Here is a 71416-nt window from a genome sequence, read left to right as displayed (position 1 = left end):
CTTGCGAAGTCCCATGAGGTAGAGGTGCTGAAAGGTCAGTTGGCGGCGGAGCGAAGTATGGTTGAGGAGTGTCAGACTGCTATAAAAAGCTTGAAAAGGGAGAGGTCAAGGATAGTGGAGGTGAATCGACACCAGCTAGAAGTATTGCGGGACGAGAATAAAAACCTATCAAAAATGGTAGAGTTGTACTCTCGCGACATGCGAAAACAGCTGGAGGACCTAGACCGACCGGGTAAACGCAAACAAGCAGATCGCGAGAGTAGTTACGCTCAAGCTAAGATTGCGATCTTTGGGAGCTCAAGTGATGAGCCCCAAGAAGCTGTGCGTGAAGCCCCGGAAGAGGACAGCCAGAGGGCCAAACTCAAAGCTCCAATGGTCGAGACACCAAGCACCGAGAAGAAATGATTTCCTACTGCATTATTGTTGTTTTTATTTTATTTTGTTGTTTTTGTATTTTCGTTATTTTGTTTCGGAAATAAAAGAGTAAGGTTGCAGAAAGAAAAAGAAAAAGAAAACACACTTCCCAACTAAAATAAAACAAAGACGACAAACGGAAAAGAAAACACATTTCCCTAACTAAAATAAACTAAAGATGATAGCCGAAAGGGAAAAGCAAAAACACAAAGCTCTAGAAAATGAAAGTAACGGGCAAAAACATTAAACACCAGAAAACACGGAGGAAAAAAAAAAGAAAAGTAAAGTAAAGGTGCTCCCCCTTGAAGCGATTAGGTCGAGCATGCCCGGGAAATCTGAAATGGTGTTGGCTCTCTCTCATCAGCATATGTCTATTTAAACCACACCTCTGCAAGCGGATGATACCCAGCATTTCTTCCTGCAAACTCAAGGAAAAACATCAAAAAATTCAGAAGCAAAACAAATGGCATCCTCATGCACTCACCTTGATGATCTCAACCTTGAGCTCTCACTTGCACCACCGAATGCCCAGACAAGGGCTCCTCCAAACACTGTCTTTCCAAACTCTTCATATCATCACGGCACGGCCTCAAACTTTGCTGAGGCAATACCGAACTTTTCTGAGGCACTGTCGAACAAAGCAGTGCTGCTAGGAGGCATGATTAGCAGCAAGCTCACTCCGACAGATCATCTGCATGTGGCACAGAGGTCTGATAAGGCAGCGGTAGAGGAGTCCCACAATTTAACTGTGCTCCACGCGGTCTCCGCTACCAATTTGGGCATGCGATTACTGGCGAGGACAAGGGAGTGTGCCGCGATGAGCGAGGAAATAGCTTCCTTGAAGGCTATGGTGGCGGACTTGCAGAAGCGGCTCTACTGTGCCAGTCAGCACGTGGAAGCACTGCAGAGAAAAAATGAGGACCATGTGGAGCTGCTGCAGATTCTACAAGTGCGAGAAAATAGAGGCAAGCCATGATGATGATGGAGATGAAGAAGATGAAGAAGATGATGATGAAGATGATGATGATGTTGTTATTTTGTTATTTTGTTTTTTTGTTTTTGTTTTTTTTATTTTTTTGTTTTTTTTGTTTTTATGCAATGTTTGAATTGAAATAAAGTTTGTTTTTAACACTCAGAGAAAAAAAAAACTAACTAACCATACCACGTAAATAAATACATAAACTAACTTAACAAAACAAAAACAAACACTTAACAGAAAAGAAAACAAAGAAAATAAAAAAAAATAAAAAAAATAAAAAAAACTTAATTTAAAAACACACGAATATACAAGCAACTCATGGATGACCAGTTAAGGGCCTCAGAAAACACAGCCAGGGGATCCGGGAAGGTTGGAGGGGTCACAATGGTCCCGCTTAAAACCCAAACTTCTTAGACACCGAAGGTGTCGCCTATAGAACTCCTAGACACTGTATTGACGGAAGTGCTCACTGGAGTTACCATAAGTCAGCTCATATGAAAAATCTTTTTAAAATTTTTAAGATAAGAAACAAAAACAAATTAAGATAAAATGGAACAACAAACCATAAACGAAAATGAACTAAGTACTCTAAACAAATTCAAACAAACAACATAAATTGTTGTACTAAAAGAAACAAACCAATAAACCAAAGAAAAACACAAACAGCACTTTCTATCACCCGTTTATCACCATTTGGACAGATTCGTTTCTATGTTTTTCAGCTTCGACCTCTGTTCAGTTTTTAGGCTATAACTTTCCAACCGTAAGTCCAAATTTTACGTTCTTTATATGGTTGGATTCAGCACAGAAAAACAAAGAACTCAGCGCGGACCAAAAGGTAAAAACAATGACGGAAAGAAACATAATTCAAAGAAGAGAAAGGATTGAAATGCTCCCCCTTGAAGCGATTAGGTCGAATGTGATGCACTTGGAGGTCGCGACTTCTCCCATTGCTCCACACTTCCCATTCTTATGATTGAGGTTGCCATCTCTCTCCATTTTTATTAAGCTATCATAAATTGCTAAAACAAACACACAAACTTGAAATGGAATTAAAAGGATTAGGAAATAAAAACTAAAATGAAAAGGAAAATCAACACACATCCAATTCCATGCTTCAAAGCAACAAGCACCAATGGATTGTGTAAGCTGGGACTTAAACCCAGTTCTCTTGCTTGTTGGGCAATTGTCCTTTTCTGTTGGACTACAAACACAACTTGTCCATTAACGTCATTAACTTTAAAACTTGAAATTGTCTAGAAAAACATGAAAATGAAAAATAAAAATAAAACAAGTAGGGAAAAGAAATAGAACCAAACTATGTTGCCAATCCCCGGCAACGGCGCCAAAAACTTGTTGTGTAGATACAGCTGCACCAAAATGGATTCAGTTGCATCCTCAACTTGTGATACTCGCAAGTGCACGAGCCGTTGGTAGTTTAGCATATGTAAGTGCGAGGTCGATCCCACGAGGATTGGTGATTGAATGATCCAATTCATTTCCCTACACAAAACATAAATGAAAACAAAAGGAAATAAATACAACAAGAAAGAAAGAAAATAACTAACTCAAGCAGATAAGTTCCCAAGTTCAATTTAGATTAATGGATTGATTCTAGCTAAAGTATGATTAAGCCATGGTGTGTGGTCATAACCTTGTGTTCCTAATTCCCTAATTTGATCATTTGTTGTCTAACCTAAAATTAAGCATTAGGAACCCATTAAGCATAGAAGAACAATTTAAACAACCAAGCATGTATCTAATCCCTGTTGTCGAATGTCCATACATACTCTTCCTATTCATAGTTCAATTCGAATTAAAGCATGGTGTCTACTCTTAATTCAAACCAAGATAGCTAACATGCAAGCCTAAATGGTGATCAATCATTCAAACTAGCATATTAACTTATAAGCATAATGAATAAGAACAAAAATCATAATTGAAACTTGGAAACGAATCAAACTTGAAACTAAAGAAAAGAATTTACATAACAATGAAAATTAAGTAGAACTTGGAAAAACTTAAGGAGAATTTCAGCACAAAGATCTCATTATAACAATTGAAAACTAGAAAGAGAAACTAAGAGAATTTGAGGGAGAGAAGGGAAGGGAGCTCTAGAGAAGTGTTTGAGAGCTCCCCCCCTTGGGGTGTGTTTACAAGCTTGGGAAACCTCACTATATATAGGCCTAAGGAAGCTGAAAATCTGAATTAAGTATGGCTAATGCATACAACACTTTGTTTTATAAAATCTGAAATGGTTGATGCACTTCACTAATGCATACAACACTTCCATTATAAAATCTGAAATGGTTGATGCACTTCACTAATAAATCCCACCAGCAGCCCTAGCTCATCTTCATGTCACCATGACCAAGCTTCCAACCAGAAATAATAGCTCATCCTGAGGTCAGCATGACCAGCAACTTCAAGGGCTTACGAATTGGGCTTCCCTTAAGCAAATTAAGACTTTAAGCACTCAAACTTGAAGTTCAGAATGTCTTCTTTCCAGCCATATATCATTTGGGCCAATCCAAGGTCGGAGGAGGAAGTTAAGGCCAAAACAAATTGCTAACTCATTTTGCGCGCTGATAAAATCCATCCTGAGCATGGCTCTGTGTTTGCTAGGTAACAGACTCCACAATTATCCAATGGGGCTGAATTTCGGATATGTTATAGTATACACCCATTGGAACAACTTTCATGAAGAATGTGGCCTCATCCGAGCTATGTAGGTTGCTGAAACAAAGCTTGCAATATGACCTACGAAACTGGGCTGGCAGGGGACTGTAGCCAAAATTGAGTTTGTCTTTAAGCTCTTCATCCATTCATCCAAATTAGGCCCTAACATGCATGGATTGCATCATTTACTATCCAAAGCCCTCATTATTACCTAAAGCTCAATGAACTGAAAGATAAACACAAAAAGGATTAAAAGCACAAGTTTAACTCAAAAACATAACCAAATCATAAGCTAGAAGGGTACAAAATGATATACAATTATGAACCGATCACGGGCCGGGCCCTCTCAAAGCCCATAACGGGCCGGGCCGGGCTTTTTTTCAATGGGCCGGGCGGGCTCCCGTAAGCCCATGAGCCCGCGGGCCAAATGATGAGGCCTAACATTCATGATTATTCACCTTGTTGGAATAATCATGATCACCACTTTGTATTATACAAATGCATGCTTTAACCCCACACCCTAGTGGATCAACTTTGGATCCATTATTAATTGTTGAATAGTTTTGGACCTAATTACTATATATGATAAGTGTAACTATGTCCAAAAGATTTCCGCAATTACTTTTGCTATTGTAGTAAAACGTTTTCACTCCATGGTAAATTTATTTTGAATATGGTTACCACTTGAATTAAACCCACATATGTATGCAACCCAAGAGTATGTATTTACATTGCTAGTTTAATTGTTTAAAGCGTTTAAATAATTAAAGGATGGTTATGGACTTAGACCAAACAATTGAGCTATGTGATTGGCCGCTTATTGGATATGTATTCGATTTTGATTGGCTATGTAATAATGAAATGGCTTTCATGCCTAATTTATTTGGCTATGTAATAATGAAATGGCTTTCATGCCTAATTTATTTGGCTATGTAATAATGAAATGGCTTTCATGCCTAATTTATTTTTTATGCGCGCGTAATTAAAATGAATCACCTTCCAAGACCATGATCCAACATGGTGCCTCGTGTTGGATCAACAAGAAAGTCCATAATCATCCTATAAGCCCAATGCAATTTGAATGTTCGGTAATGACAATAATTAACCAATTAGTAGCACCATATATTCTCGCTATCTTAAGCAAATGGTTTCTAAAATATTTAGTGGGAGTATTATGTGCTACTAATATGTTGCATTGGGAACCATTTAATGAGATTAGATAGGTAATTTTAACAGGATTAAAATTGGATTAAAATGAGACCAAATTAACTACCCTCAAAGCAATATTAAGTTGATAAGCGAAATGGCATTTTGAATGCTATTTTGTGGCCTTCCACCATGGTAGTCTCTTATTGGGTGGCACATTTACACTTTGTTGTACCTCAGTGAGGCAACATCCAGTACTTGTAACCATCCAAGGGAAGCCTATTACACATACTTGATGTAGTGCGGATAGATAACGAGTGTGGCCAACAAATCGTTAGGTTGAGGTCATGCTTGAAACCCTATACCCACAAGCATGGTGGGAATAACTTAACTAAGACGAACGAAACCAACAAACTGTTAGGTTGAGGTCTAGTTCTCTAGAGGTCATAGTGATGGGTATTCACATGAATGATGTGATTGGATAAGAGTATCCTCTCATTAGTAAGATAGCAATCCAACAAACTGTTAGGTTGAGGAAAACTATATGAAATTGAGACTCCCATCCCCACTAAGAGTTTCAATGAAAACTCTCGGATTTCAAGAGGGATATGAAATTTGCCAAAAATAGTGGGAGCTACCATCATGACTTAAAGACCCTAAGTTTTTGGTAGAAGATTAATCTAAACTAAAATTTGTTTACGTTGTTGCAGAATTTTCAAATGGCCGTTAAAAACCCAATCTCATCGATACTTAACAATTACATCCTTGATGGCACGAACTATCCGGGTTGGCTTCGCAAAATGAAACTTGTCCTTAAAATTGATGAGATTGATTATGTGTTGACACAAGCCCCACCACATATTGCTCCTGACGAAGAAGCTACTCAGGAAGAGATAACTGCTTATGAGAAGCATGTTAAGGATGATAGTAGAGGTAAATGTTACTTACTAGCATCCATGAATGATGAGCTACTAAAACAACATGAAGATATGGAAGATTGTGCTTCCATATTGCTTCACCTTAATGAGCTTTATGGTGAAGCTACTCGTAGCTTGCGATTCAATACAATATGTGAACTTGTCAACACAAAGATGACAAGAGGGACTCCGGTTAATCAGCATGGTCTCAAGATAATATCATTGCTTGAGAAATTAGAAAAATTGGATTGTCCATTTAATGCTGAAGTTCAACAAGATTTTTTTCTTTCGTCCCTCTCATCAGATTTTTCCCAATTTGTTATGAACTATAATATGGGAAAGATGGAAAGTTCCTTATCTGAGCTACTCAATATGGCTATAGTAGCTTAAAAGAATATCTCAAAGGATAAAGGGCTGAAAGGGACAGTTGCGGTGTTTGAAAAGAGTTCTTCCTCCTCTTCCAAATCCAAACCGAAAGGTAAGGATAAGGGAAAGAAGAAGAAAGGTTTTCTAAAACCCAAGGAAAGAAAAATAACAAAGAAAGGCAAGGAACCGAAAGGAACTTGCTTTCACTGTGGAAAGGATGGACATTGGAAGAGAAATTGCAAGGATTACCTTGCAAGCTTAAAGAACAAGCCTTCGGAAGGTAACACTCTTGTTCTTGAATCAGTTTTTACAGTTAATACTTCTACCTGGATAGTTGATTCAGGAGCTAGTCAACATATTTGCAATTGTGTGCAGGGACTAGTAGGAAGTAGAAGACTCGGAAAAGGAGAAATGGTGCTAACTGTGGGTAATGGCACTAAGGTAGTTGCCAAAGCTGTAGGCACCTATCGTCTCAATCTACCTTCCGGGGAGACCCTGAATTTGAATAATTGTTATTTCATTTCTGGTTGTGTAAAGAACTTAATATCTGTCTCTATGCTTTTAAGAGACGGATTTGTTGTTTTGTTTGACAAACTACTTTGTTCTATTTCACATAATAATCGAATTATTGCTTATGCAAATTTGATTGATGGTCTTTTTCATTTAGAAATGAATGGTAGTATTAACTGTATAGATAAAGATGCACCTAGACCTAAAAGGCCTAGAGAAGTGGATAACTCAACTAAATTGTGGCACCTCAAACTTGGACACATTGGCCAAGATAGGATTCACCGGATGGCAAAAGATGGATGCCTTGGATCTTTAGACCCTGCTCCTATGCCTACTTGTGAATCTTGTCTACAAGGTAAAATGACCAAGTCTCCTTTTACAGGAAAAGGAGAAAGAGTTACAGAGTTGTTGGGGTTAATCCACACAGATGTTTGTGGACCTTTATCTACAAACGCAAGGGGAGGTTATTCATACTTCATTACCTTTACTGATGATCATTCACTGTTCGGGTATTTATACTTAATGAAGCATAAGTCTGAATCTTTTGAAAAGTTTTAGGAATTCAGAAATGAAGTTGAAAACCAAATTGGCAAGAGTATTAAAATCCTTAGATCCGATCGAGGAGGTGAATACTTAAGCACAGAGTTTCTTGATTACCTCAAGGAACATGGCATCTTATCACAATGGACTCCACCAGGGACTCCACAACATAATGGGGTTTCTGAAAGGAGAAATCGAACCTTAATGGATATGGTTCGTTCCATGATGAGCTATACTGATTTACCTATATCCTTTTGGGGATATGCACTTGAAACAGCAATTCATTTGTTAAATAGAGTGCCTTCCAAGTCTGTTCCACAAACTCCATACGAAATGTGGTTTGGGAAGAAACCAAGTCTTGGTTATATCAAGATTTGGGGTTGTCCAGCATATGTCAAAAGACAAGATGTGGATAAACTAGATGCAAGGTCAGTGAAGTGTAGATTTATCGGGTATCCCAAGGAAACTATGGGATATTACTTCTATCACATCGACGAGCAAAAGGTGTTCGTCGTAAGGTCAGCTACCTTCCTGGAAAGAGAATACGCTCTTGATGGGAAAGGGGGACATGAGATAGAACTCAAGGAATTGTCCAAAGAGCTAGAAATCAACACTGAACTGAATGCAATCCCAGATCCACAAACTGATATGACACAAACTCCGCGTAGTTCAAGTAGGGTTAGAAGAATGCCTGAGAGGTATTACGGTTTCCTTCATGAAAACGAAGGAGAGTTAAATCTCCTAAGTGATTGTAAGGATATTGAAGACCCTTCGAACTACAATGAGGCAATGTCAGACATTGACTCACAGAAATGGCTTGGAGCCATGAAATCCGAAATGGATTCTATGTATACCAACCAAGTCTGGACTCTAGTTGATCCGCCTCCTGGTATTGTACCAATAGGAAATAAATGGATCTTTAAGAGGAAGATAGGCTCAGATGGGAAAATAGAAACCTACAAGGCAAGGCTAGTAGCAAAGGGCTACAAGCAGAGAGAAGGGATTGACTATGAAGAAACCTTCTCTCCTGTCGCTATGACAAAGTCTATTCGGATTTTGCTTGCAATAGCTGCATACCATGATTATGAGATTTGGCAAATGGATGTGAAGACGGCTTTTCTTAATGGCCACCTTCAGGAAGAACTATACATGGATCAACCTGAAGGCTTCATTTCTACAGCTGATAAGCATAAGGTATGCAAGCTACATAAATCCATTTATGGGTTGAAGCAAGCTTCTAGGAGTTGGAACATCCGCTTTGATGAAGTTGTCAAATCGTTTGACTTCATGCAAAACATGGATGACCAATGTGTGTACAAAAAGGTCAGTGGGAGTTCGGTAGTATTCCTAGTGTTGTATGTAGATGACATACTGATTATTGGAAACGATATAGGAATGCTATCTTCAGTGAAGCTGTGGCTCACTAAATCATTCGCAATGAAAGATTTAGGAGAGGCATCTTATATACTTGGTATAAAGATTTATCGTGATAGATCTCAGAGAATAATTGGATTATCTCAATCCTTGTATATAGATAAGGTGCTAAAGAGATTTCATATGGAACAATCTAAGAAAGGGTTACTTCCAGTTAGACATGGACTTCACCTTTCTAAGAACATGTGTCCGAAAACTCCTGAAGATATACAGCAGATGAGTAAAATCCCTTATGCATCGGCAATAGGGAGTCTCATGTATGCCATGGTTTGTACAAGACCGGATATCAGTTATGCTGTTAGTGTTGGAAAAATTGGCTCACCTAAAGGATACAAAGTCCTCTTTTGTGTGCTATGGATTTCTACCTAAATTCCATGACATGGTTGACTCATTTCTAGAAGAATTTTGGAGTTGCCCATGTGAGTAAATATTGGCTTGCCATCTTTGTCAAAAATAGGTGACTTGTTTGGTGGCACAAAATGGTGGGAATGTTTGGTAGTCATCCATGGTTAAGTTTGGTAGCCAACATTTGAATAGTGTGAGGTTGCATTCACACTCTTGCATATTTGGCTATATAAAGGGGTTTAGCATGCAAGAAGCAAATCATGGCTTAAGAGTTCTCTAGTGTATCAAAGTGTAGAGCAAGGGGTGAGAGAGAAAAGAGAGCTTGGGGAGAGAATAAAGTTCTAAGGGGGTTTCTTTGTAAACCAAAGTTGTAACTTATTCTTTCATTAGTGAATTTCTCAAGGGGATCACCAAAAGGATGTAGGCAATTGCTGAACCTCTATAAATTCTTATGTCATTTTGTGCTCGGTTGGTTTCTCAAGTGTAGTGTGTGTGATTCATCCATAATTGTGTTTGTCACAAAGTCCATCAACAACAAGATCATTAGGGGAGGGTGAGTTGAGTTTGTTCTCAATTCACAACAAGTGGTATCAGAGCTGTGTTGGAGCAGCAAGTTGCTAGAGTGTTGAAGATGGCAGGTGACAAGGAAGCTGAAGGTGAAAGTAGCTCTATGCTGCAGAGGCTGCCACAATCTGTCAACATGAAGGTGGAGTTAAAGCCCTTCACAGGGAAGGAGAACTTCACGCTTTGGCAAAGGAGGATGAAGTCAGCCCTTACACAACAACATCTCCATGTTGTGTTGGTGGGCAAGGAAAAGAAGCCAACAGGTATGACAGATGATGAGTGGGGTGTACTTGACGAGTTAGCCAGAGGAGCCATCGAAAACTACCTCTCCGATGAGGTGCTCATCAACGTGTTGAAGGATACAGCGAAGCAAACATGGGAGAAGCTCGAAGAGATGTTTGCAGGGAAGTCGCTGTCCAACAAACTCTTCCTAAAGGAAGAACTCCTAAATCTTAAGATGGAGGAGGGAGGTAATCTAATGGAACATTTAAGTAGTTTCAATAGATGTGTTGCTGACTTGCAGAGAATGGAAGTTAATTATAGTACGGAGGATAAAGCTCTTATGTTGTTGACATCCTTACCTCCATCCTATAAACACTTTCGAACTACTCTTATGTTCGGGAAGGTCACTCTGGATTTTGAGCCGGTGGTGCAAGACATCATGACGCACCATAGGATGGCCCAACGTTCAGGAGAAAACCCTCAAGGTGAAGGTCTAGTTGCTAAGACCGAAGAGAGGGGTCGTTCAAAGAGGCGTGAAGGCAAGAAAGGCAGCAGAGGAAGGTCAAAATCCAAGGCAAAAGAAGGTTGTTTCGAGTGTGGGTCAAAGGAGCACTGGAAAAAGAATTGCCCCATATGGAAGGAGAAGAAGAACAAAGGGAAGAATGCAGCAAACACAGCTGAGGAAGTCACAGAAAGTGATGGTGAGCTTTTATGTGTTAATGGCAATGTTAAAACTAATGCATTTGCTAATTCTTCAAGATGTTCCTCTTCCGATTGGATTTTGGATTCCGGGTGCTCATACCATATGTGCTCAAACAAGGAGTGGTTTGACACATATGAAAAAGAAGAAGGTGGTGAAGTTATGATGGGGGATGGCTCAATTTGTAAAGTCAAAGGCACCGGTACAATCAAGGTGAAGATGCATGATGGGGCTGTTAGGACGCTTGGAATGGTAAGACACATTCCAAAGTTGCGTAAGAATCTCATTTCCCTTGGAACTCTTGATAAGAATGGTTATTCAATTAAAGCTAATGGAGGGAAACTCATAATCTCAAAAGGTTCACTTGTGGTTATGAAGGGAGAAGTTCAACCTAATTGTCTATATAGATTGTGTGGTACAACAATTACAGGTGGAGCAGCTGTATCCACAAGCAAGGACTCGGAGGATGAAACTCAGCTTTGGCATTTGAGGCTAGGGCACATGAGTGAGAGGGGCATGCAGGAACTACACAACAGAAAGTTGTTAAAAGGTGTTCAAAGCTGCAAGCTGGAGTTCTACAAATTCTGTACCATGGGAAAACAATCAAAAGTAGTTTTCAAGCAGCGAGATAAAGAGGAAGAAAGCACAGGTGTTCTAGATTATATTCACACGGATGTATGGGGGCCATCACCGGTTAAATCAATGGGTGGAGCTCGCTATTTCGTGACTTTCTTGGATGATTTTTCCAGGAAGGTTTGGGTCTACTTCATGAAGGAGAAATCTGAGGTCTTCACCAAATTCAAAGAGTGAAAGGCAGAAGTTGAGAACCTAACCGGAAGAAAGATCAAGATCCTAAGGAGTGACAATGGTGGTGAATATAAAGACAACAAGTTCCTTGAGTTTTGTATACACGAAGGCATTAAGAGGCACTTTACCGTGAAGAAGACGCCCCAACAAAATGGAGCTGCAGAGAGGATGAATAGAACTCTCATGGAGCGTGAGAGATGTATGAGGATTCATGCAGGATTGCCCGAATCATTTTGGGCGGAGTCAGTTAACCACGCTACCTATTTGGTTAACCGATCGCCGTCAAGAAATCTTGAGTTCAAATGTGCAGAGGAGGTATGGTCTAATAAGTCAATTGATTATACTAATCTTAAGGTATTTGGATGCAGTGCATATGCACTTATTCCTAGTGATGAAAGATCCAAGTTGAAGCCAAAGTCTCTTGAATGCATTTTCATCGGCTTTCAAAGTGGTGTGAAGGGCTACAAGCTATGGGATCCAGTGAACCAAAAGAAGATACTCAGCAGAGATGTTGTGTTTTATGAGAAGACCATGCCTATGAACAAAGTCAAGAATTCATATGCAAAGGAGGATGTTGTTGAGAAAGAAACAACCATTAAAGTTCCGCTCAAGAAGGTGTCCAGGAAAACTTCACAAGAACAGCCAACTGAAGACGTTCAGGAGGAGGTGGAGTCTGACATTGAGGAGGAAGATGCTGGGCAACAACAACAACAAACTCAAGAAGAAGAGGCTCAAGAACTGGTGGAGCCATCATCTATAGCTCGGTCCAGGCCCAGGAGAACCATCAAACCACCTCAAAGGTTTGGATGGGACAATGACGCAGTTCACTATGCCTTAAATGCTAGTGAAGAAGAACCAACCACGTTCCAAGAGGCTGTTGAGAGCAAGGAACGAGAAAGTTGGATGGAAGCTATGATGCAAGAGATGGAATCTCTACACCAAAACTCAGTTTGGGAGTTAGTTCCTAAACCCGAAGGTCGCAAGGTTATTGGCTGCAAATGGGTGTTTAGGAAGAAAGAAGAAATGCATGAGAAGGGAGCCACCATATTCAAAGCTCGGTTGGTGGCCAAAGGATACTTGCAAAAGGAGGGAGTTGATTATGATGAAATCTTCTCTCCGGTGGTGAAACATACTTCTATAAGGCTACTACTCTCCATAGTAGCTCAAAAGGACATGGAGGTGGAACAAATGGATGTGAAGACTGCTTTCCTCCATGGGGACTTGGAGGAAGACATCTACATGAGCCAACCTCAAGGGTTCATTGAAGCAAGCAAGGAAAATATGGTTTGCAGGTTGAAAAAGTCTTTATATGGGCTGAAGCAATCTCCAAGACAGTGGAACAAGTGCTTCGATTCTTTCATGATGAAGATTGGGTATAGAAGATGTGAATCAGATTGCTGTGTATACACTCATGCATTCAAGGATGGTAATATCATTTTTTTGCTTCTTTATGTTGATGACATGCTAATTGCATGTAAAGATATGTCAAAAATCCAGGAATTGAAGACATTGCTTGGAAGGGAGTTTGACATGAAGGATCTTGGCCCTGCACAAAAGATCCTAGGAATGGAGATAAGGAGAAACAGAAATTCAGGCAAGCTATGGTTGTCACAAAGTAAGTACATTTCCAAAGTACTTGAAAAATTCAATATGATGGATTGCAAGCCTGTGTCTACTCCTTTGGCGGAGCATTTTAAGTTAAGTGCGCAGGAATGTCCTTCTACGGATGAAGAGAAGGAAGAAATGAGCAAAGTTCCATATGCAAGCTTGATAGGGTGTCTCATGTATGCAATGGTGTGCACACGCCCCGACTTAGCCCAAGCCGTAAGTGTAGTGTCAAGATACATGGCGAATCCAGGGAAACAACATTGGACAGCAGCAAAGTGGATTCTAAGGTATTTGAAGGGCACCAAGAGGATTGGTATATTGTTTGAAAGACAACAAGGAAAGGCATGTGTGTCGGGGTATGTGGACTCTGATTATGTAGGAGATCTAGACAAGAGGAGATCCACCACAGGATATGTCTTCATTTGTGGTGGAGGACCAATTAGTTGGAGAGCGGTGCTACAATCGGTTAGTGCTTTGTCTACTACAGTGGCGGAGTATATGGCGCTCACGGAAGCTTCTAAAGAAGCAGTATGGCTGAAGAGATTGGCAAAGGAATTCGGGATAGCTCAAGACTTGGTGGTGATACAAAGTGACAGTCAAAGTGCTATATACTTAGTGAAGAATCAAGCGTTCCATGGGAGGTCCAAACACATTGATGTACGATACCACCGGATAAGAGATTGGGTGAACGATGGAGACGTCATGATAAAGAAGGTTCATATAACTGAAAATGCTTCAGATTGTCTAACAAAGCCAGTCACAGCAGCAAAGTTCAAACATTGTTTGAGCTTGCTCAATCTTGTTCCATGCTAAAGATTGAGGTGGAGTTCTTGGGAGTTATCAGGACGATTCTCAAGACATAACAGATGTCCTGAAAGGCAATGATTTCCACATGGAGTTTTAGGTTCGCCAAGGTGGAGATTGTTGGAAAAATTGGCTCACCTAAAGGATACAAAGTCCTCTTTTGTGTGCTATGGATTTCTACCTAAATTCCATGACATGGTTGACTCATTTCTAGAAGAATTTTGGAGTTGCCCATGTGAGTAAATATTGGCTTGCCATCTTTGTCAAAAATAGGTGACTTGTTTGGTGGCACAAAATGGTGGAATGTTTGGTAGCCATCCATGGTTAAGTTTGGTAGCCAACATTTGAATAGTGTGAGGTTGCATTCACACTCTTGCATATTTGGCTATATAAAGGGGTTTAGCATGCAAGAAGCAAATCATGGCTTAAGAGTTCTCTAGTGTATCAAAGTGTAGAGCAAGGGGTGAGAGAGAAAAGAGAGCTTGGGGAGAGAATAAAGTTCTAAGGGGGTTTCTTTGTAAACCAAAGTTGTAACTTATTCTTTCATTAGTGAATTTCTCAAGGGGATCACCAAAAGGATGTAGGCAATTGCTGAACCTCTATAAATTCTTGTGTCATTTTGTGCTCGGTTGGTTTCTCAAGTGTAGTGTGTGTGATTCATCCATAATTGTGTTTGTCACAAAGTCCATCAACAACAAGATCATTAGGGGAGGGTGAGTTGAGTTTGTTCTCAATTCACAACAGTTAGTATAACAAGTAGATATCAGTCAAACCCAGGATTAGATCATTGGGGAGCCGTTAAGTGTATCCTTAAATACTTACGAAGAACTAAGGATATGTTCCTTATTTATGGAGGAACATCAGAGTTACAAGTGGAAGCGTTTACCGATTCTGATTTCGCATATGATGTTGATGATCGTAAATCCACATCTGGGTATGTCTTCATTCTGAATGGAGGCGCTGTTAGTTGGAGAAGCTGTAAACAAAGTGTTACGGCTGACTCCACCACTGAAGCTGAGTACATTGCTGCCTCAGAAGCGGCAAAGGAAGCTGTTTGGATGAAGAAGTTCATTACCGAACTAAATGTGGTTCCAACCATAATGTCACCAGTGCCTTTGTACTGTGACAATAATGGGGCGATAGCTCAAGCCAAGGAACCAAGGTCTCATCAGAGATCCAAACACATTGAAAGAAAATTCCACAAGATTCGAGAACTCATTTCGAATGGTGATGTGTGCATCCTAAAGGTTGCATCAGCAGACAACGTAGCATATCCACTCACTAAGCCTATGTCACAGTCACAACTGGATAGACATACAGAGAAAATGGGTATTAGATACATGGCTAAATGGCTCTAGTGCAAGTGGGAGATTGTTAGAAATGTGCCCTAAGAGCCAATACATTTGATGTAATCTCCTTAGAATACATTTCGTATATGATAAATAAAGGGCAATATTATTTTGTTATCTTTTATGTCGTGTAAAGAAACAAAAGTCCAGGGTGTACTAAATAAGAGATAAAGTAATCTAAAGAAGTTTAGATTCGGGAGACCTTTAATCTCTAACTGTAGTATCCCAAAATGTTCCTAATCATAAGGTTATCAAATGGGCATTGATAAACCGTCAAGATTGGCACATACTATGTATGCTCAATGATGAGGATGGTTGGTCTCAAACCATTTGTGTAGTTGACACTAATACAAGTATGTGGGTGCTCATTAGTGAATGAGTACACTGAACGCGATCAACCGCAGTTCTCGTATGGAGTATTTATCTATATGTCAAACGAGAACTTATAGTTGCAATAATGCAAATTAGTCCTTAGACCTGAGGCATCATGGTTGTCTTGTGATGCGTTATTGATCTTTGATAACTCACAAAGGCAAGTCGTAAAAGATTTTCCTTATGTGTTATTGGGATCTCTTAATTCATCATGGAGATATGTGAATGTACAATAAGGAATCTCTACCTTTGATGAGAAAAGGAGAATGTTTCAAGATATGATTCAGTGAATCTTCGGCCGAAGTACTTGAACATGATTTAGAAAGTGTTTTAATTATGTTCTATTGAATCATATGAGGTTAATCATATTAGGGGTTTGACATTATCAATCCGTACCCTAATAATATGATTGGAAACATTGTATAAGAGAAGGATCGTATTGCATTGCAATTCCAACTGAATAGGTTCTTCATCTATTCTAATTAGCTTGGGTAGTCATGATATATTGCTAGATGTCACTCTTGGCTTGTGGAAGTCCTAGGATTGATTGTGATCGATCCAAATAAAGGAAGAATTAAAAGGGGGTTTTAATTCCAGTTGGTTAGAAAGAGTTCTAATGTTTTCCCACTGCCTTGCTAAATTAGAACCTAATGGATCACACACCTTAAATGGTTAACTTTGAGTAATACAAATGAGAATGAGGAAATCAATTTGATTGATTTGATGTGGATGATTTACTACGTGTAAAAATGTATTTGGGCCTCGGTAATAGTTAATGAGAAGCCCAAATGATTGGGTATCAAGCCCATGGACTTAAGACACCTAAATTATGGCTTAAGTATCATAAGGCCCAATTTTGGAAGCCCAATGGGGTTTGGCCGAAAATGCTTAAGTAAAGGTATATGGGAATTGTTTCCATAAGCTCATTTACACACAAACACAATCCAACATCAACCAAATAGGTTTGGGAGATCAAAGAGAGATAGTTGTGAGTTTTCAAGAGTGAAACACAATCATCTTTCAAAGGGGTTTAGATTGAAACCAATCTTGAGGATCTTGCACTAGCATCCTTGTATTCTCAAGATACTTCTTCTCATCTCAAGGTTTCATTGGTGTGGAGACTTAGAGGCCATATACTTTTGTGGCTCACAAGGAGGAGAAAGATCAAGAGGAGATCAACAAAGGGAAATCATCAAGAGAAGACCAAAGCACAACTTGGTTCATATTATAGCTTCAAGGGTAATTAGAACTTATCCTTTCTCTTGAATTTTCATTTATGAAAAACATATCAATATTCATGGCTTAAGATACTTGGAAGAAGTTTTGTTTTGAATTTAAACAACCACCATATTCTTCCGCTGCAATTAATTTGATTAATTTGTATGTTTAATGTTCAAATCAACTTCTTAAAAATGTTTTAAAACCAACAGCTGTATCTACGCAACATTAGTCGCTTGGCTAGTCTATTCCATGCGGAGCTTTTGTTTGTGTATGACTGCTTTTGTAACATCCCGTCCTGCTTTTAATTTTAATTTTCGGAATTTTAAAGTGAAAGGACGGTTTTGCCCTTAGGATTTTTAAAGTGATTTGGGGTTCAATTTTTGTTCAGGATTAGTTTTGGAAATTTTCTTGGTTCCAATGCGTAAAGCTCGAGTTCACGAGTCTGTAGCCACGTGGCGAGCTCAAATCGGAGTTAAAACGACAAAGTTTTGGTCAACAGAAGTTAGGGGCAATTTTGTAAATTTAGAAAAGCCAAATTTTAAATCCCTTGCCAGCTGGTCCAGTAAGGTGGAGACTTCTCTCTCTCTCTCTCTCTCTCTCTCTCTCTCTCTCTCTCTCTCTCTCTCTCTGCCGTCTAATCGCCTTTGGTGACGGCACCGATGGGAAAAGAAACATCACCAACCAGTGAACCCATCTAGCACCATAACCAGGCCCATCTGCCACTTATGGTGATGCTGTGAGCTTCAAAAAGGCTGAACCCATCGAACATCGGAACGAAGACCTCACTTGTTCAAGGAATGGTCTTTTAGACATAAACTACCTGAAACAGATAATTGAATTAATTAGACAATACTAAAAGAATAGGGTAACCTTGGGCACATAACCAGGGAAGAACTGTTGTTCAGTCCTCAGCAACAACGCCAAAATTTATTGTGTTACTTTAACTCGCAATTGTATAAGCCAATTAGTAGTATAGCAAGACAAGTACAAGGTCGTACCCATGAGGACTGAGAAGTTCATATTAATTATGTACTTAGATTACCCAATTCTAGAAACAAGGTTTGAGGTACCTCTAAAACTTTGTAGAAATCCCCTCTCACAAACCCTAACCGCCACTCTCTCTCGCTCTCTCTCTCTCTCTCACACACACACACAAGGCTCTGGCCACCACACACGGCTTCGACTACCCGGTTCTCCCCAAGTGAAATCTTCGTACAATTTGTTAGCTACTGTTTCTCCTATATACAGTCGACCTAACTTAGGTATCGGAGGGCCTTTGGCCAACAACCCCCGGTGTGGTCTTTTCACTCCGTGTTGTTTTGCAAGGAGAAAGAAAAGTGAAGAGGAAGAAGGGATCTTGAGACGAATGTTCTCTAGGGACGAAAATCACTCCCATAGTACCTTAACTGATGGTGAACAGAACAATGTGATCGAATCTGCAGCGGAGATGCTCTTTGGTTTAATTCATGCTAGATACATAGCTACTCACAAAGGATTGTCTGCAATGGTAAGGTGTTTAACAATGCAACTTTATATGTGGTTTTTTCATCATGCTGGATTTCAGGCTTCCTAATTCAACAGTGTGCAATTCAGTTGGAGAAGTACAGGAACTATGACTTTGGCAGATGTCCAAGAGTTCACTGCAATAAACAACGATGTCTGCCTGTTGGGCGGTCAGACATCCCAAGGTTAAGTACTGTCAAAATCTTCTGTCCCAAGTGTGAAGAAATTTATGCCCCACAATCCAGACACCAAGATCGTATCCTTGTAATAAAATATGTATGACTTTTGCAAATGACTTCAGTTATGTTTTGTTGAACATCAGTTTTTCAATGTTTCCTTGACAAACACTCTACGAAATTGATGGAGCATATTTTGGAACCACATTTCCTCACCTTTTTTTCTTGACCTACGGCCATCTTAAACCGTAGAAGGCGAGTCAGAATTATTTTCCGAGAGTATATGGCTTCAAAGTCCACAAGGAGGAATGATAAATCTTTTACCTGCAAAGTTGCTCCTCTTGATGAAGAAAGGTAAAGGGGTCCAAGCAGTGTTGTTTCCCCTTGTAAGGAAAAAAAAAACAGATGGTTGTTGCCAAAAGCCCTGTTGTCAATGTACGTTCTGAGTTGTTCATAATGGCTATTGTAACTTGTTTAAGTGGAAAAGTTCATATTGTTTCGCGTCATGGTTGATATGTGGATGGTGGCCATTTACTTTATGAAGTAATTAGAGATTTTGAAGTGCATCATGGGCCTTTCCATTTCCAAATACGCGTACCTTCTTTCAAATTTCATGCTTATAAAAGCTGAAGAGCAACCTCAGCCCTACTTACAGAGTTAGTTTTGTTTTCTTTTTAACTTTTCTAGTTTTACCACCGCTGCTATTTATCCGCCTTTCTAACAGACAAAAAGCTCATAACTTGCTGAAAGGGACCAGAAGCTTTTCTACCAGGAAAAAAGTGTGGACAAGACATCTTATAGGAAACCAATAGATAGTGATATAGGCAGTAAACCGGTCTATAAATATATTTTGAGCAGCATTAGGTCTAATACTGGTTGAGGATATGGTAGTACAGAAAACTGTTACCAGCATTCTAGGGCTAATAGCTGTTATAAAAAACTACAGAACAGTTTGGTATCACTTCCATCATTATATTACATTCAAAAGAGTATAAATATTATATATCAGTTTCCATGGACAAACCTAGCTCCAAACTATTCAAGGGTCAGCTAAAAGAGTGGTAATCTCAAGGGACATCCATCAGAATCACAACAATCACCATGCTGCAGCAGTGAATTTCTCAAAATCACGATGGATATTCTGAATGCCTTCAGTGATAGCATTTGCTTCAGATTGCAGCTTGCTAATTTCAGAACCTTTGGCCACATCGATTGACATCAGCATCGCCCGTTTTTCCTGCAAGTGCTTCATCATCGTATCAATCTGACTGATTGTTTCATTATTTCTGGTTCTGTCAAGAGTACACTCCGTTATCTGAATTTCAACTTCTTTTGATTGGTTCTGACGCTGCCCCAACTTAACTTTCATTTCTAGCAATTCCTTCAGACGATGTCGTACTGCTTTGACATCAAATCCCAACATTTCCAAGTCAACCAGTGCTTCCAAATTGCTATCAAATAAGTCTCTAGGATCGCCAACTTGCAACTTGGAAGTCTTCTCTACCAAAGAGGCAAAGGTTATCATATTTCCAAGTGCAGATCCTTCACGACAAACTGCTTTACACTTCACCAGAGGATGAAAATGTGGCTTTTGCGGAAATCTTTTGAATATTTCCATGGATTCAATACTTTCCCAAAATGGAGAACTTCTCACAAAAGGCGAATGTGGACTGTCTTGTTGCTCAACTTGTGTTCCTCTAACCTCATTTTGTTGGTTGGTGATCCTAGCAGGATTACCTGGAGAACACAATCTTGATATTAGTCAAACTAATGACACCCAAAGGAATCTATTGAAAATTTTCACAATAGCTTACTTGAGCACTCTATGGCTTTTACAGAATGCATTTCATCTATGCACAGTGATAAAGGTTGATCATGGGCACATGCCGTTGCAGATATTCCGGTCACAGTCACCTGAACATCTTTTGTTGAGTAATCCATTGCAGTATCCACAGTTTTTGACTCTTTCATCCCTTCTTCAGAATCTACAAATTTAATAAAGACATGAAATTTTAGACAACACAAGATAAAAAAAGAATAGGATTAGCAAGTACCTCCAAAGGGGAAAAAACAATAAAGGAAAAGCATATCCCTATTATGTTAAGGTAACAATTTTTTTTGGTCTAGCAACACTATGAATACATCCATGGTTTCAATTTTTTTCCCAACTGGAAAACTTATTCAGGAAAGGCAAAGTGGACTGTCTTGTTGATCAGTGTCACCTGTTACACCAGTTTCAACCTGTCTTCCTCTGACCTCATTTTGTTTGCTGGAAAACCCTGCAGGGTTATCTACAACACAACCTTGATGTTAATCAAAGAAACCAAAGCCAAAGAAATACTTTTGACAACTTTCTCAATTGCTTACTTAAGCCCTCTATTATTTTCTCAATATCAATTGCAGTAGCTTCAGTTTCTGCTTCGACCATTGCATCTTCAGAACCTGAGATTTTAAGAAAGCTATGAATTTTATACTATGCGGGATAACAATAAATAGGATTAAACAATTACTACCAACATTTTATAAAGTGAGAAAAGGATAAGGAAACCCCAATTATTTTCCTCTTTTCGTTCGTCTACCAATATGTGGTACTTTTCCTTATTGACTCGTTTTGACAAAAGAAAAATCTTAAGGGACTTAAGTAGCTCCCTCACACATGATTCAGTTGCAGAATCTACACTCAGTATTACCAAAATCAGTGTATTTTTTGAATTCCAAAATCATTGTTTCTTAATTATGTTTAACTACCTCTATTCTTGAATCTTCCAATTTCATTCTCCTAATCACTCATCCAAATGTGGAAATTGACTCGTATCTTTTTCACAACAAAAAATTATAGAATACAAAAGCAAAAACATACCAGTCATGGGGAGCATTCAAATTAAATTGCACACGAGTTCCTGTAATTCTTTTTACATAAACTAAAGGTTTTTCCAGGTTCTGATGTACCATACCATTATCATTGACAGCTTGAGTCTTAGTCAATTCAACTTTAGCAACAACTCCAGTTCCATTGTGCTTCTCACCTGCCAAAAATAGAATTTATTCAGGCGACAAGTCTTATACTCCATTGTGCTTAATTCAGGTTGTTAGCTACTCATTCCTGTCAAATCCCACATTGTTATTACAGGCAATTCAAATATATCATTCGTATCATCTGCAGCAAAAGATCCAACGCCATTATGTTCCTCAACCTCAACCACTCATGCTGGTACACATTTGATTTTGTAAATATACACATCTATCAAGAATTGTGTAGCTCTGACACATTTTGCACACCTTTTGCTGGATCTTTTGAGTGTTCAACAAGATATTCAGGCAGTTTTCCATTCCCTTTTATTTTACTGCTCACCCCATCTTCATTCCATTCAACCTCCTGAATGAATCAATAAGAAATATGATGATCAACAAACTTGGGTTAAGAGGGAAATAAATCTCAATAGGATGCCTCATAGTTTTTTGAATTAATTATAGATAAAATTAAAATAAAATATCATAGTTTTTTCTATTAACAATTGTCTTAAAAAAACAAAAACAAAGATTTCTAGAATTATGGGCATGAGCCATCTTAGTCCTTCCTTTCACTTTTACAGCACCCTCTGAGGTATAATTAAGCTCTCTTGTGTTATGTAACACTCCTATATCAATATATATATATATATATATAATTAGAAAGAAAATGAAAAAAGAGGCCACTCTGTATCTCAACCATGACTACTTTAATCACCAAATTAGCATGTATCCAGTTAGCTAACACGAGAATCATTCCTTTCTCTTGAACATAAATGTTTTAATCCTTGTCATCATATTGGTCTTCCATTTATTTGATAGGAAGCACACTGGTCTTGCCTTTCTACTCCAAAGCTTAATGCAGACTGTTTTGATACGTAGAGAGATATAGAAGGAAGCGTAGCATACAGGCTTCAGATATACCTCTATGGGGAGCAGACACAATGTTCCAGCATGAGATCCCCCTGTTAGTTCAGAATCTGACCTTATACCGGAAGATTCAATGTTGTCTAGTCCATACTCATCTTCAACATTTTCTTCATCAGCATTTTTGATTTCACTGCCCTTCTTGACTGCAACAATTTATACACATTTGGTTTAGTGGATTACATTACCCAATGAATATGTTAATACAGAAATAATATCATGTAATGTTAATCAGTGTGGATATATGCCTATGGCTATTGATATTTTCACCAGGCAATTTCAGTGGCCTGCTCCTCCCCTCATGTCTCACTCTTGGCCAAAGGATATCAACTTCAGAATTTTGTGGTTTACCTTTTCGTTTATCAGAAACTATTGTTCGATTGTCCAGTCCTCCAACCTGCTGTTGCTTAGTCTTCTGCAATGGGAATAAAATGCATTCTGATCAGGACCATCAGGTGTCAGAAAAAACAAAACCAGAGGAAAAAATAATGCATCTCTTTTTCCTTTTTTTTTTTTTTTTTTGTTGGTATATATCACTTCTTACATTCAAATGTATGCTTCTCAGCATAGAAACTCAAACTTACCTAAGGTCCAAACATGTTTACTATCATACCCATAATTAACAAGCCATGACAACCCCCGCCCTTTTCCCATCATAAAACAAGAGAAAAATACACATACCTTAAAGTAAGGAACCCAGTTTCCATTGATCATAGTAACCCGTTTTCCATTGATCATAGTAACCCATCTTCCATCCGTCCAGTACATGTGAGGCCTCAATTCTGACTGACTGTATTGCTTCACCTCCTCTGTGAATTTAAAACCGACCATATACTTTTTTCCTGTAATCACTTTTTTAATCACTCCGACACACCAACCCATATCACAGAATGCATCCACCTTTTCCAGCAACCTAAAATCTCTTTCCGCCAACTTTGGAGGCTGAGGCCGAATCTGTTTGCTACCTATGACCACTTTAACATCATAGTTGTTTGAGCTCTTATATTGAAGCAAGAAAGAGTTGACCCCTAGTTCACCAAGATAAATTGCTGGGAACCAAGCACAGAATAGATGTTCTTCGTTGAGATTCACTTCCACCGCTGTCCCAGGGCTGAAAATTGATCCCACCATCCTCTTTGAACAATTAATGAAAAATATCAGTTTTCTTTCTATTAGAAACACAGCATAAAGAAATTTCTATCATCCCTCAAAAATAGGAATCCAGATATATTGCAAATGAGATAAAGGAATGAGCTGAAAAGGCATGAACTTGCAAACATATAAGTAAAGACCTCAATAAATCCAAACTTAAAACTCCATAAAATCACAAGTTCCTAACAAACACCACAATATCAGAGAAGTCCCAGAAAAAATTTAGAAAGTACAAACAAACCTGATATCAAGTACTGGTTCGGACCAAGGACAACAAGCAATAAAAATAACAACTTTGGTTGATAATTCAGGAAAATCAATAGAATAGTCAAGAGAACCAATGATACTCATGACAACCGGTATTAAAGAAAACATGAACAAAGATAAACTGCTCTTAAAAAGTGCAACAACATAAAAAGATTATCTTTTTAGGAAAAAAAAAAAGAATCTAAAAGCAGAACAACGAAGGCAAGGCCAATATACAAAAAACAACCTGCATGTTCTTAAATCAAGAAAATCCATGGTTAGAAAGCTCCAAAAACAATTCATTGATAAACAAAATAAAGCTCATGCAAGCATAAACCAAGTGCAAATCCTATAATAAAAAGACAAACCCACATGCATTATTAAAATGTAGAACTAGTACCTCCTTCTGGGCACCAACCCATATGCCGTCCTGCAAATCCCAATGAGGCCGCAGCTCAGAGCGCCTTAACTCAAGCAGATCAGGTGGGTTTTTGAAACCCACGGTATACTTGTCATCCTCAAACCTCATCACAACCCCCACCCACCAAGCATCACGGTAATAGGCGTCTACGACGTCGGCTGGCTCCAAGGGCTGGTCAGGATTGTCAGGAGGCGGCACTGGCCGGATGGAGCTCACGTCAACGAGCTCAGTGAGTGGCTTGTTTGGGTCATCTTCAGAGACCAGACTCTCATACTGAACCAGAGCCTTGCTTGAGTTGCCAATGCTCTTCCTTTTCTTCTTTGGTGAGCGATCTGAGGGGTGTGGGTCAAGGATTATGGCTGGGAACCATGCACCTCTGTACCCGTCTTCGTTGCTGCAAACTTCTACCTTTGAATCCTTGCTCAAATGCGCTTGGCTCCGCTTCATAACCATTTTCCTACTTGTTTTCTCTCACTTTTTGGTTCTCCAGAGAAAAACAGATTATATAAAAACCTTTTAAGTACCAAATTGATGTATAAGCCCAAGTACATTTGCTGACCATTAATATCCCAAAAACGCTTAAGTAGGAATAGTGTAGTCAAGGTCAAGTTTTTGGAGAAAAGTTGGAATCTTTTGGTCCGTTGCTCTCCAAGTGGGCACGGTCGATTTGGACCGGTTTTCTCAACAAAAAACAAAACACAAAAAAAAAATCTGAAACGAAAATGAAGATCGGTTTGGTTTGAACCGATTTTGCTAAAAAATCATAGATAAATTCAAATCAACACGGACCAATCCGATTCCAGTTCGATTCTTGCAATTTCAGTTTGGGCCTTAGCCCAAAATTTTATTATATAATTTTTTTACAGACCTGCCCAAAATGTTATTATATTACTGACATACCCCAAATTTGAACTTCCAACAAGCTTTTAACACATCAAAATGAATCCAACTTCAACAAAATATAAATTACAATCCAAATTCAATCCAACTTCAGCAACATATAAATTACAACCCAAATTCAATCCAACTTCAGCAAAATAAGTTCCAAAATAAATTACAACCCAAATTCAATCCAACTTCATTAAATTCCTCCTAATATTGAAAAGTAGCTAGAGCAGACTTAGTAGGTGTGGATGAACTCATAGTATCTACATTAAAAAAAAAACATAAACTCATTAGAACATTAGTCAAACATACAAATTATATAATACATTAATAAAGCACATAAAATTACAAAAAAATACATAATTCAATCGATTCATAGAACTCCATCTCTTGAATTGTTTGCTCATATTGTAAAGAGGATATGTCATCTGACCTTAACCAATTTTGAGAGCAAATTAAGGTCTCCACAATTTAGGAGTCAAAAAAGTATGAAATGAATTAACTACCCGACCACCCGTGCTAAAGCATGATTCCGAAGCCACCTTTAATATTAGGATGGCAAGCACATCTTTTGCAATAAATGCCAAACCCGGATACTTAATCCCATTCAATTTCTACCACTTCAGAACATCGAAATTCATCAACCACATCTTCAATAGGGTCGGTGATGTACCTATCACTCTTATGCTCCAATATCACAACATCATTTGCTCGAGTCTCTTTTCTCCAATTTTCAGTCATTTGCCTTTGTTTCTTTCCCCCTCGGCTTAGGCTACTACTTGTATTCATGGTAGTAGTATCACTAGAATAATAACTACTACTTTGAGTGGATGGTGGTGGTGGCGGCATTAAGCTTCTTTAAAATCTCTTTGATCTCATTCTTCTCCTTAATCGCATCTTCCAGATTTTCAAACAATCAAGCAAACATGACTCGAGGAGTTTACCAATTGAGTTCCCCTTATAATTGAAAATGACACAAAAGTTCAAGACTCTTTTGTGCAAGTTCCAATCACCATCTATGAAGTGTGCCGTAATAATCATGTAATTTATGTTTTCAACACTTGTCCAAGTGTCCGTTGTGAGGCACACTTTATGTGGTGCTAATTCTTCTTTCAATTTTTATTTCATAGCATCATACATTACCATGAAATGCCTCACAAGTGTCCTACAAGATTGCACTTGGAAATGGGGGTTCAAAGAATTACAAAACCGTCTAAACCCTTTTCCTTCAACCACACTAAACGGCATTACTACCATCTCTACACATGCCTTTAACCACTCTTCTTTACTATGCACTGTTAATGTAAGAACCTCATGTTCTTGGTCAAAAGACAAGAGTTTTTGCCGTATATCTTTAGAAACCCTCCCCGGATATTTCTTACATAGGTTTTCAATATGCTTCCTCAAATTTGAGGTCCCATTTCTAGTGGAGTCTGCCACATAGCTCATAGAGCAATGCTTGCACCTAGCTCTCTTCTGAGTGGTTGCATATTTGCTCCCATCCTCCTTCACACTCTCAACCACATCTTCATATCTCTCAAAGTGATCCCATACTTCCGATTTTTCTTTTCTTGGACTGAAATGAGGTAATGGTGGAAGACCACTCAGTTGAGGTGGTGTTTGGGCATGAGGTGCACTTTGAGTTGGTGTTTGAGGGATGGGAAAAGTGGGTAAAGGTGTTGATGCAGATGTGGATACGAATGGGATGACGAACCAACTTCTCTATTAGTAGTGGCATGCACCTCTCCAAATGGGTTCGACTCATTCATGATTTTTTTAAGAAACAAAAAACAGCAACTTAAAGTTTAAACATGAAAATAAACAAACCACTTTCACAGCAAGCAAATAGGAACATTCACTAGTTCGTAACATTAAAGACATTGATATAAGAAATTAAGCAAAACCCTATTAAAACCTGCAAAAGAAAATTCACTGTATAATTTAATTAAGCAAAACTCTATTAACATGATTATCAACTAGTTTATTCACCATCAATAAAAAACGGTTCAATTTACAGATTATCGACAAATAAACACAGCAAAACACAGATTATCAACAATTTACATATTACAGACCTGCCCAATATATTTTGTCATCAATAATATATGCAAATTTTGATAATTTTCAACAAATAAACACAAAAAATATGATACAAATCAACAAAATAGACCTGCCCAATATAGAGTTTATGTCAACATAATTAGATAATAAGCGGAGTTTATGTCAACACAAACAATCGGTATATCAATAAGCAGATTTTGATACTATTCAATGAATAGAAAATCAACATAAACAACAGAGTAAAAGTAACACATCACATCCTTGAAAGTTCCAACCCATTCAATGTCAAAAAGATCAAATAAATATTCAATGAACAGAAAATCTACATATTCAATGTCAAGAAGTTCAAATAATTATGCTATATATTGAACTTCACACACCACACCCTTGAAAGTTCCAACCCATAATCAAGATTACAAGATTTAATTATAAAAACACAGGGATTAATGTTCAGCACATTACAACTATACTTGTGAAGAGAAGGGTCACAAAATAACAAAAGTTTCTAAAATGTCAGGATATTCCTCTCTTTAAAACATATTATAGTTCAACAAAGTAAAAGTAACACATAAGGCCATCTCCAACCATGTTGGGGCTAAACTCAAATTTTCACCCTCCAAAATACAACTATTCATGTATTTTTAAGACTCAAAATTTTTTTTCCTCCAACCTTGCAAACTCATGAGTCCGCAACTTTTTAAAATTGTTTAAGAATGATTAACCCTTAAATTTTTTTTCTCGACATTATTTTTGTTTCAACATTCGTGATTTAATTTTCTAAACATTTTAACCTAAAAAAAATTAAAATTCCAAAACATAATAGAATTTAACTTTAAAAAAAAAACAAGTACAACACCATAAATAAAGATAAACAAAAATTACAAAGAAACATAAATTAATAATCACTATGTGGAGGGCTTGGATAATAGTCTTCTGGATTGTAGGAGGAACTTGTATTCATCTGGGCTTCAATAATTTTGTCTTGCTTATCCCCCAATACTTTTTCTTTCTTGGAGTAAATTTGGATAGGTCCATGGACATTATCCTCTGTTCATTATCCTGTTGGATTTGATAGGCATGTTGCTCTTATAGGAGCTCTAACTTTCGCCTCCTATCCTCCTTTGCCTCATTTCCTTGTTGAACCAATTCAGACAAGAACTTTCCACTTTGGTTGAGATAACCTTCAACACCTTTTCCTTTCTTTTTTCATCCTTCTGCTTATCTCTTCCCAACGGCCTTGGAGTGGGCATGACCACATCATCTTCATCTTCCTCCAAATTGACTATATTGCCACTATGAGAAGAATCTTTGAATGTTTGTGTGAGAGATTCACATAGGTCGTTCCATTTTGGGCAATCTTTTAAGATTTTCCAAGCATAATACAACTTGAAAGTCCTATTCGGAGGTTTATTATCAGTCAAGAAAATTATTTTTGCATTCATATCCTACTCATGAAATAAAATAAAAATCAAGTTAATAATTGAAAAGAATTAGAATTATAAATTTAAGCATTGAAAAAAATGAGTACTCACCACATCTTCAAGATTTGAGCCATGCCTTGCATTGGCCTTTGTCATATATGTCTTCCATAGAGAACATTGTTGGTTGATGATTTTGAACCGAGAAGGAATAACTTGCAATGATCGTACCCCGGCTCCACTCATGCCCAGATCATTTTCCAAAAACTTTTGGTACACACACAACCAAAATGAATCATTTGATTGATTCGTGCCCATAGCCCCATCTTCAGAGATAGAAACCCACCCTTTGCACAATGCCTCATCTTCTTGTGGTTTCAAATTCACACCTCTTTGGGGTTTTGGGGCCATTTTCAACAAAAATGAAAGTAGAATGAAAAAAATATAACAAATGGAGAAAGAAAAACAAAGGGAGAAAGGAAAAATAATAATTTTTGGTGTATTATTTACCAAATGAATGGCTATTTATAGAGTTTGGAATAAGTTTTGGGGTTGGATATGATTTAAATTAATTATAAATATTATTTTGACCTTTGGATTTAAATTTGAGCCGTTTGATGTGAAATTTTACCGTTCAAATTGCCTAAAGTTAATCATGATTGTTGATTACAAATATAGTTGTTGGAATATATAATTTTTTTAAAATAAAAAAAACAGCACAACATGTATTTGAAAATATGACCGTTGGTCGGCTTCAAAATGTCACGCGGGCCAGCTTGTTACGCAAGTTGCTGGCAGACAGCAAAAGTCATGTGGGGCCCATCAATTTTTGGTGTTTACGTGGTCTTCCAGCCATAAAAAAAAATAGAAAAAGCAAATTTTGGGCCCACTAAAAATATCAGTCCAGGCAATACTTGGGGTGGAATTCCACCCAAAATTTGAGATTTCTCAAATTTCCACCTCCCAAAATACACGGATTGAAGAAGTTTTTTGGACTCAAAACTCATAATTTGGGTTTCCACCCCTTTGGTTGGAGATGGCCTAATAACAAGACTTGAATATCTTTTTTATGTGTAGAAGGCATATTGATGTTACACTGACCTTATCAATGAAGAGGGTGATCTATTCTTTCTTCTTATACAATGAATTTAATTTCCTTGCCAAGGGTGCTAGAGGAAGAAGTTGATAAGGTTCACAGCCTGAAACACAGGGGAATTACCCTAGACGACGATACCAACCCCATACTAAGTAAGAGACACTTCTAGGTTCCTTGTAGAAGAGTGATAGCAACGCAACATTTTTTTTTCTGGCTTATTTATTAGGGGTGGGCACAGACAACACAAACAACTTTATATTATTCATCACTTGCCATTTGACTCCACCAACATAAACAGAAAATCAAAAATAAATTTGCAAAGGAGAAGACATAAATCTGCAAACAATAATCGGTAGCTCCTCCAGCATTGATTTTTCGCATGGAATGAGCGGGTAAACAGATGCACACACAATCAAAACCTAAATACCCAAACAGATGCAAAACCCTAGTCATAGAATCGAAGAGGAGCTGAGAGAGAGAGAGAGAGAGAGAGCTATACGAGATGAAGACGTGGAAGCTGCGAGTGAATGGGATCTCCGATTTGCTGGAGGACAGAGAGGGTAGTTAGAAAATCGAATGAGGGGAAAGAGAGAGAGAGAGAGAGAGAGAGAGAGAGAGAATCTGACCTGCGTGACGACAGCGACTGAGAGAGGCTGAGAGAAAGCGGCGGCAGAGAGAGGCGTAACATGACGGCTGAGAGAGAGGTTTGGAAGGGTTTCGGGGGCGGCTAAGTATGAAGGAGAGAGGAAGAATAAATGGGAGGAGAGGAAAACGAAGAACGAAAAAAACCTAAGGGGTCGTTTGGTATCCTATTCAAATAGGGAACTCAAAAACTTTGATTTTTCTTAAAAACAAGGAGTTTTTAAATCTATTTTTAAGATTCAAAAACTTGTTTGGTATCCAACTTGAAAATTGTTTTCAAATTTTAAAATTGTGAGAACTTGTGGGTTGTTAGAAAAAAACTGAAAAAACAAATATTTTTTGTTTTTAATAATTAGAGTGTTTTTTAGTTGTTCTTGAGTTTGAGTTTTTAAAAATAGGGCTACCAAATGGGTTTTCTTTGTTTTGGACTCAAATTCTATTTTTAAGTTTAAAAAGTTGGATTCAAGTTGAATACCAAATAGACCCTTAGTCACTCAGCGCGTTTTTTTTTTGTCTGATCATATGTGTGCGCGCCTGTCGTAGCAGCATACACACCCAATCAAACTTAGCCACATATAAAAAAAATATATAATTTCAAATATACATATATATAATATAAAAATATATATAAATTAATTCTATTGAGCTGGTTCGGATTGAATCGGTTCTTTAGGGTGAAAAACCGAAACCAGAACCGATCTGAATCGATCCGATTCAAATTTGTCTTAGTTTTTGACTTTTCAGATCAACACGGTTTTTTTCAAATTAGTTTGGTTCGGTTTTGCGATTTAGCAATTCCAATGCCCACCCCTACTCTCCAGGACTCTTATATCTCTGGGGAAACGACGCATCGTATAATTTGAACGATTTGTCGCTTAAATCAAGTTTTGTTGGAAACGATAGGCTTTTAGTCGTCCCATTGAGAGTTGATGGATTACATTGGATGTTTTGTTGGGCTTCAGCCCACCTCATACCGAACAAATTTTTTTTAAATAATACTGGCTGATAAATCCATATATGAAACTTTCACTATAGAATTTCGCGATTGAGGATATAACAATAATTCTATAGAATTTGATCCAACAACTAACCTATCTAACAGTTAAGAAATAGGACCTAAGGACTACAGATATGATGCTCACTATAGAATGACTCGAGGATACTAACATACAAATAATTGTTTGCTACCAGCTTTCTAGGGCTAATGGTTGTTATAATTTTAAAAAAAAGCTACAGAAAAGTTAATCCAAAGGGTGTAAATATCATATCATTACATTCAAAAGGGTATATATATTATATAACAGTGTCGAAGGTTAGCAAAAGGGGTGGTAATCTAAAGGGTGTCATCCATCAGAATCACAACAATCACCATGCTGCAGCAGCTAATTTCTCAAAATCACAATGGATGCTCTGAATGCCTTCAGTGATAGCATTTGCTTCTGATTGCAGCTTGCTAATTTCAGAACCTTTGGCCACATTGATTGACATCAGTGTTGCCCCTTTTTCCTTCAAGTCCTTAATCTTCTTATCAATCCGACTGATGGTTTCATTGTTTCTGGTTCTGTCCAGAGTACACTCTGTGATCTGAATGTCAACTTCTTTTAATTGGTTATGAAGCTGCCCCAACTTAACTTTCATTTCAACCAACTTCTTCAGACGATGCCGTACTGCCGTTACATCAAATCCCAACATTTCCAAGTCAACAAGTGCCTCCAAATTGCTATCAAATATGTCTCTAGGATCGCCAACTTGAAACTTGGAAGTCTTCTCCACCAAAGAGGCAAAGGTTATCATATTTCCAAGGGCGGATCCTTCACGACAAACTGCTTTACACTTCACCAGAGGATGAAAATGTGGCTTTTGCGGAAATCTTTTGAATACTTCCATGGATTCAATACTTTCCCAAAATGGAGAACTTCTCACAAAAGGCGAACGTGGACTGTCTTGTTGCTCAACTTGTGTTCCTCTAACCTCATTTTGTTGGTTGGCGGTCCTAGTAGTGTTACCTGGAGAACACAATCTTGATATTAGTCAAACTAATGACACCCAAAGGAATCCATTGAAAATTTTCACAATAGCTTACTTGAGCACTCTATGGCTTTTACAGAATGCATTTCATCGATGCACAGTGATAAAGGTTGATCATGGGCAGATGCCGTTGTCAAGTAATCCATTGAAGAATCCACAATTTTTGTCTCTCTCATGGCTTCTTCAGAACCTGCAAATTTAAGAAAGACATGAAATTTTAGACAACACAAGATAAAAATGAATAGGATAAGCAAGTACTTCCAAAGGGGAAAAAACAATAAAGGAAAAGCATATCAGTATCATGTTAAGCTAACATTGTTTTTGGTCTAGCAACATTTTGAATACATCCATGGTTTCAATTTTTTCCCCAACTGGAGAACTTTTCAGAAAAGACAAAGTGGATTGTCTTGTAGACATTAGAACAATATTAAGGGATTTAAATGTAGCTCCCTCACACGTGATTCAGTTGCAGAAAGCACACTCAGTATTACCAAAGGTCAGTGTATTTCTTGAATTGCGAAATCATTGTTTCTTAATTACGTTTCACTCCCTGTATTTATTGACTCTTCCAATTTCATTTTCCTAATCACTCATCCAAATGTTGTACTTGACTCGTATCTTTTTCACAGCATAAAATTATAGAATACTAAAGAAAAAGCATATCAGTCATGGGGAGCATTCAAATTAAATTGCACACTAGTTCCTGTAATTTTTTTTACATAAACTAAAGGTTTTTCCAGGTTGTGATGTACCATACCATTATCATTGACAACTTGTGTCTTAATCAATTCAACTTGACCAACAACTCCAGTTCCATTGTGCTTCTCATCTGCAAAAAACAGAACTTATTCAGGCCACAAGTCTTCTATTCCATTGTGCTTAATTCAGGTTGTTAGCTACTCATGCATGTCAAATCCCACATTGTTATTACAGGCAATTCAAATATATCATTCGTATCATCCGCAGCAAAAAATCCAACGCCATTATGTTCCTCAATCACACATGCTGGTATACACTGGATTTTGTAAATATACATATCTAACGAGAATTGTGTTGCTCTGATACATTATGCATACCTGTTGCTGGATCTTTTGAGTGTTCAATAAGATATTCAGGCAGTTTTCCCTTCCCTTCAATTTCACTGCTCACTCCATCTTCATTCTGCTCAACCTCCTGCATGAATTAATAAGAAATATCATCATCAATGAAATTGTGTTAGAGGGAAATAAATATCAATAGGATGTACTTATTCCAGAGATTAAGTAAAGCCAAATACGTTTTTTGAATTAATTATAGATAAAATTAAAATGAAATATTATAGTTTTATATTAATAATTGTCTTCATAAAAACAAATCCTCTAGTAAGGTCAATATTAAATATTTGTAGAATTATTGGCATTTTCCATTTTAGTCCTTCCCTTCACTTATACACCACCCTCTGAGGTAAAATTAAGCTCTCCTGTTTTTTGCAACAATATTTCTAACTTTTTCTTAATACATAAGATTAATGTAGACTGCAGTTTTGATACATTGAGAGATATAGAAGAAGCATAGCATACAGGCTTTAGATATACCTCCATGGGCAGCAGACATGATGTGTCAGCATGAGATCCCCCTGTTAGTTCAAAATCTGACCGTATACCCAAAGATTCAACGTTGTCTCGTCCATACTCATCTTCAACATCTTCTTCATCTGCCTTTTTTATTTTACTGCCCCCCTTGACTGCAAATAATTATACATGTTAATATAGAAAAAATATCATGTAATGATACTCAGCGTGGATATATGTCTCTGACTATTGATTTTTTCACCAGGCAATTTCAGTGGCCTGCCCCTCCCCTCATATCTCACTCTTGGCCAAGGGATATCAACTTCAGAATTTTGTGGTTTACCTTTTCGTTTATAAAAAATTATTGTTTGATTGTCCAGTCCTCCAACCTGCTGTTGCTTAGTCTTCTGCAATAGGAATAAAATGCATTCTAATCAGGACCATCAGGTGTCAGAAGAAACAAACCCAGAGGTAAAAATAATGCATCTCTTTTTTCTTTTTCTTTTTTGTATATATCACTTCTTACATTCAAGTGGCAGTCTTCAGATGCTATCAACTTATAAAATTCATATAATGAGGGCAACTTAATGAGGTTTTGCAAGGGAAGACTTGACTTATGACTTTGTTTACCCCGAAGGAACACTCAGCAATAGGAGAATATATACCAACAACACATTTTGAGAGTTCACTTACCGCACCATCTCTAACTGGGGCTTCTTTGCATGATGTTTTAACTGGCGTTCTCCTTTGAAATAATTGTGCAAAAGATATGGAATCTTCCGAATGTCCACATATTAACTTCTTGGACAGACCTAAAATGGTTGCATCATCGTTAGGTTTCTGATTAATTTTTAGTTTCTTTTTGGTCTTTCCATAAGGTGATTTATCAATGCAAGGACTCAAGTCCTCCGACTGATTCTTCCATGAAATCCTCGAAGAAGGTGTTTTTTCTACATTATTATCCTTGGTAGCACCTGAACTTTCAAGTGCTGTTGCTAAATCAGAACTACTGAAACTCTCACATGCTAGCTTTGATCGTACTTCATAGTCCCTACTAAAGTGACCTTCCTGAAACAAAAGGCCAAAAATTTAGCCACCCACAAATAATTTGAGACTATGCATGCTTCTCAGAATAGAAACTCAAACTTACCTATGATTCAAACATGTTTACCATCATACCCATAAAGGAACAAGCTGTGACAACCCCCGCCCTTTTCCCATCATAAAACAAGACAAAAATACACATACCTTAAAGTAAGGAACCCAGTTTCCGTTGATCATAGTAATCCATCTTCCATCCGTCCAGTGCATGTGAGGCCTCAAATCTGACTGACTGTATTGCTTCACCTCCTCTGTGAATTTCAAACTGACCATGTACTTTTTTCCTGTAATCACTTTTTTAATCTCTCCGACACACCAACCCATATAACAGAATGCATCCACCTTTTCCACCAACCTAAAATCTCTTTCCACCAACTTTGGAGGCTGAGGCCGAATCTGTTTGCCACCTACGACCACTTTAACATCGCAGTTGTTAGAGCTCTTATATTGAAGCAAGAAAGAGTTGACCCCTAGTTCACCAAGATAAATTGCTGGGAACCAAAAACAGAATAGATGTTCTTTGTTGAGATTCACTTCCACTGCTGTCCCAGGGCTGAAAATTGATCCTGCCATCCTCTTTGAACCATTAGTGAGAAATATCAGTTTTCTTTTTATTAGAAACACAGCATATAGAAATTTCTAATTTCTATCATCCCTCAAAAGTAGGAATCCAGATATATGGCAAATGAGATAAATGAATGAACTGAAAAGGCATGAACTTGCAAACATATAAGTAAAGACCTCAATAAATCCAAACTTAAAACTCCATAAAATCACAAGTTCCTAACAAACACCACAATATCAGAGAAGTCCCCAAAAAAAATTAGAAAGCACAAACAAACCTGAAATCAAGCACTGACCAAGGACAACAAGCAATAAAAATAACAACTTTGGTTGATAATTCAGGAAAATCAATAGAATAGTCAAGAGAACCAATGATACTCATGACAACCGGTATTAAAGAAAACATGAACACAGATAAACTGCTCTTAAAAAGTGCAACAACATAAAAAGATTATCTTTTTAGGAAAAATATAAATCTTTTTAAGGAAAAAAAGAAGAATCTAAAAGCAGAACAACAAAGGCAAGGCCAATGTACAAAAAACAACCTGCATGTTCTTAAATCATGAAAACCCATGGTAGAAAGCTCCAAAACAATTCATTGATAAACAAAAGAAAGCTCATGCAAGCATAAACCAAGTGCAAATCCTATATTAAAAAGACAAACCCACATGCATTATTAAAATGTAGAACTAATACCTTCTTCCGGGCACGAACCCATATGCCGTTCTGCAAATCCCAATGAGGCCGCAGCTCAGAGCGCCTTAACTCAAGCAGATCAGGTGGGCATTTGAAACCCACCGTATACTTGTCATCCTCAAACCTCATCACAACCCCCACCCACCAAGCATCAAGGTAAGAGGCGTCTACGACGTCGGCTGGCTCCAAGGGCTGGTCAGGATTGTCAGGAGGCGGCACTGGCCGGATGGAGCGCACGTCAACGAGCTCAGTGAGTGGCTTGTTTGGGTCATCGTCAGAGACCATATTCTCGTACTGCACCAGAGCGTTGCTTGAGTTGCTAAGGCTCTTCCTTTTCTTCTTCCGTGAGAGATCTGAGGGTTGAGGGTCATGGATTATGGCTGGGAACCATGCACCTCTGTAACCCTCTTCGTTGCTGCGAACTTCCACCTTTGAATCCTTGCTCAAATGCGCTTGGCTCCGCTTCACCACCATTTTCTTACTTGTTTTCTAGAGATTTTCTTACTTGCTTTCTCTCGCTTTCTCCAGAGAGAAAAACAGTACTATATTTAGTAACAGAGCGGTCAAGGTCAAGTTTTGGGTGAAAAAGTACAGGAATTTTTTTGTCCGTCCAGGACTCTCAAATTGTACATCTCTGGTGACACGACTCATCCTAAAATTTGAAGGATTTGTCGTGTAAAACAAGTTTTGTTCGAAACGACTGGCGTTTGTCCCACTGGGAGTTAATTGGATTGGATGTTTTGGTTATCCCTCGACCCAAAGTACTGGTGTGGTTTTGTTGGCCTTCGGCCCACCTTTATATCAAAGAAAAGATTTGAATACCATGAAGAGATATTAGGCTCTCTGAACACGCTTTCGCGCCTGCGATGGGCCTCTTAAAAAAATATATATATTATTTTAGAATTAAAAAAGATAATGGGTAGTTGTGTTCCATAAAAATAGGCCATTATCTGATTTTTCTTTTAATTTTATTTTTTTTTAAATATGAAAAAGTGTGAATTTACCATATTATCCTCATTTAATTAATAATTTCAATTCTTAATGTTTGCATTAACCAAGAGCATTTTCTGGTATTTTGAATGTTTCACCATTTTCTGCCTTTTACTTTATATATATAGATTTTGTCATATACCAATTCTTAACACTAATAATATAAATAAGGCTTAATTGCTACAGTGCACCCTGAAACATTGGTCAATTCTTACTTTACCCCCTTAAAGTTAAAGTGACCCACTTTGCCCTTGACCGATATTTTGTGTATCACTTTTCTCCTCACCGTCAAGTCTGATAAAAATTCTGTTAAAAAAGCTGATGTGGCACCAATAGGACCCACTATTTGACTAAACTAAGTGCCATGTGTGAAGAAAAAAAATTAAAATTAAAAATTGTCTTTTAAAAATTATGGATTTAGGGCTTTGACCTCACCCATCCCCCACCAATATTCCTTCTCTAAATAAATTAGTTGGATATCTATATATATAAAGCAAAAGGTAGAGAATTGTGAAACATTCAAAATACCAGAAAATGCCCTTGGTTAATTCAAACATCAAGAATTGAAATTATTAATTAAATTAGGATAATATGGTAAATTCACATTTTGTTCATGTTAAAAGAAAATAAAAATAAAAACAAAAACAGATAATAGGTCATACTTTTATGGAACATAACTACCCATGTTATCTTTTCTTAATTCTAAAAATAAAATAAAAAATAAAAAAGAAAACCAATTGGCACATGCTTTAGGGGCTAGTGAATATTTAAATATAAGAAATTTTAAAAAATAAAAAATAAAAAGCCCATCATCCCCAAGCCCCCTTCCCAGATTTCTTCTCCCTCTCTCTCTCTCTCTCTCTCTCTCTCTCTCTCTCTCTCCCCTCTGTATTTTCTTCTCCCCAACACAGATTGCTTTTTCTTTAAAATCCATATGGAATTGGGCGAGGAACCCTCTTCTACTCATTCATGGGCTAGGCTACTCAAGAGTTGTTGACTCTAATATTGATTCTCAAAGTGGGCATCCTCCAGTTGGGTCTCTAGTCTTTCTCATGTATTCACTTTCACTTTCAGCAAAGAGGTTTCAAGGAATCAAAGGAGCCATCCATGGCCTACCCCCAGCATTAGTGGCAACCTAGGCCCCACCCCCATGCTCCACTCTCACCCCCAGCTGAACCCAACCCACCCCTCTCTCTGCAAATTCAAAAACCAGCAAATTGAAAGAAAAAAAAATTCATTGTTTTTCTTGTTTTGTACTCGAAGGTCTGCAACCAAATTTGATGGCTTCCGAATTTAGCGAGATGGAGATGGTGGGTTGTAGCTGCTGGAGGTGTAGATTAGGCTCTTGGCATGCACATAAAGATTAATTGAATCTTTGTTTTGTCTTGCTAAAAGTGGAAGATGTTGGATTGAGGTAGAGATGTGGCAAAGGTTGAGGTTGGTGGGATAAAGAATTAAGCACAGAATTTCAGGGGTAGAACTTGGATCTGCGAGAGAGGAAGAAAGAGGAGCAGTCGTTGTGATTGTGGTGATGGCGACTGGGAAGGGATAATGGGGTTGGAGGAGGGGAATTGGGGATTTTTTTTGTTTTAAAGTATTATTTTTATTTTTAATAGTTAAATTAAGAATTTTAAAAGGCAAATTTTAATTTTAATTTTTTTTCTTCACACATGGCACTTAGTTTAGCCAAATGTTGGGTCCCATTGGTGCCATATCAGATTTTTTAACGGAATTTTTAACAGACTTGACGGTAAGGGAGAAAGTGAGACACAAAACATCGGTCAAGGGGGCAAAGTGGGTCACTTTAACTTTAAGGGGGTAAAGTGAAAATTGACCAATGTTTTAGGGGACACTGTAGCACTTAAGCTTATAAATAAACCCTACACCATTTACTTTATATAAACAAACCCAAAAAATGACAGCTAACCCTATTCAATTTAATTTTGATTATTAAATTACTTTGATGCCCTATTGAGTGTTTTAGGCTTTTTTATGAGATTTTGGGGTTGAGTTTGTTTTAAGAAATGAATGACAATTTTGTAATTTAAAAGAAGTTAAAAGCTTTTTTGTTATGTTGTAAATGGACTTTGGGTGTATTTCTAAAGTCCATTTGGTTTTTTAAAAATTTGAGCTCCTGTATTGGGTATAATAGTGAATCTCCCTAATATTAAAGCTTGCTTCTATTGTTGTTGATTTATCTATTAGACAAATGATTTCCCAAAATTAATTGGGATTAGCAAATGATTGATTTGTTCATTTTCAGTTGTTAAATGACACTGGACCATCCAAACACTTGTGCTTATTTTATTCCTTTTGGTATAAACATTTGCCCCCAATTATTTGGGCCCATTTAGAGTAAGGGTGGGCATGAATCCGGCTGAATTGATGAAATCGGTTGAATCAAACTGTAATTATCAGTCTGGTTTGGTTTTGACTAAGAAAAATCGGTTTAAAAATTTAACAAGACTGTATGTGGTTTGGTTTTGAACTTTTGTAAACCGGCCTAAACCAAGTAGGATCGTTTATGTGTATATTTATTTATTTATATTATATTTTACATGTGTAATATTGTAATTAGGTAATATCTATATATGGATATTTGAATTGAGCTATATTAATTATTGAAATTTGAAGTTTTATGGCATCTTGAGCTAAGGATGGTTTCATACTCTAGAAAATTATTTAAGTATGGAGCAAGTTGTGAATTTGTTGGTTGTAATTGGGTTAACAATGTTGAAAAAATGCAAAAGGAAAGAGAATTGGGCTTAGGCCCAAACCGGTTGAATCGAACCAAACCGAAGCATCTTAAATTGGTTTGGTTTGGTTCAGTTTTTTTTTACGACTTTTGTCAAAACTGAACCAAACCAAACTGTTATATTGTAATTAGTTCGGCATAATTTTGAGGTAAAACCAATCTAATCCGGATTGTGCCCACCCCTAATTTAGAGACAACGAAATGAATCAAATAATGAATCAAGCTCAAAACGCCAAAAGCAATTGAGCAGCACTCAAAGGCTTAGCATTTACTGTGTCCCAAACTTTGCTATCTTCATTTTCGCCTGCTCATCTTAGCCATAGCTTGCATGATGGAGTTACCTCAACTCATTGCTGCTCCAGAATTTGTGTAATGCCTCAAATGATTTAGGGAAAAAAGATTTGTGTAATGCCTCAAATGATTTAGGGAAAAAGTTACTTTTAGTCCCTATAGTTTGATTCTATCGCAAATCAAGGATACAACCAAATTTCCATCCAATTTCATCCAAAATTATGTCCAAAATACCTCTCCATATAAGAGACAAGTATTTATTCTGTCAACAAATTGGACGAAAATTTGGATGTGTTCTTAAATTCCAATAAAATCAAACTATATGAGTCAAATTGGCAGAACTAAACTAAAAGGACGAAAGTGAAAATTTCGCCAAATTACAAGGAACGAAAAATGACTTTTGCCAATGATTTATGGTGCTGATTTTCCTTTTTTCTTTTGTTGTTGTTGTTGTTGTTGTTGTTGTTATATTCATAAACCAAAAGTCGTTTTGAGAGGTGATGGAGTTCAAATCCTGAGGTCTTCAAAATTGCTTGTAATTTCTAATTTATTTCTTGTAGTTGTATTGTTCTACATGCATAAGAATTCTATATCTTGTTTATGTGGTTTGATCGGTGCATATTTATTTATCATTTTGTACCCTTCTAACTTATGATTTGATTATGTTTTTGAGTTAAACTTGTGCTTTTAATAAATTTTGTGTTTGTTTCAGTGTAATAAGCTTGAGACTCATTAAATGCATTTTGGAGACAAGTTAACTCAAAATTTTGTGTTTGTTTCGGTGTCTGCAGATCAGTCAACTTCACAAATTGGATTGTACTTGCTCAAGAAGAACCAGATGATGATCCATATATCATTGGAAAGATACGGAAGTCTAGTTTTTGAAGAATTTTACGGTTCATAATTCCGAGTCTTCTAGAGGAAGTTATGCAAGTTTTGGCAGCTTAAGGTCAAATTCGGCAGCATCTGCGTTATTGGGCCAAAAATGACATTTGAAGGTCTTTCCGATTTTTTCTTGAGTTGGGCTGCATATTCTTGGAAAGATAATTCAAAGGGTTTGAAGATCCAGATTTTTCCAGATTTTTTTGGAGGGAAGATCAAGCCCAAAACAAGCCCACAAGCTGACTGCAATGCATTGTCAATTCCAGTATATTTTCAGCAGTCAACTTGCAAGGCCCAAAACGTACACTTGTACTGCTCATATGGGAATACATTCTTCATACAAGTTGTTCCAATGGGTGTCTATTATGACATATCCAAATTTGAGCCCCATTGGATACATAAGCCTGGTTCAGAAGAATCGTTTTTTCTAGCAACCAAAAGAAAACCCACATGGGTTGGCAGCAAAAGGCAACCACAATTGAACACTTTTGAACACCCATGTGAAGAAAGCTTGAGGTGCAGCAAAAGAAGTATGAGATGAAATTGATTCCAACCACACTAACATAGACAAGATGAAGTGGGAGTTATGGATTGTATTAAAAGAGGAATGGTGGTGTTGGAATTCATCATGATGTTCCTCCCTCTTAGCCCTATAAATAGAAGAATTCTTCAAGCTTCAAACACATCCCCAAAGGGGGGAGCTCTCAAACACTTCTCTAGAGCTCCCCTCCCTTCTCTCCCTCAAATTCTCTTAGTTTCTCTGTCTAGTTTTCAATTTGTGTAATGAAATCTTTGTGCTGAAATTCTTCTTAAGTTTTTCTTAGTTCCACTTTACTTTTCATTGTTATATAAATTCTTTTCTTTAGTTTCAAGTTTGATTAGTTTCCAAGTTTCAATTATGGTTTTTGTTCTTATTCATTATGCTAATAAGTTATTATGCTAGTTTGAATGATTGATCACCATTTAGGCTTGCATGTTAGCTATCTTGGTTTGAATTAAGAGTAGACACCATGCTTTAATTCGAATTGAACTATGAATAGGAAGAGTATGTATGGACATTCGATAACAGGGATTAGATACATACTTGGTTGTTTAAAATGTTCTTCTATGCTTAATGGATTCCTAATGCTTAGTTTAGGTTAGACAACAGATGATCAAATTAGGGAATTAGGAATACAAGATTAGGACCAGACACCATGGCTTAATCATACTTTAGCTAGAATCAATCCGTTGATCTAATTGAACTTGGGAACTTATCTTCTTGAGTTATTTTCTTTTCTTTCTTTCTTGTTTTATTTATTTTCTTTCTTGTTTTTCTGTTTTGTGTAGGAAAACTGAATTGAATTATTCAATCACCAATCCCTGTGGAATCGACCTCGCACTTACATATGCTATACTACCGAACGGCTCATGCACTTGCGAGTATCACAAGTTGAGGATGCAGCTGAATCCATTTTGGTACAGCTGAATCGACAAACATGGTTCTATCTTATTCTTGCTAATAACTATACCAGGCTGAATCAATTATTGTAAAATTTTTAATAAGTGTTTTTTATGTTCATTTCTATTTTATGCATGTCCAAGTATATCATCTACATATATACTACAAAAATTATTATACTTCTTAAAAAATTTATCCATCTTTCTTTGAAAGATTGACGGTGCATTTTTAAACCTAAAGGCATGACTAGCCATTGAAAATATCATTTTGGACAAGTGAATGTTGTCACTCAATTGATTCTTTTGCTCATTTAATCTTCCAAAATCATGATCAGATTTAGAATCAAATTTACTAAAATTTTTACTATCTTGAATTTTGTTTATGATCTCAACTTTATTTGGTAACTTATATCTATAATCATATTTTCAAATTCTTGCTTATCTTACAAGGGATATATGTTGTCTTAATGGTTAAATCTAGGTTAATAACATCTAATGTTGCTATTATCTTATTCTTGCTCCAATGTAACTGAGGGTCTTCTCCTATATCTTATTTGCATTATTTTTAATGCTGTTGTTTGTCCTAAAGTTGAATATTCATGCTCAAATATCGTATCATCATATTCAAAACTATTTTACTAATATATTTGTCTGTGATGATTTTGTTTTTTTTACTATAGGAATTTTTTTTTTTTTTTCGCAAAGTAAATCCAACCCAATCTATTTTGAAATCCTCGCTCCATCCCTGAAGTAAATTCAACCCAATCCATTTTGAAATATTGGCTCCATCCCTGAATCCACCGCAATCGGTTCAGTTTTATTGCTGGAAGGAGTTTGTTTTTGTAACCTGTTGCAAAAAGCCCCTTTAATCTAATCTTTCCCTTAACAAGATAAGAAAAGTTTGATTTCTGTTATACAAGAAACAAGAAATATGAGTAAAATATCTCTTACACGCCGTTTCACTTGTTAATAAATAACTAATTAAAGCACACGCTTCAGTGTTGTATGAGATAACAGGAATTTAACAAGAAAATCATATGATACATTTTTGTACAATTTGAGGGAGATAAAAATAATCAACTCAAAGAAGGGACTTGTAGCTAAAGTGGTTAGGAGTATCCATCCTTAAACTGAAGTCCAATGTACGATTCGTCTCCCCCAATGTCGCTTGTGTAAAAACTAACCAACTCAGGTAGCATATCTAGTTTATGATTTCTCCCTCTTCTTCCTCGGCTCTCTCAATTCCCCCTTCTTCTTCATCATCTTCATCACCACCATCATCATAATTACAAACATCATTATGATATTCATAATCATTGTTATGAACTATTTCAACCATGGAATTGACACTACCTTTAGAAGCCTCTTTCGCTGCAAGTGAAGACAGTTCTTCAGCCATGTCTTCATTGCACCCACTTTCTTTAACTGCTACCGTAGGAAATTTCAAAGGTTTGTCAGGACAATCTTTGAAGAAAGAGTTTGTCACCATGAACCTAAACACCTGCAGCAGACGGCTTCTATCTCTCTTTATATCTGCACTTAGAAGCTTCTGCAGTAAGGTTGGCTCCCTTTTGCTGAAAGAAGGGTCATTAGATGAATCCTTGTGATGAGATTTTTGCCTCTTGGCAAACCGATCCTTTTTATCATATTTTCCCCTCTTACCAAAATTGTTTGGTAATCTCCCCTTCTTAGTGAAAGACTTATTGTCTTCTCTTCTATGCCCTTGATTTGAATCTTCAAGGTAGTATGATGGTATTTCAGCAACTTCAACTCCCAACTCAGCCTGCTTTGTAAGAATCTCCTTCAGTTGCTGCAACAAAGTTCCTTAACATTTACTGAATGTTGATTGTGTATTTAACTCAAGTGACAAGCTTAGAGACAGACCAGTCAGAAATTAAATTGAAACATTAGAGGTTTTTTGAGCATGTAAGAAAAGAATAAAGAAAAAAACAAAACACATTAAATTTCCTGCACTTGAGTATTGAATGGATTAACTTGGGGCAGGGAGTTCTCATGCCACCTTTAACATAAAAGGGGTTTTCTCCATTTTTATTGTAATGATCACAATGCCCCTCTCCCCCTAGACTATCTACAGTAACCTGCAATCTGGACGTTAGCCAAAGTCTAGGCAAAAGTGTGCACATATTAGGGAAGTATTTAACCAAGAAAGGCAGTCTCGAAGAGCTTTCATGACATAATCTGGATATAAGCCAAATTTCAGGTTTAATGAAATACCCATGATCTATTCGAGTATCAATTAAATTTACGTGACAATGCGTTAGAGACATGCACAAGTGACAAGTTATTACAAGAGGCAAAAACTAAACCAAAACTAGCTCAGTTGGTCCAGGTGTCAATAACTTGAGCAAAAGTATTGCTCAGTCTTGTTCAATGATTATAGTGTACAAACAATCAGAAGAGAGAGAGAGAGAGAGAGAGAGAGAGAGAGAGAGAGAGAGAGAGAGAGTTAATAAGCATACCTCTCGTCGCATTTTGGCCTCTCTCTCAATGACCTCTGAGGTTATCAGCTTTTCACGTAGCTTCTGCAAGTGATATTTTAATATCAGGACATCTACATTAGATGGGGAAAGAAAAAGCAGGCACGTCTCAGTCAGCAAACCTTCTCTATGTTGGATTTTGATGGGTAGTGCCTTCTACGTTCTTCACGCCACCGCTGAATCTCTTGTTCAGTATAGGGCAAAGAAAGAGATCTTCTCATTTGAGACAGAAAGAATTCATGTCCATTCGAGAAAAAAGAGTGATGAGATTACATTAAGAAACTGTAGTAACATAAAGAGTGATCATACACAAGGAGGCAAGACGTAAAGATTATGGATGCTGTGAATGTAAAGCTAATTCAGGTCTGTAAATTTTTCCAAATATTCCTATGTAAAGCACAAAAAAAATTTAATTTTCAACTCCTATCAGTGCTCCTTGGAACCAGGCCATCAGTGTCGAAAGCTTTAAAAGTTTTGGAATTCACAGATGACAGAAAGATCAGTCATCTTAACTTACACAGAGGAAGTCTCTTGTTATCTCTATCCTTGAAACAGATCAACTTATTCTTATAGAAACTTTATAACGTCACCATTTTCAGATTATATTAAAACTGATATTTTCAAAGGCTTTGGAATTAAAGTCAAAATATGGTTGTTATTGAAAACATTGGTCAATTTTCAATGCTAATGTTACTGTGCAGCAGGGAGGAAGAACAAGAGTGAGGAAGAATAAGGACCCAGTTAATGCTGTTGATATAGTAATTAGGACTGTCAATTTGGCTGAGCTATTTCAAACCCTAACTTGTTCAGCTTGAACTTTTTAGGTTGACTGTCTTTGAACTTGGAGTGAGCTGATTATGGAAAAAGCTTTTAGGCCTGAAAAATGGAATAACGAATAGATCAGCCCAATCCTAACAGTCCCAACCTATAACTCATGTTTTAAATAAGTTTGAAACTGTTGATTAAAACAAAATCTTCAAACTATTCCATGCTGTCGGTGTCTCAGCCCAAATACAAGTCTACATAACGGGCTGATTTCGGATTGAAGATCAGGTTGGGATGAGCTCAGCCAAAGCACATCGTATCTTGGTGAAGCTCACATGTGCCCTCAGCTCGCCAAATGACAGTCCTACATTGACTACTCAACTACTCAAAGAAGCTATTATATTTCAGACACTGCCATAATCAACTAAGGGCCCGTTTAGTAATACCTTTGTTTTTGGTTTTAGTAAAAGATAGGGAGGAAATGCATGGGAGAAAAGAGGGAGAGGGAAGGGAGATCGAGGGAGCAACGGATGAGGGAGACAATGTACATGTAAGGTTACCTGAAATGAAAACAAAACTCAAAAAAATAAAAGATATTCCAAATAGCTTTCACTATCAAGTTTTTATTTCACACATTCTTCTTGAATTTCTTCCTTATATCTTCCTTCTCCCTCCCTCCTTCCACCCATCCATCTCCCCTCTCATCTTTAATCAAAACAACAAAAAACAAAACCCAAATATGAAAGTGCTACCAAACAGGCCCTAAATAATTTAACTTTGATCACTGATTCCACCTGAGAGGAAAGTTCACTGATTAACACTATAGATTTGGCAGCCCAAGTTGTGATATTTCAATTAGAGCATACTCATTAGTTCACATGTAACAATATAAGATATGAGAGATCAAGCAGAGATTACCTTTTCCTTTCCCCGCCTTGGTTTGTAAACTTTCCTTTGCTCTCATTTATCAACCCTGCTTTTTTTGTGGAGAGAAAAGAAACAGGAAATCTTAGATTCATAGTAGCTCCCAAACCCACACTCACGCATGCCCAACAAAGACGCTGAAAGAAGAGATCGGAAAGGACAAAAACAGGGACTATAAAAAATTATATGAAAGGGTACTAGATGATACAGGGCTTCATCAAACAACGCAAGTTAATGAGAACACAGGAACCTCATTTCTATTTTTTTTGTAAATATTTTTAATGTTTTATTAATCCAGTGGGAATTTTTTTCTTCTTTGGCAAATATCCATTGAATCTCATATAGCAAGCTTCTGTAATGCTATGGTCTAAAGTACGGTGTTTTCCATGAACTTTGAGTAACACCACAAGGCAACCCAAGCGAACAATTTGTGTGTTTTAGGCTACCTCAAGCCCACCTTCATGGGATTCCACACATAGCATGTGGAAGAGCAGTTAAATATAGTCATACCCATTTTGAATCCAAGTTTTATCTGTGAAATTCCATGATACTAATAATTCCACAAGCTTCAGGTGGTTTAAAACTCTATGTAATTGAAGAAATTGATAAGGACTACTGCATCCCAGATCAAGCATATTGAAGAACAAGCACACAGGGAATAAGAAAGTAGTAGATATATAGTTGTATTCTACTACAACAAGCCAAATTTGCAGTACCTCCGTCACGAAATCGCAGCATTTTCCTATCTAAAACATAAAAGACTAATAAACTTGGTAGATAGATATAAAACTGCACCTTTTCCTTTGTTCCCGTTAGGAAAAGCAAACTTTCCCTTTGCATTTTTCATATGATGGAACTGAGAATTCTGAAATCTGCACAAACCATATATATAATGAATCACAAGTCACTGGTCAAAATCTTCAGAAAAAATAAGATAATGAAGTGACATGAGAAAAACCTACCCCCCTTGTGGCTGCACCCCTCTTTTCGGATGCTTTGTAAAGCTTTTGCTTGGTGAATGTTTCCAATTGGTATTTGAACTGTAAACACCACCAGTGTTCGTATGATTTTCCTGAAAAAACTGATAACATGTGTATTCACCACAACCGATGCAGCTAATTCAGAATAGTATATCAATTAGAAATTATCTCTTTTCGAGAAAATGTACTTCAGAAAAATGCTGGCATAAAATCTGTAAAAGAGAGAACAGAAATTGAAGGCAGGAAATGAAGGCATAACCAAATAATGGATTTCAGAAAAGTATGGCCTTACTATATCAACATAATGTAAGAACTTTGTCCTTACAATCTTAACCAACAACAAAGTGACTCAGTTTATGCAAATTAACTACCCAGTGCACATACAAATGCACAGACAAAGGAAGTCCCAGAATCTATCACGTCCTTAAGCTTAATAAAACTAAGTTTTTTTTCTAAGCTTAAAAAGATGAGTAGATATGTGAGAGATATTTTTTCAAGAAAGAAAATAAATTCAAATACACACAGGGCAAAACAAAGCTACCTGTGTCCCTTGCTTTGCAGGCAGAACCGAGTTTTGCTGATTCTGGTTAACTTGCTGGCCTGCCTGATTAGAATACGCATTACCAAACTGATGAGTCGCAAAAAAAGGGGGAATTTTGAGAAACTGTAGCCGGAGTTTTTTTTTCTTTCTAAGCTTAAAAAGAAGAAATAAAAATGTAAATAAATATTAGGAGATATGTGAGAGATATCCAAGTAACATTTTGCCACAAAGAATATATTTTCATATACACACAAGGCAAAATAAAGTTACCTGTGCCCCTTGCATTGCAGGCAGAACCAAGTTTTGCTGATTCTGGTTAACTTGCTGGCCTGCCTGATTAGAATGCCCATTACCGAACTGATGGGTTGGAAAAAAGGGGGAATTTTGAGAAACTGTAGCCTGAGGTGCTTGATTCAATCCCGCAAAAGCATAATTAGGACCAAGTTGGGATGGATTATGCATTTGCATTTGCACAAATTGATTCATATTTTGCAATGGATTTGGCAAACAGAATTGTCCATATGGCAAACCCATATTTTGGTTGATCTGTTGTGGTAATTTTAACAGGTTATGCCCAAGTAATTGCCCAGGCGGCTGCGATGAAACCGCTTGATTCACATTCTGCACCAAATTGCAGAATTGCCCATGAAGCGGAAAGGAAGCAAAGGAGTTCATACCGTGTGCATTATTTTGTGAACCGAAAAATCCAACATGGGGCTGACCTGGTTGAGATGTAGGACCAACAGAACCGAATTGAGGCATACCCAGATGGTTACTTTGCATAGGATGAAGGTTGTTAGGTACACCCATGAAATTGGGTTGAGCTATCATGGAAGGTGGCATATTGGGCATGGCCCCTCCATGCCCATTGCTTAAATGTGCATTAGCATTACTGAACGGGATTGGAACTTGATTATTCTTGATACCCAATTGAGGCTGTATCTGCAGAAGAAGTCGCAACATATTAGAAGACGAATTTTTAAGCCCTGGATTAGATTGCATAATCCGCTGCTGCTTAAACAAACCAAAACCAAAACCCAGGAAAACAAAACGAAGCAGCTTTAAGTTTGTAAAAGCAATTATTGGCATCTACCAGTGCCTGGCAGTGTAGGAGAGAGATACCTGGTGAGGTGGAGCAGAGCTACCATTGACGTGAACTTGGTTGGAATTGTGAGGAAACGAATTGTAGTGAGGTAGCATTATGCCAGCATAGGGAGTCCAAGAATGAAGTCAGAGTACTGAATGATTGAACGAGTTCTGTGAATTTTTTTATTTTCTTTCTTAGAGGCAAGAGAGGAGGAGCTAGGGTTTAAGAAGGGTTTAGAAGTGGCACCTGCCTTCTTCGTCAGCTTTTGTGTCAAAACGAAGAAGTCGGTGCTTCTTTTGTTCTGTTCTTTTTTATTTTTCAAATGTTGGGCCTGTTCATTTTAGTTTTTACATTTTTGGTCTCAAAATGTTGGAGCCTTCCCTTTCGCATTTTAAGAGACCCAATGGGGAACAATGGGCCTGAAAAGAGTTAATAAAAAGTGAGAGCCCAACATTTTTATCCAAAACATTCTCAGATTTGAGGATTTTTTAAGAGCTTCTGCCCAAGTGGATCCCATAGTGAGAGATTCACATTTTCCTCTCATTCCACTGCACACTATACAAAAAGCAAAGTAAAAAAGAAAACTTAATTAGTAAATAAGTAAATTAAAACAAATAAACAAGGTAATAATAAAAAACCTCAAGACCACTTCATTCACTAAACAAACATGGAAGTATATGAGAAACTTACAAAGGTTAAAAGTCTTCAATTAAGAGAGTTATGTCCGATGCTATTGTTGAAGTTGATCCCACCTCTATATGATATAAGAAAAGATTGCAACCAACTATGTGCACAAATAACTTTACTTCACTTTCAATATTCTTAGCAGAATCTAGCAAATACCTATCAACTTCACTTTCTATTTCAACTATATCTTTATGTTCTCTCATTTGTGCAACCCGAGCAAGACGTGCAGATTGATAATGATCAGCATTACCTTTTGGAACAACAATCACACTAGAAATGGCAGCACCATTAGAAGGTTGGCCACCACCTAGCAGCAATGCACAATAAAAGACATACAAACGAAACAAAAGGCTTTTGATCTCACTCACTTTCTCATTATTTACACCAACATCGTACACATCACTGAAGCAAAAGGAAACATACTCAACTTATATCTAGAATCAAGAACAACAACATTAATCAAAATATTGTTAATAAACTCCATTGAACCTCAATATTTATCACATTTTGTCTTCATGCTTTTCATCATGCTACCCAAAAGAGGATCATCACTCGTACTCAAAGTGGTTTAGATAGTGTTTTAATTCTAATCAAACCTGGGTTCGAATCCCACTATTGTAAATGTGTTTCCTTCTTTTCGGCCGGGTAGGTCGATTGAAGGAGTTTTTTGGTCCTTCTTCTCTTGAAATGTGTAGGCGTGCCACCACCAAGCCACTTGATGGCTTGGATGAAAGATCGTGTGAGTGTGTTTGTGCTTCTGACTTTTAATCAAACGATTGATCAGCCAAGCAAGGAGCCTCCTCTTGGCCTAGGTTCTTTTTCTTCCTTGAGGTCAAGGATGATTGAGCTTTGTATGACTATTTTTAGGATTTTTGTGATAAGTGCAATGAATGTAAATGCAGTAAACAAAATGACAAAAATCTAAGTGCGAGAAATGTAAATGCAGTAAATGAGATGTCAGAAATGTAAATGTGATAAAATAGATTAAAGCGATAAAGACTTGAATTAAACTCGAATGTAATGACAATTGAAATTAAATTGCAAGAAAGTAAGCTTACACTAGGAAAACGAAGAACTTGGATAATCTGAAGAACTTGAAAGATAAAATCTTAGATTATGAATTGAAAAGTACAGGATAAAAAGATAGATTTTGTGTGTTCAGTCGGAGGTCCTCTTCTCTTCTTCTGACGACCAATTTATAGAGCTTCCTTCAACTCACAGGATTTGGCCATTAAATGTCCACAACTAACTCTGTCTTGAAAATCCGTCCAATGTTAATGTCTTCCAGAGCTCTAGGCATGAACTGCCCAAAATGTTATTGGGATTGTGAAAACTCTCCCCTTGATATAAGGTGCAATGAATCTTGGTAGGTTGACACTTAATTCTTCATGTCTTTAAAGTCCGCCACTTGCAGGGAAACTTTTGCTGGAACTTTTGAACTTAGTTTCGTAGGCTGAGCTTTGGACTTGATTTGACATTTGGTGAGAAGTTGCACACTTGGAGCTTATGACTTGGTTAAGACTCCCACCAACGTTAAGTGGTATGTGAACTCCAAATATTTGGATATCGGTCGCATGGTTGATAGCTGCATATTCCAATAATTGTTGGCTGATCTTCATCTAAGCCATGTGCTGGCCGCTAGTCCACAAAGGCCTTAGCTTTGCCTTTGAATTTTATATGTATATATTTGTTTATTTCCAACTATGTCCACCGCATGGGTTACCTCTTGGCCTTTTGTTTGATATCGCATGAAGCCATCTTGGTATGTTGGTCTGGCGTTGGCAGCATATGGCATTAGGCTTTGATTAATTATATATATATTTGTTATAAATCTAGAGGAAATTGTAGAGAGAATTGAGATATAGAGAAAGCATAGAAATCTGATGTTTTCATTGAGTCATTTTCTATCTATTACAAATGAGGAGGAAGCCTTATTTTGTAGGCAAAGGTTATTGCCTCCCGTGAATGTGTGTAATCATGTCTTCCACTTCCACAATACTTTCGTCATTATATCCTTCATTCTTTCCAAATATGTGGGCTCCACTCAAGACTTTACAACACTCCCCCTTGGAGACCACTATGGAATATGCCTCGTTAAAAACCTTGCCAGTAAAACCCAGTGGGACAAAAATTGGTCGAAGGGAAAAAGAGTACATAACCGTTTGTAAAAATCTGTGTATATTGACACGCGTGCGACACTGCCTCATTAAAACCTTGCCAGGAAAAACCCAGTGGGATAAAAACCTGGATGAAGGAAAAAGAGTACAGTGTGTGAAGATCTTTATTGACAGCACGCTCCCCCTGATGCTTGGCAAAATATCTTTAAGCCATACTGTTGATCATCTTTCTAAATATGATAGTTGACACTGCTTCTGTGAGTCAATCTTGTAATATTGTTGAATGTTCCCCCTGAAGAATATCTCCCCCTAAAATCTTCATGACTAACTTTTTCTAATAAGCGACCATAGAAATTTCCAGAGTTCGCGTATCCAACAAAATCTAGGCTATTTGTAAGTTCACTTAAAAGAATATGCCCGTATATGATGTTATGCGGAGATAGTATCACATATGCCTCACATCATCCCAAAGTGATGGTGACGGAGCTGAGCTCTATCTGAAAATACAATGTCTGGTCCAGTATATTTCCGGAAAATCATTTAAGTGCCCAACGGATAATCCACATAAAATGCTTCAATACTTTCTTAGTATAAGCAAGAATCTCGTTGGCATAATGCTCGATCTTCAGGCCGAGACAAATATTCCTCGAACTCTTTAGGAGTTTTAACCAAGTATTAACTCTTCAGGAGTTTTGAACTCTTCGGGAGTTGTAATGTGTTGCAACCATATTATAATTAAGGTACTCACTGAGGCAATTTATACATATTAGTATTGAGTACAGATTTTGTGCTTCAAGCACATGTCCTTCAGGAACTTGCTTCATGCAATTCCAATCCTTCAAGGATTTTATTTAAGGGATTACACTTCATGACACATTATATAGCTTTAAATCCATCTATTAGTTCTCCTTGTACATCTTTAGAGAATCGCTTCTGGCGATATGCTCCGTGCATCTAATAACCCTTAAAGATAATATGTTGGTCTCCGTAAATGTGCAATAAGAAGGCACGATTGCATCTGTAAATATGGAGAAACCTAATATTCCTTGTTTCTACCAGAAACATTGTGTCATACAAAATGGGCATACTCCCTTTTATTCTGAACACCCAAGTATAGTATTAACATCTTTTGGTGTTCGTACTATGGGTTTGTTCTTTCACGTTCATTCTCATCTGTAATGGAATTGCCTCTTTCCATTTTGGCCAATGATATTGTCGACATTTAATAATAGAACGTGGTTCCAATCAACACAGCCCATTGATGATTTGAGTAGCTACTCCAAAACCAAAAATTGTTATTCATCAATTCTCATGATCCCACCATTCTCATGTGCATGCGCATGCATCAATTATAAGCATTTCTTTGCTTTTGGGTACCCAAGCCACTTTAAGGGGCTTTTATTATGTGAGAATGTGGATTATAACCTTCAATGGAGCGTTACTTTACAGTAGGGCGTGGATAATCTCCATTTAGGGAGTTGGAACATTTAGAACCCATATATCTGTCATGCTGCAGGCATGCCACAGATTAATACATACATGTCAATTAATTGTCCTTTTGGAACTTTAAGCCATATAATTTGCTATGCATCAGGCGTGCACCGTATTAATATTGACATGTTAAAGAAGTGTCCTTCTGGGACTTCAATTCATTACATTTGCTACACAACAGGCGTACATCATATTGATCACTGCTATACCCATGTTCTGTTCTTATGGGACTTTAATCTATGCAGTGTGTCATTAATGTATTCAACTTGCAATCTGTGAAATTTTCATTAATAATTCATGAATACATATCAGAATGATACAAGCCATCCTTCTTGAATGGTCCTTTGCATGGTGTTCTTCCGGAACGACCTTATCTCCTCATTTGGTTACCTTTAAGGATGTAGTACAAAATATCAAAACAAGAGTACAAGCATGAAATAATACAAATATTGCTTACATCCTTAGGTGGGAGAAACTTTTCTCAAGTATCATTTAAGCTCGTATCGGCTCTGCAAATATAATGTGACGCTTGATAATCTAGTTATATCCTGCAAGAGCAAAAATCACAATCCTTCTGTCTCTGTCAAAAATATAACCCTCAGTGTTAGGATCACTACATGGATTCTTTCTTCGGATGTTCATTCTAAGGAAATAAAATTCCTTATGAACCGAGAGATATAAAAAGAAAGAAAAGATACAAAAATTGTGATATTGATTGCAAGGTAAGGTAAGCAATCAAGGAAGGAAGCTGGTGGGAACAGACAACAAACTCTCATTTCTCCTAGCCTAGAAGAACTCCAGGAGATCAGAGCATGTGGTCATTCTTGCAGCTCCCTGATGTAGCGGAAACGTGATCAGGGATAGTCTCGCTTCCTGAATGGATGATCAGAGATAGTCTCGCTTCTCAAGCATATCGATGTACTCACTGATATGAAAAACAAGTGGATATTGCATCATTGGATATGGAGAAAATTGGAGGAAACTGAGTGTATTCTGCAAAGAAAATTTCGTTAGTAACATATTTATACACAAATAAGGGGAATAAGTAAATCTGGTGAATTTCAAATTAACCACAGAAATTTGCAAAGTTCTCGGGGTTCTTTGAAAAAGTAACTCCGTGAAATTCGCAAAGTAAGATCGACTTTGACGAAAATAATCCTGGAAAACGACTAAAGTGCCGACAGACATTAATGGAGGCCGCGTAAAGTTTTGGAACCTAGGAAAGAAAAAGAGAATATGGGGATCCAGGGAAATATTGGGATACTGGAAACGGTGCCACATTTCCACCTATAGATATTGCCTCTGCAAGATTTGATTGGAGTAACTGCATTTCAACTCAATTCCCTTTCATTCTCTGAAAGTTCAGTTTTTCTAAGGCTTTCCTCAAAACCTTCTGAAAATGGCTTCCTCTTCTTCTCGCCCAAATCATTTCGATTTAAATGTTGATCCCAAAGCAACCCGTGATGCCAAAGTCTGGCGGCCATCCTTTGTATCCCAAAACCATCATCTCACGGTTAATGATTCTGTGATGATGAATGATTCGACTGCTGTCACAGTAGCTAGGAATTTCCTTATTCCTATGGATGACATGTTGTTAACATGGAGGTCTGAAGAAGAGGCCATTGATGACTCACTGGCTTTTAGCATTCAGAGTGCTGCTTCTGTTTCTAACTTGGCTAATCGTTTGCGTGTTAGAGCAAACGAGATTCAGGAGCTGAACACTGAAAATTCGTCTCTTCAAAGAAAACTTCATGAGTCTCAACAGGAGGTTGAGAAACTTAAAGAAGAGAATAATGCCTTGTTGAAACTAGTGAGTTCATACTCCGTTGATACGCAGACAAGGCTTGACATGCTGCAGATTTCCAATGAAAAGATTCTGGAAGACCACGAAAGACTTATGGCTAAGCTTAAGAGGCGTCGTCCTCTTCCTGCAGAGGCTTCCAGAACATAATGGAATTTTATAGATTTTACAGAGCCTGCTCCTTTCTTGCAGGTGAAGAAAATCTATCTGTTGTATACTCCTTTTCTGTTATAATAATTGGGCAAATTCTTAAACTTGTACCCGTGGTTTTTACGTCTTTTCAAAATGACGGTTTGGAACCTTGTGCCTTATAGGTTCAAATAACCACAACAAATCTCTCAAGTAACATATTTCAATGCATGTGAGTCTGGAACTTCTGGCCCGGGCTAAAACACGACCTCAGAATTTATTTGCCCTTTTCAAATGGGCATGAAATATGAATTGAGTAAAAGCCATGATAATATTGCAATATAGTAGTGAAGAGCATTAACTACTATATACCCAAAACTTCAGGTTTGGGATCTCTCATATATTTGGATCCATGGGCTTCCGGCCCAGATCATATAATATTACAAAATATGTGGAGAGCCTTAATTCATCCTTTGAGGTTTATCCTGATATTATCTATTTCACGGTGTATTCTTAACAACCAGAATTCACAAAATATATTTCTTTCTTGAGGTGTCGATTGTAACAGAATCGAACTTTATCAAATTATTTTCTTATGCCAAAGAGATATGTGGTGTTCCACATTTTGCAATAATACCTCAAGGGTTGTCCATTTAATTGTTGGAACTTCAGGTTCTCAATATTGTCAGATTTTGGACTGCATGCCAAAATCACATATTCTCATGGTGTGGACATTTTTATAAATTCCTGTACATATTTCAGGACTTCAGGCCCTTATGTAATCGTCCATGTTCTGAGGAACTTCTGGCATTTCATTTAATTGCTCATCCATGAGTTTAAGGAATTGCAGGTTTCCTTTTGTATATAGTGACGGTTTATCCAAAATGGTTAATATTAATGTATACATCACTATTCATGTATATGGTACTATTCATCAAGTCATGAATACGTATCTATTCATGTGTACAGTACATTTGCCAATACAGTTATTATTCATGTGTACTGTATTATTAACCAATACGGTACTATTACATTATCAAGGAACTCCAGATCCTTATTTACATGTCAAGGATCAAGGATCTTCTGGTCCGATCTCTTGTTTACAAATATAGTATCGAGAGACTGCCAGCTCTCATATCAATATCATCATCAAGGATCTTCAAGTCCTGATGCAGTTGCATGATGAGGATCAAGGAGCTTCTGGTCCTGATCTGTATATTGTAAAAACTCATCATATCGCACAATTAATCTATAAAATAAATTGCTGGTAAATAAATTGCTGGTATGGATGATAAACCCGCACCATACTTTAAATAAATGTAAATGTGCGATAAAGTAAATGCGCTGGTATGGGCACTAATTCTGCTCCATAAAAAAAAATAAAGACAGTTGTGTGGACGATAAACCCGTGCCACATTTTTAAATAAATATTGTCGTATGGGTAATAAACTTACACCATACAGTAAATAAAATAAATGTGGGGATAAGACCACAACTAAAAATATAGGAGGTGAAAACCGTCCATAGTAAATGTGAGGATAAAACCACCACTAAAAATATAGGAGGTGAAACCGTCCATAGAACTACTATATATATGGATAAAGTAAAGGCAGTCATTGGTGGGTTCTTATCAACACCACAATTAAATAATATAATATTATTATACCAATATGTTAGTGGAAAGCTAGACATATCACGTTGGCTTTTCTTCTTTCCACCTGCAATCTACACTAGCTTTGAATGTTAGTTAAGTATTAAATTGTGCAAATATTATAATAATATAATTAATGGAAGAGATAAAGTGAGAGGCAGAGAACTTATCCCCTTTTGGTGTTGTTTTTCTGATCAAAGTTTTTTTCATATTGCGAGCAAAGTCCAAGTAAAGCCACCATGCTCTGCTTCACATCCCCTTTTTCCAATCAGTACTTGTTACGATAAGATACAGGGACAATTCCAATTCCTTGAGGGCATGCGCAAATCCTGTCTCATGTTTATGGAAGCCATGACCACCTTATTGGCAAAGGCTGACCCAGGTGCTGATCACCTTTTGAACCATGGAGGTGATGGGCATAGGCACAAGCTCTGCGAGCCACCAAGCAAAGACCCAAACAAGCACTTCTAGCATGTTCCAGCTAGCCACAAGGCCATCTGACAGGAAGCTTTTTGACCGTTGGATTGGATGATTGTGGTGGAGAGGGAGAAGTGGAGATTTGGGGTCATCGGAGATGGGATGATCCATATGATGATTAATTGAGCTTTGGAACCTCGGGTTGGAGTTTTTGGTTGAATATCTCAGCTGGTATTTTAGAGATATTCGTGCTGATAACGTGTTATAAATCTAGAGGAAATTGTAGAGAGAATTGAGATATAGAGAAAGCATCATTGAGTCATTTTCTATCTATTACAAATGAGGAGGAAGCTTTATTTTGTAGGCAAAGGTTATTGCCTCCCGTGAATGTGTGTAATCATATCTTCCACTTCCACAATACTTTCATCATTATATCCTTCATTCTTTCCAAATATGTGGGCTCCACTCAAGACTTTACAACAATATTAAGACAAAAAAAACTTTTCAGCCCAATTTGCTCCAACTGCACCTCTTCGCATAGGAAGTCATTTGCTGTTGCCACAGAGCACCCATCCACTTGAAACAATAAACTAAGAAAGAATGGTTTCTTTCTTAAAATGGACAACACCAATGACTAAAGAAAGAACCTAAAGTTCTTTCACACATGTTATGGTACACATGTCATAAACCAATTAAACTCCTCCCATAAAATAATGCCCAAACCACCCAAAGGCTATTTGAGTCCAACATTTCAGCACTTCCTCCTTAGTTTGCTCCACTTGTTGTTCCACACCAACATTCAAAGCTTTCCCACGTGATTTGCTGCTTCATTTGTCCAATTTGCAAACCACCCAAAGGCTTATGATGGCACTTATATATATACAATAAGATAAAGAACTTTCCAGCCCATTTTTGCACATCACCAAAACTTCGGCCGCACATTTGCACTCATCTATTTATTTTATATATACATATATATATATATATATATATATATTAAGACAAAGAGCTTTTCAGCCGAATTGGTAGACCAACCAAAGGCTCCAGCCATACTTTTTTCATTCATCCACCTATTATACATGTATAATAGGACACAATAGCTTTCGCCCCAATTTGCTAAAACATCCAAACTTTGGCCGCCACTTGCATCATTTCTTTTTGCAGACCCCTAATGCCTCGAGCCGCATATTTGCAAACCCTTCAGTCACATATATATATATATATATATACAGAAATTCTCTTATGCGGACATCCGGACGTTATTATCGTGCGGACGCAGTGTATTTTGTACTACCCCTCTCTGTTTTCCTGCCTGTTTACAATAGGATCCGCACGATAATAACGTGCGGACATCCGGATAAGAGAATAACTATATATATATATATATATAATAAGATAAGTGGACTCAAAAACCTTCAGCCTAATTTTCTCCAGCCACTACCTTTTCAACCGAATTAGCAAATAATTAAAAGGTTCCAGCCACACTTTGTTCATTCATCTACCTATTATATATATATATATATATATATATATAATGCATACCATATAATGATGGCTTTGAATTTGATTTCACCGTTTGCTTTCACTTTGTAATATTATATATATATAGGGCATGAACTTGGGAGCCTGGCTGGACATGCAACAATCCAAAGTAATTGCATTTTTATATATAAGTTCATATTTTAATTTGCACACGTGGGTCACCCGATTATTGAAGTTGGCCAAACAGCACATGAAACTTTACCTGCACAAGACATGAATCCTTATATATAAGGATGATATTAAATCTTAACCTTCCAAACCTCCAGCCGACTTGCAAAATGGTTACAGACTTTAGTCTCCACGAAAACCCCCAGGACTCTTGCCCAAAAATCTGTGGCTCTCGGCCGATAAAACTGGGCATTGATAGCAAAAATCTAGCCACATCTTCCAGCACAACCGGCCGATAACTCCAAGATTTCGGCTGCAACCTCTTCACAAGCTTCAAATTCGGTTTTGATTTTCAACAGCCCCAAACATTGCCCCTCGATTTGTTTAGCTCGGAATTGGTGTAAAGGTAAGCAAATTGAAACCCAAGACCTTTCAATTTCTGAAGTTTGAGACTTTCTAATTGGCTTGCATGTTATTAAGCTTTGAAATTAAATTGGAAGGATTTTTGTTAAGAATCCTAGGTATTACAAATACCCAAATGTTCTCATTATTTACCCATAAAACATTCCCACCATAGCCATAGGTTTCTAGAAGGTTTTCCCTCAAAACTCATATCCTCTTTATCTTCACATTCATCATTTCACACACCAAATCCACCCGAATCAATGTCAAACTTGAAATTTGCAAGTTTCTAGGTATGTTGCACTAATTCTTTGTTGATTTTGGTATGATTTTGATGAATTTGTAGCTTTGAAAAGTGTAGACTTGAAACTTTGAATGTATGAATAGTGCCATGATGTTCTTCATGTTCTTGATTCGAATCTCACTTTCTTCACTATATTTTCCTTTGATTCGATTTTTCTTCATGTTTGTAGGATGGAATCCATTCCAAATGATAGTGCCCAATTTTTTAAAGAAATGAAAGTGGCCATGGACAAAGACTTGGGCAAGCAGGTATTTGCCTACTTCCTCAATGCCTTTCCCAACTCTGCCCAATATATTCTCGGCCCATTTTTCTCGGCCTACCCAGAAAAGTTGGCGAAGGTGTGGGTGACACAGCCGAGAAATGGCCCAACTTATTTTTCAGACTTTACATGGGCAACTTTTTGGGAGAGCTCCAAGCCTTTCATAGGTTGGCCAACGGGGACCCCCATCAAAATGGATTCCGCCGGAACTAAAGAAGCTCCATCAAAGAAAGTATCATCCGCCGCCGGGAAATTAGACCACTCGAGCTCGGCGGAAGGTAAATTTGATTGGTATCATTGGTTCAAAATTTTAGAACCAAAATTGAAGGGCCATTGGAAGAAAATCGGAATATATGATACATTGCTCCTATGTGCGGGAATAGCCTTTCCTTGCGACCAATCTCTTGTTATTGCAGAGCTATGCTTTTGGTCTTCATCCACCAATTGCTAGACTTGCTAGACTTGGCCGCCATTGCAGGCCTTCGCCCTCATGGAGATGATTTCTCGGCCGCCAACCTTCGGGAAGCCAAGGTGGGCTTAGATTTTCACAAGTCGATCAAAACCTCCTGGAGTTAGATGAAAAAGTATCGTGGCCATAGCGAAGAGCCCACCGACCCCCCTTCCATCAATGACGTATCCTACACTGAGCATGTGGCTTTTCTTGTGATGTGGTTGTGCAAATTCCTGGCATGCCCAAAATCCGGTGGGATTACTAAGGAATTCCAAGCCTTGGCGGAAGTACTTGTAGATGGCCATCAAGTGGCCATGGGCCCAATCTTTCTTGCCTATCTTTATAGAGGGCTTCGTGAGGTAATTACTAAACCCATGGATTACCATGCTTTTGGCCCTATATGGATTTTTCAATTGTGGCTCTAGCTCTATTTTCCGGAACTAAGTCCCGCCACCGTTTGCCCCAACGATAAGGCTCTTCTGGGTCCACCCCTGCTCAACACCCCACGCCGGAAGCATTATGTTGAGGATTGCTTCCGATTTTTCTATGAGTGCCAAGAGAGGACCAGGGAGCATCTCTCCATTTGCTTAGATCACCGTTTCCCGGATTATCTAGCCATGAATCTTTCCTCATATTCTACGGCAGAGACAAAGGAGGAGAGGCATAATATGTGGGCGAGCATCCTCATTAGCCGAGATCTTCCATACGGCCTAATGGTGAACAAAGGTGGCAATTATCATTGTGGTGGTGAACTTTATTATCCCGCCACCGCCGGCTACCAACTTGGTTTCATTCAGAACATCCCGATTCCGCCCATGGATTCCGTCAACCTGCTTTCTTCTTGGCGGGGTGAATTCAAGGATGCAAAAGAAGTCACCGCCTTGACGAATTTCAACTAAGACTTGGTGAAATCCTTCAGCATTCCGATTAGAGATCCCCAATTTGGTAACTCTAATATTTTCATCCATTGGTGGAAAGAGATGTCGGCCGGTTGGTTTTCTCAACCTTGTTCGGAGATTGAAGGTAGAATCTTCAGGCATTGCCCATGCTCATTAACCTACCAGCAAGAGAAAGAGAAGAACAAGGCCCAAGCAAAAGGTAAAATATTCACACGTTTTCTCATTTTAATTTTGGCTATCTTCCTACTTTCTAACAATTCAAATCTCACAGCTGACACAGCCGGGAAGGAAAGTCCTTCTGCCGACATTATTGAGAGAGAGAGCTCCGCCAATCCCACCGATGCTAATCCTGGGCGGGGCGAGAAAAGGCCCAATGCCCCCGTCCAAGGTAAACTACTCTCCATGATTATTTTTGCCTTTTTTGAAGATTTGCATTTCCATCCTTCTGAATTTTTTTTAATGGGCATCTCTAAAAAATTAAATCTCCTAATTTTTAGCAAATACCCCCGCCGGAAATATTGTGCCCCCACAATCATTCCTTCGGCCTAGAAAAGCTCAGCGCATCCTCTCGCCTCAAGGTTTGGCCGTGCACCCCATTTTTTTATTTATTTTTTTATTTTTTTTATTTTTTAACTAACGAAACTTGTTGCAGGTTCCTCAAGGCTGGCGGAGCAACCTTCTCTTTCTCATTCGATTGGGGCCGTGCAATCGGCCACTACTCTGCCCATCGCTTTGGTAAGCTTATATCTATGTGTACTTTCATTTATTAATTCTACTGGCCCAAACTCACTTCTACGCCCAAAAATATAGGAAATTCAACATTCCGCACCTGAGACGGAAATTAGGGCACAAGTCATGACTTCGGTGGGCGAGGATGGGGTAGCTTCATTTCCTTAGCTGTTTGAATTTTCTTTTACTTCTTTTATGCTTAATACATTTTCAAACTTAGTCGACCGAGGTCAATTCCATTGGACACCTAGAAGAGGTTTCCACAGGGTTACACGAGACTACTCCCATGCCCGAGGATCATGCCCTGGAGCATGTGACCGAGCTGACAGAGGAAGACTTCCCACACGTTCCAAACTCTCAGGTTCATTAAAATTTCATATTTTCAAAGTTTCTTCTATACTTGCCCGCAATTCCTTATTTTCAATGTTCGAACATGTTAGCCGGCCATTTCTGGCCCTGAACTTTCTTCGGCTAACACCGCGGCCACTGAGGCCAAATTTCAGCCCATTTTTCCCATCGACGGAAGTGCACCACCTGAGCCCATCCTTATGCTGACCTCGGTAGCTCCTGCCTTGGTGGTCGATGCTATTCCGTCCGAACTCCAACTTGAGGTAAGCCTCGACACTTTCATGCTTATTTCAAATATATGTGCCATTATTTTAACCCTCATACCCTTTTGCTAGGTTGGAGAGTCTTCATCCTTTACTCTTGCCAAGATTACCATGAATCCATCGGCGGTGGATAATGGAAGCTTGGCCATGGTCCCTCACGAAGAAGCACCTCAATCATCTCCTGATCAGGTATGAAAACAAGCAATATATACATATATACATATGCAACTTACTTTCTTTACTTGAAAATATAATGCCCATTTTTCTCGCAGCCCTCTGGTGACATTTTTGGCTTCCTCGATCAGTGGGATGCATCTATATCTTCGGCAAAAGCTTCTACTCGTCTTGCCACTTCTTCCACCACGACCGGGGCCCTACCAGATTCCGGGGCTGAGGCCCCCTTCAGTCATACAGAGATAGAGACCTCATGTCCTTAGAGGACAAGGATGAAAGGGACAAACTCAAGGCTGCCATTGAGACTTTGGCGAGCTCTGGCTTTTTTTTAAACCCATGCTCAGCCACTATGATCACATATCTCTTTGGTCAGGTGGAGAAGTTTGCCTCCCGTTGCCGTTCTCTTCTGGAGGAGCAAAGGATGGGCCAAGACTTGGAGCAATGGATTACCTCACGTAATGCAACCATGAGGAAGGAGATCGAGATTGCCCGCCAGATACAACAGGAGGTCGCAGATATTGATGAGCAGGTGAGGCAGCTTCAAGAGAAGAGGGCTGCCATTGTCGCCAAAGTCTTCAAGATTGCCCGGAGCAATAGGCCTCTCGAGGCTCAACTTCGTCAGGATGCGGCAGCCGTGGGAGCGTACCGAGAGACGAAGCTGACCCTTCAGTCTACCTTGTCGATCGGAGACGCTGTGGTGGAGAGCTTTAGGATTGCCCTTCGCACCCTTTTCCCTGATGCTTAGGTTCATACTCGGCCATTGGATGACCCATTTTGTACTTAGCTAGTTCCTTTTTATTTGGTCACCATATGTGGTAGAACTAACTTAGTTTCTAAACCTTTAGTGGATGCTTAGGCCATTACCTGGCCCCAATTCGTAGTAGACTTTTGCCTACCTATATGTATATCTTTTGGAAGGAGTCCTTTAATGAGGCCCATTCTTCTAATAAAAATCATTGTTTTATTATGAGATGTTTCTTTGCGGCGGACTACCTCTCCGCCATTTCCCAAGCCGTTGGGTAATATTTCTTCAGAAAGCGGCCATTAATGGGTGAATCATGGAGACGACCACTCTCATAACTCAACCTATATGCTTATTTTCCTAAAACTTGGTTGACGAGGAAAGGTCCTTCCCAGGTTGGAGACCATTTACCAAAACTACGATCTTTCGTTCCTAATGGCAGAATAGTTTTCCATACTAAATCTCCAACCCCGAAACTCTTGGCCTTGGTCTTCTTATCATACGCCCTGGCCACCTTTTCTTTTTGGGCCTTTAATTTATCCAAAGCCTCAAGTCGAACTTCATCAAGATCATCTAGCTCTTGAGCCATCGCCTGGTTATACTCATCCTTACTCCATTTAGCGTGGCGAGCCACCCTTAAAGATTTTACCGAAATCTCGAGGGGTAAGACGGCGTCATGGCCATATGTGAGTGCGAAAGCTTCATATGGAAATATGTATCTACAATTTAGATAGGCTAGTATTTCATCTTGTTGGTTCTCTTGGAAAACTACTCTAGCTCTATCTGAACCTTTGTTAATATATTTGAAAAGATATTTTATAAGCATTGATTGACAACATGATTCAACATTTATATGAGCGTTGTATCTAAGCAGTAATTTAGAGTTGTAAGGTACTACAAAACTGTTATCAATTTGTATTCCATTTTTTATCACAAATTTTGTTGGGTCGTCACAACATCTATATACAGGGTAACCATTTGTTTCAAAAATTGTTTCGCTTTTATATTGTTTGGAATGACTATTTGAAAATGAATCATTGCATACTACTTACATCTATCTACTCTTGTTGCCTAATTGAGTGCTAAATGAATAATTTTATGATATTTTAGATCATTATCATTCATTTTTATAATTTGTTTTGCTCAATCCCTAAAAAGCATGTAGCTAAGCAAACCACATCAGCTTCTTTATGCTAGCAAGCTATACCAAACAGATTTGTTTTGCTCAATCCCTAAAAAGCATGTACCTAAGCTAACCACATCAGCTTCTTTGTTTTAGCAAGCTATACCAAACAAACACACAACTGATTGAGAAATTTCAACTCCTCAATTTTGTCTTGCAGGATTTAAAACTGAAAAGGCTCATTTGCACTTATTTTTTACTTATTTTATATCTGCATGTATTGACAACAACCCAGGGGTTCGAATCTACAGTCAATAAAGCTCAATAACTCAAAACACTCAAAACATTCAACAGCATGCTCAAATGTTTCAATCCATTGGACTTATTTTATATCTGCCTGTATTCACAAAAACACAAGGGTTCGAATCTATATTCTAACAACAGTCAACAAAGCTCAATAACTCAACACACTCAAAACATTCAACAACATGCTCAAATGTTTCAATCCATTGCTCTGGCCTAAAATTAACCTTGGCAAAACACCCAAAAGATTCAACAACATACTCAGATATTAGAGGGATTAGGGTTAGAAAGCTCATTTTTTTATTATCAAACAACATAATTGATAAACCCAAATAACATGATTATTAACTCATAGTTTGACAGAAACCCCAATAATAAAAAAGAAAAAAGACAATGAAAACCAAATTCAATAGAGGTTAAGATAAAAGAACTAACCACAGAAACCCCAGTTGCTCACACGATGAAAGCCGAAGCTGATGAGTTCAAAACTATGATCAGAGATGGAGATTGATTTTCGAATCGAAAAAGAAGAAGGCAAAGAAGTTGTTGGACAATGGCAACCGAAACTAATGGTCTGGAAAAGAAGAGAGAGAAAGGTTGAAACAAAGAGGAATTTGTTGAATCTGAAAAGCAAAAGGAAAAATAGATGGCTCCGTAAAAAAGTAGAAGCTTCCAGATGGACATCGAAGAACCAATCCAGCTCTCCCATCTTTGCCCCTGAAGCTGTCAAACTAGCTAGTTCAAACAGAACCATGCGCCTCTCAAGAAGGAACATACACATGGTTAGATTCGAAGCAGGGGGGGCAAAACGAGGAAAACACAAAGCAATCAGCTAAGGATAAAATCGTGATTTTACTGTGTCAGGAAAGAAAAGAAGTTGGTTGAACAGTTAAAAATAGGGGCATTTTCGTAAATTTACTGTGCTTAGCTACAAGGATCAGTTGGATTGGGTTTTAGTATATATAGAATTTAAAGTATATACTTATCAGTACAGTACTATTCGTAATAATTAATAATAATATTTATGAAAGTATAACATGTACCAAGACAACTATATATAATCAATTTAAATATGTAATTATAAACTAAATAGATAGCAAAACATTTAATCCCCAAATATATATACTTTTAAAAATTCGGGTCTTCACAGTTTTTCATGGCATCAACTAAGACAACTATATCAAACAACATACTTTCATGGGAAGATGAAACAAACACACATAAAAAAACAAAAAAGACCCTCTATGTCGCGAGCCCCTCTATGGTGTTCATGCTCGTGCCTTTTCATTTCATGCCTCTATTGCCTTTATAACTCTTATAACATGTGGTTTACAAAGATTCGTACAATCATAGGCATCAAATAAACACATATATTAAAAAATCAAACCCATATTGTTTTCCAAAACCCATAAGGCGCATCATCCTTTGAAAATTTAGTTATTGATACCACTTGAATGAAAGATTGGATTTTTCATAAAAACATAGCTAGGTTCATTAAGGCATGTAGACAACAAAATTTTACGAGTTGTGCAACATAAGACTTTATACAAAACTAGAGCCCAAAGTCAAAACCTTTAAAAGGATCTCAAAACTCAAGAGGGTTGATGTCCTACATTAACTACTTTGCAAGAAAGTAAGAAGAGAAAGATGGAGAGGAACTCACCCTTAGAGTGTAACTTGAGACCAACCCAAGTATTCCACCAAAGAATGGTGGTAAGACCCATTTTCTTCTTCTTCTCCAAGTCCCAAAATAGTGACCTCCAAAGACTCCACACCAAGCTCTTCTTTGGAATGGATGATGATACACAAGAAGGCGATGTGGTGCTAGCAATACCTCCTTGATGGACCCATTTTTTAGCCTGTTGGGATGTGAGAGATTTGATGCTCTCTCTCACTTCCTCCCTAACTCTTTGAAAACTCAAAACCTTAAAGAGAAATGAGGTAAAGAGGTGCTTTTATAAAAGCACATGAGAAGGCTAAGGCTCTCTCCTTGTCACTATGGATAGTAATAGGGGGTGATGTGGGCCACTTGGGTCTCTTGGACCAACTTATCACACTTCATTCTTCTAAAGCCCCTTTTGCCAATAAGAAAAGTTTATAAGGGTATGATCTGGCTTTTGAAAAAAAATCATTAAATGGCACCGTTGATTTATGAGAAAGCTATTTCGAGAAGTAGCACTCCCCCCGGCTTCTCCAATTCTATGTCATTGACTTCAATGAAAGCATATATTTTGGGTTTTACCAAATGAGCTATGTAATCAAAATTGCAAAAAAAAAAAAAAAGTGAATTTAAGCCCAAAAATGCAATGCCATTCGGCCTCAGGCTACCCACTTTAGCCCATGGGCTGTAGCATGAGATTTCGAGACCACCAACTACTTCCTTTTCGGTACTATCAATATCCATGAGTTTTTTTATATATAAAAAATGCCAAAGTTTAGAAGGGGTTAGGGGAAATGTCTTTGGAGTTCGAATCTGAGGTCACTCATCCATAAGCAAATGTTCTTACCACTTAGCTATGGTTGACTTAAATGCAATATTTTGATGTACGAATATGAGTTGAATATCCTAAGACAAGCACAGTGCATTAGCTAACTGGTCTTATTGAATCAAATCAAATGATGATTTATTTGTGTTTTACACTTAAATAATAAGTCACAAAATAGAGTTTTTAATACATTATTTGAATTTAAACTAATCTAAATGATATGTAGATCATTGATTGTACCCAATACACATGTCATAAACTCACATATTATAGGATTGAACTTCCATAAAATGTAAATATAAACTCATGAAAAGTTTTCATTAATGTAATAGTGTGGCTCAAAATGTGATGGAGTAAGCAACCTCTACTTTAATGTATGTTACGTATATTATTATGTCACCAATTGACCAAGGGTTGCTTGGAAACATCCTTCTTCTTCTTATGAATGATGAGAACGGGGAAATATTGTAAGTGATATTATGGGACAAGAAAGCACCAAAGCCATTGTGGTAGGAATTGGACAACATAGCCCAAAACTAAAGCCATTGATTTCGAACAATTATCATCTCCCACTGCAAGAAAAATGTCATATAACGACATGAAGTTAACAACGTGCATTTAATGTGTGTTGTAAATCATCATGTTTAACAACGTGCGTTTAATGCGTGTTGTGAATCATTCTTTGTTACAACGTGATATAATTGTGCATTGTTAAAATTGTGAATAAAAAAATTATTTACAACATGCGAGTGTTGCATGTTGTTAAAGATTTAGGGGGGTGTATTCAATTGAGATTTTAAAAGACTATTTATGGATAAATAAGTCCAGTGGATTTTAAAAGACAATTAGGAACATAATGACTTGAAAGGACTTTTTTTAAAGATTTTTTATATTCCGGATTTTTTATGTTTGGATTTTAAAGATTTATATCATAAGAATTTATAAGATTTGGAAGGACCACATGGATTTTTTTTTTTTTGTATGATGCTAACTAATGAGATTGGATTTTCTGCTCATCCTCACGCATTCTGAGAAACAAGTCTGCAAACCACAACATGCTATAATTTGTATTCTGAGAAACAATTAAAATGAAAACACCATCTGTGCATGGGATTGGCCTCAAAAAGGACCCTCTCCAATCCAACTGTACCACACACCACGAGCTTGCATTACTCACAGAAATACAACCCACTGAGAGCATATTCAAGGTGTCCAAGAGCACACATTACTTTTGGGCATTTAATCAAACACATAACGAGCACCCACTGAGATCATTTCCACGACAATTCTATACTAGCAATACTTAAGTGGATTTACATAGCACAAGTTATATACCCAAGAAATAAAATTTCAGAATAACCCGGAAGAGCAAATGCAAAAAGACACTAGATGTGGGCACTTGCATCAGCAATAATAGAAACGGGATCAAATGGAATGGAACAATAAATAAAAGCAAACATTCAAAGTTACAAGAGTCAATGAAAAAGATAACAAAGAAAGACAAGTTAAAGTAAAAGCCAATAAAATTTTCCCAATCTTTTAATAGCCAATTTGATGTAGCTTCATGTCCTCCTAAGTAGCATTTCTCCACATATCTAAAGCTATGGTAGCCCTCCATGCATTAGCATTTTCTCGTTGCTGCTCTTGGGTTTGAACAATAGGTTCCAAATTATCTTCTTCATTAACTGGTAATACTGAAGATGAAGATTCGTCTGTTGGTTCAATTGGAAATTCATCAGAACGACACTCTTTGCGAAGAAAGTTATGTAGTGCTACACATGCTAACACAAGCTCTGCTTGTGTCTTAAATGGAAATGGAGGCGCTGACTTAAAAATTGTGAATCGAGATTTAAAAATGCCAAATATCCTCTCGATCACATTCCTCAATGACGCATGGCGAAGATTGAACAATTCATTTTCATTTTGAGGGTCATTACCATGACCTGCAAAATCTTGGAGATGATATCGCACACCTTGAAATGGAGCTAAAAATTGGCGCCGATTAGGAAACCCACAATCCACTAGAAAATATTTACCTAATTATATATACAATACATATAAAATTAGTATGAAAAGTTAAAATACAAAAAAAAACATATTTATCATTTAAAAATTAAGTACTTACCTTGGGCCACTTTAAGTCCATTCCTCCTTGATAAAGCATCATTTAGTAGCTTTGAATCATGAGCTGAACCCTCCCACCCGCTAAGAACGTACATGAATTCCAAATCAAAGTTACAAGCTGCTAATACATTTTGTGATATCTTTCCATGACGATTACGATAACTGCTTACATCTCGCCCCCTCACCATTGCCGGAATATGTGTACCATCAATAGCTCCGATGCAATCCTAAAATTATTCATATATCACAATAACCATATTATGAAAAATACATATTATAATAACAATATTATTATAATTCGATGATTATTACATACCTTGAAATAAGGGTAAAACCTTGTGCTTTCCCTTATTTTAGCGGGCACAGCCGGTCCTGGTTTAGCCATCAAATCAGATGCTATTGAATTCAAGGCCTTCAAAATCTTGTGAAAATTTTCACTAGCAGCGAATTGTGATCGGCCAAATGTATTACGAATTACACAATATCGAGTATTTTGGCCAACTATTTGTAGGAACGCTGCAAGCATTTCTTCGACACAAATAAATCTTGTATCCTCCAAAAGTGTTTTTTCTCTAAGAATTGAGCATAACTTCCGGAATACATCTGGATACATTCTATATACTTGTCGAAAGATTGCAGGATCATCGTTTAATGCTTGATGTATATAGTCATATCCAAAGCTAGTAATTCGCCGTCGAGTTAATGGACGTTCAATATATTCACCACGCATCATATTCAGAAACTGATTTAGCACATGCATTACTGAATAAATTGCCATCACTGAACTGTAAATGGATTCATAAAATTCTTCATCTATTTCTTCATCATCCATATCTTCGTCATCAATTTCTTCTTCCTCTATGTCATTACCTTCATACATGTTCGATTGTGACATTATTCGTATATATAAAAATATACGAGACTGCAAAATAGTAAAAAGAAGAATATAATATGTATGTGAAGTTGCTATCAAAATAGTTTAACCAAGTAAAAAAGTAAAAGCTGTCCAAATAGTTTAACCAAATAAAAAAGTAAAAGCTGTGAAAATAGTTTAACCAAATTACAATAACAATAGTTCAACCAAATTACAATAACAATGGTTCAACCAAATTATAACCCAAATAGTTCAACCAAAGTACCCAAATAGTTTAACCAAAGTACGAAATAGTTCAACCAAAGTAGAAGCAAAATAGCACAAACAAAAATATAGTTCAACAAAACCCAATATGATCAAAATACTAAAATCATCCTAACTTGAATT

General features: G+C 37.5%; 5 protein-coding genes and 1 long non-coding RNA gene across 11 annotated transcripts in view; all 6 read right to left on the bottom strand.

Moving 5' to 3' along the window:
* Positions 1 to 19469: 19469 nt before the first annotated feature.
* Positions 19470 to 24965, bottom strand: LOC110749909 (DUF724 domain-containing protein 7-like). The gene is made up of 10 exons (XM_021950113.2): positions 24391 to 24965; positions 23274 to 23726; positions 22944 to 23007; positions 22590 to 22738; positions 21936 to 22032; positions 21611 to 21682; positions 21024 to 21098; positions 20879 to 20947; positions 20471 to 20641; positions 19470 to 20393 (listed from the first exon to the last, which is right to left on the bottom strand). The coding sequence occupies exons 1-10, from the start codon at positions 24862 to 24864 to the stop codon at positions 19753 to 19755; spliced, it is 2265 nt and encodes a 754-aa protein (XP_021805805.2). The 5' UTR covers positions 24865 to 24965; the 3' UTR covers positions 19470 to 19752.
* A 3489-nt stretch (positions 24966 to 28454) lies between these two features.
* Positions 28455 to 29186, bottom strand: LOC110749889 (uncharacterized). The gene is made up of 2 exons (XM_021950091.1): positions 28890 to 29186; positions 28455 to 28802 (listed from the first exon to the last, which is right to left on the bottom strand). Exons 1-2 carry the CDS (start codon positions 29184 to 29186, stop codon positions 28455 to 28457), a joined length of 645 nt encoding a protein of 214 aa, XP_021805783.1.
* A 2333-nt stretch (positions 29187 to 31519) lies between these two features.
* Positions 31520 to 37061, bottom strand: LOC148296513 (DUF724 domain-containing protein 3-like). 2 transcript variants are annotated; one of them, XM_088247925.1, is made up of 9 exons: positions 36453 to 37061; positions 35340 to 35768; positions 34785 to 35159; positions 34435 to 34498; positions 34116 to 34264; positions 33618 to 33714; positions 33299 to 33370; positions 32597 to 32731; positions 31520 to 32519 (listed from the first exon to the last, which is right to left on the bottom strand). In XM_088247925.1, exons 1-9 carry the CDS (start codon positions 36924 to 36926, stop codon positions 31879 to 31881), a joined length of 2436 nt encoding a protein of 811 aa, XP_088104051.1. In that variant the 5' UTR covers positions 36927 to 37061; the 3' UTR covers positions 31520 to 31878. The 2 variants fall into 2 exon arrangements, with proteins under 2 accessions (XP_088104051.1, XP_088104052.1); XM_088247926.1 differs by having other exon boundaries at positions 35340 to 35758; positions 36453 to 36625.
* A 6640-nt stretch (positions 37062 to 43701) lies between these two features.
* On the bottom strand, positions 43702 to 49869 carry LOC148296512 (uncharacterized). 5 transcript variants are annotated; one of them, XM_088249445.1, is made up of 10 exons: positions 49641 to 49869; positions 48789 to 49460; positions 48519 to 48605; positions 47960 to 48078; positions 47793 to 47869; positions 46992 to 47046; positions 45431 to 45521; positions 45291 to 45353; positions 44164 to 44620; positions 43702 to 44073 (listed from the first exon to the last, which is right to left on the bottom strand). In XM_088249445.1, the coding sequence occupies exons 1-10, from the start codon at positions 49716 to 49718 to the stop codon at positions 44012 to 44014; spliced, it is 1761 nt and encodes a 586-aa protein (XP_088105571.1). In that variant the 5' UTR covers positions 49719 to 49869; the 3' UTR covers positions 43702 to 44011. The 5 variants fall into 5 exon arrangements, with proteins under 5 accessions (XP_088105571.1, XP_088105567.1, XP_088105568.1 ...); XM_088249441.1 differs by having other exon boundaries at positions 43702 to 44620; XM_088249442.1 differs by having other exon boundaries at positions 43702 to 44620; positions 47960 to 48069.
* A 14602-nt stretch (positions 49870 to 64471) lies between these two features.
* On the bottom strand, positions 64472 to 64945 carry LOC148296511 (uncharacterized). Its single transcript, XM_088248548.1, has one exon. The coding sequence runs from the start codon at positions 64943 to 64945 to the stop codon at positions 64472 to 64474; it is 474 nt and encodes a 157-aa protein (XP_088104674.1).
* Positions 64946 to 71202: 6257 nt separating this feature from the next.
* The window catches only part of LOC110749908 (uncharacterized), a 1063-nt gene continuing 849 nt past the window's right edge, over positions 71203 to 71416 (bottom strand). The window contains exon 2 of the long non-coding RNA XR_002525650.2: positions 71203 to 71416. This exon is cut by the window's right edge and continues 221 nt beyond it. This is a non-coding gene — a long non-coding RNA (uncharacterized LOC110749908).

The sequence above is a fragment of the Prunus avium genome, chromosome 2 (genome assembly GCF_965620075.1).
Source record: "Prunus avium chromosome 2, drPruAviu1.hap1.1, whole genome shotgun sequence".
NCBI lineage: Eukaryota > Viridiplantae > Streptophyta > Magnoliopsida > Rosales > Rosaceae > Prunus > Prunus avium.
Note: the sequence above shows the minus strand (reverse complement) of the source record. Positions and strands in the feature narration are given on the sequence as shown.

Bases quoted from the DNA above. Each gene is read 5' to 3' on its own strand.
- LOC148296511 (XM_088248548.1), bottom strand. From the start codon at position 64,945: ATGCTTATAAAATATCTTTTCAAATATATTAACAAAGGTTCAGATAGA.
- LOC148296512 (XM_088249441.1), bottom strand. From the start codon at position 49,718: ATGCTACCTCACTACAATTCGTTTCCTCACAATTCCAACCAAGTTCAC. The intron at 45,354-45,430 runs GTTTGCTGACTG...TATCACTTGCAG, and splicing joins CAAAATCCAACATAGAGAAG to AAGCTACGTGAAAAGCTGAT. The intron at 44,621-45,290 runs GTATGCTTATTA...ACTTTGTTGCAG, and splicing joins AGGCCAAAATGCGACGAGAG to CAACTGAAGGAGATTCTTAC.
- LOC148296513 (XM_088247925.1), bottom strand. From the start codon at position 36,926: ATGGTGGTGAAGCGGAGCCAAGCGCATTTGAGCAAGGATTCAAAGGTG. The intron at 33,371-33,617 runs GTATGCATAATG...TGTTTTTTGCAG, and splicing joins CTCAAAAGATCCAGCAACAG to ATGAGAAGCACAATGGAACT. The intron at 32,732-33,298 runs GTATGGTACATC...TTAAATTTGCAG, and splicing joins ACAAGTTGTCAATGATAATG to GTTCTGAAGAAGCCATGAGA.
- LOC110749889 (XM_021950091.1), bottom strand. From the start codon at position 29,186: ATGGCCCCAAAACCCCAAAGAGGTGTGAATTTGAAACCACAAGAAGAT. The intron at 28,803-28,889 runs GTGAGTACTCAT...TTTCATGAGTAG, and splicing joins GCTCAAATCTTGAAGATGTG to GATATGAATGCAAAAATAAT.
- LOC110749909 (XM_021950113.2), bottom strand. From the start codon at position 24,864: ATGGTTATGAAGCGGAGCCAAGCGCATTTGAGCAAGGATTCAAAGGTA. The intron at 22,033-22,589 runs GTATATCTGAAG...TGATTCATTCAG, and splicing joins TGTGTCTGCTCCCCATAGAG to GAGGTTGAATGGAATGAAGA. The intron at 20,394-20,470 runs GTAAGCTATTGT...TGTGTTCTCCAG, and splicing joins AAAAGCCATAGAGTGCTCAA to GTAATCCTGCTAGGATCACC.